At 38.8% G+C, this 72,089-nt stretch overlaps 1 protein-coding gene across 1 annotated transcript; it reads right to left on the minus strand.

The window, feature by feature from the left end:
- Window positions 1–19,622: 19,622 nt before the first annotated feature.
- LOC130863396 (mucin-17-like) lies at window positions 19,623–35,508 on the minus strand. Its single transcript, XM_057753340.1, has 3 exons — window positions 25,608–35,508; window positions 20,175–22,865; window positions 19,623–19,990 (listed from the first exon to the last, which is right to left on the minus strand). Exons 1-3 carry the CDS (start codon window positions 35,506–35,508, stop codon window positions 19,623–19,625), a joined length of 12,960 nt encoding a protein of 4,319 aa, XP_057609323.1.
- Between the last annotated feature and the right edge of the window lie 36,581 nt (window positions 35,509–72,089).

Genomic DNA, 72,089 nt, shown 5'->3' on the forward strand with positions numbered 1-72,089 from the left:
CTGGATGACAATGCCATCATAAATGCATTAGTTATCGGCATTTTGTCCATTCTTATTCTCTTGGCCTTTTGTTCTCTCTTATCTTCCTCCCTTCCAAAATAATATAACACTTTCAAAAGATTATGCTACCTAGATATTGGACTTTGTAGCCTCCATAATGGTGAAAAATAAATTTCTTTTCTTATAAAATACCCACTGTGCAGTATTCTTCTACAGAAACACAGAACAAGCTATGACACTTATCTGAGTCCTTCTTCTGATGTAAAGATTAGCTTGCTTCTGTAATTTAGTTTTTAATCACTTACCTGAAATTCAAGCTAGATTTGTAATAGTTATAAGTTCTCTCTCATTTTAAATAATATGGGAACACTACAAATTAAGTGTCATAATTCTGTATGCTTTGGAAACCTTGTTAGGACTTTCCCTGTTTAATATTAACAGAAATAACTATGTACATTCAAATATCTCCATTTTTACTTTTCTATTTATTCTTTTTAATTATCTTTGCAAAGATGTTTTTATTATGGCCAAGGAAAAGAATTCCTTGATATTTCCTACCCTAAATTAAATAACTGTGTTTAGTGTTGATGTGAGAATAGCTTTGTAAATGTTGGGTGACAACAAAAAAATGCAGGGAAAGCTCTTAAACACAAGATAATACAGAACAAACTTCTAATAAATCTTTACATTTCATCACTACTACCAGTCACTATGCTTGTCTCCCTCTACTGTCAAACCTGATAAATTTCTTTATCTTGCCAAAGCTTAACTTGTTTCTTTCTACGACAATGATTTGCCTGTTTCCCCTCTACCCTTTAAATCATTCTCTCATCGATGTATTATCCCTCAATATGCCATTACTTTTGCATGTTTATACTATTTTTCTCATTAAAATTTTTGTTGCTTTTGGGGGGAATAGGGTCTTACTATTTAGCTCTGGCTGTCCTGGATCATTTAAAAATTTTAAGCACATTGATTTATTGATTGTGAATATGTGCATAGGTGTGGATATATGTGTGCTATGGTGTGCGTATGGAGTTGCGACAATGCTTGCAGGAGGTGGCTCCCTCTGCCATGTAAGTCTGGGAGATTGAACTTGACAGATCACCATGCTTCCTGAAAAGTGCCCTTAACCACTGAGCCATTTTGGCAGTCAAATTTTTCTTGGTTTTATACCCTTTCTGGGTGAGCTGATCCCTATACTATAGATTTCACTTGCTATCCACTGATTAATTTTCATAGTTCACAAGGAAAATTGAAGAGTAGGAGGAAGAAGCAACAGTAGGAGAGAAGATGGAAGAGAAATAAATGGAGGGAGATAAAGATCTGGGGAAAAAAACAAAAAAAAATAGAGAAAATATTTTCTAAAAGGAAGAATTGATAGGAAAAATATGAAATTAAAATGGATTATATATGATAGGCACTAAAGAAATCCTGGTGAGGTAATCTGAATTCTGTTTAAAAAGCCAGTAAATGTCTCAAGTGCACACCACTGTTCCAGAACTCACTGAGTAATGCCAAAGCTGGGAGTTAAACCAGTACTTGAAGAGAAATTTATCATTTTATAAAAACTTCTCAAAGAAAATTGATGAATGATCTGTAAACTAACTGTGATTTCAACTTAAAAGCACAGTAGAAGTGGAGTACAGTTCTGTGGAGTAGAACAACATGTCATTGGCCCTATGAGAAGATGGGACATAGTTAGAGCATGTAATAGATTTAACTTTGTTTTTTGTGGATTCTTCATACTCAGAGTGGCTGACACATTTGCATTCTCACCAACAGTGGTGATGATTTTCCTTCTCTCTAACCCCACCAGTGTCTGTTATCAGTTGTTTTCTTGAAATTAACCATTCAGACTTAGACTGAGCTGAGACAAAATCTCAAAGTTTATTTGAATTAGCATTTACTTAGTTGCTAAGGATGATGTACACATTACTTTTGCATTACTCTGAAGAGACAACATGACCAAGACAAACTGTTTTTAAAAGCATTTAATTTGAGTCTTGCTCACAGTACAGAGCAATGGTAACAATACTTTTATATCTGAAAAGATTAATATGGTAGACTGATATCCATCTAGACTGGCCAAAACATAAAGAGTGAGCATTATAAAAGAATAAGAACATAGTTAAAAGGGAAACAGACACAGATACTACTCAAAATCATGAAATACTACAACTTAGGCTTAGAAATTAAGATTTACTAAACATATATATTTATGACTAAATGTCAAAATAACAATTTAGTGGTCTTGAAATATCTTTGTATGAAGTAAAATCAATAAAGTAGAACAATTTATCTTTCAAGGGCATATAAATATTATAACAAGAAAAATAATTTACTCATGATGATGTGGTTTTGAAAACAACCATTAACATGAGAGCTACTTGATAATATGAATGCAAGGACAGTTCACCAATTGAATATGTCAATATGAATGAACACATTGACAAAAATAAAAAAATACTCTTAACTAAAGTGTGCAAATAAAAATATATCTCAAATTATGAATAACTAGAAAAATTTCATAAACTAGAATGTAAAAGTACTTCCTTATCTTAAAAAGGCAATAAACTATCAATGTATAACAGCCATACTTAATTAGACCCTATAATCCAATAAAAAAAATGAAGTACAGACCTAAACAGAAAACTCTCAACAGAGAAATCTAAAATGGATGAAAGACACTTAAGGAAATGCTCAACGTCCTTAGCCATCAGAAAAATGCAAATCAAAACAAAAATTGCTGAAAGACACTCAAGGAAATTCTCAACATCCTTAGCCATCAGAGAATGCAAATCAAAACAACTCTGAGATTCCATCCTACACCTGTAAGAATGGCCAAGATCAAAAACATTGATGACAACTTATGCTTGAGAGGATGTGGGGTAAAGGGAACACTCCTGAATTGCTGGTGGAAGTGCAAACTGGTACAGCCCTTTTGGTTATCAGCATGGAGATTTCTCGGAAAATTAGAAAACAACCTTCCTCAAGACCCAGAAATGCAACCTTAGATACATTCCTTTTAAAGTTATGAACAAGGCAAAGTATCATATATTACAAATACTATTTTGTATTTATGGATAGCCTACTTGAGGGTTTTCTAGCTAAATTTATGACAGACTTTATGAATTCAGTGCATACATAACATGCACTATACAGCACAATCACATGCACACACACACAAGCATATAAACATCAAGTGTGCACACGTGTGCATGCTCACACACACACAAAATTTATTTTCCAAAATGTTTTGGTGAGAGTATCTTAGAAATTTTGATTCATTTGCTTTGGGTGACCACTTAGGGGACCGACATTTTTAAATGGCTCTTTTCTGCTTAGCAAAATTAGGTGTTACTCATGACTCTCCTGTCTCCTACAACCCCAACCACAAACATGTATGTAGCTTATCATCTAAACATAATTCACTATGATGTTACTCATCATCTCCATTACCGCAAAAGATTTCCATTCTCCTTACTTCTAAGTTTATCACACTCCAAATGTGTGAACGCAGAGTAATTAGAACAATAATGAATTGGGACAGAGATTTGTGACAAAGAATTGAGATTAGAATTGAGAGAGAATTGAAGCTAAGATATTATAGACAATTAGGGCAAGAAAATTCGAATTAAAATTGAACAATAAAGAGACATGACTGGAGCGGAAAGCATGAGTCTTTTCCCTCAGATTAGAGCTATTCTAAGATACTTTTCACTATGCTGAGGCAACCTGACAGAACCCTGGGAGGAAGCCAGCAGAGCTGGACTCGGCTGACTTTCGATACCATTCTGAACCCAGAGTTTCTCTCTTCGTGCTGCCTTTGGATCTGGATGTAGAACTCTCAGCTATAATGTCTGCCTATGTATCACATGCTCCTTCTTTGCCATGATGACAATGGACTAAATCTCTGAAGCTACAATAAAGCCCCAGTTAAGCACTTTATAAGAGCAGTAAAACACTGACCAAAGCACTGGTCTTTGTGCATGGTGTGCTAGTCTAGGGGTGAATTCATGTGTCTTGAGATCCACTTTCCATAGCCTTTGGACTGCACTAATAGTGGAGGCAGTGGGAAATGTGCAAATTGAAAGTCCAAAATGCTAATGGGAGATCTTCAGGCAGTGGTGATGATGGATAGAGGGACTGGGAAGGGGAGCTAAGCAGATCAAGGATCAACAATTCCTTATCCATGGAGACTTCCTGCAACTTTTCCAGTATCTACAGCTCCTACTTTGCCATTGCCTCCATGAGAAATGTGCTCAACAAATCAGAAAGCTCCTGTCTGGGGCAGCAACATTTTAAGTGTATTGCCCAGGAGGACACACTCATGTTCATCTGCTGCTCTCACCCCTCTACATGCATCTCACCTGAGCAGAGACTTTCTCTGTTTTATCATGGAAAGAATTTCACTTAACTCCCCTTAAAATAAAAAAAACAACTTCATGAAGATCAATCAAAAGAAATGGGGAAACAAGTCAAAGGTGGTTACCAGGGAGCATGGATTTTCTAAGATAAACCTGCACATTTAGAGTGTTGCTCCAGAATCTCCTTTTAACATTACCCTACATCTGGAAGGCCACGGCTCTTTACTGAGCCATATTTAGAGATATTTTAGGTGGAAAAAGCAGCATATGGAAAATATACACAGGATCCGTAAGGTTTCTTCCTTCTCCATTATGCCAGGAAAACTATTTCATTTTTTTTTTTAGGTCAAGGTGAGTTTATTGTCCGAATAGCATAACCTAATTGCATCCAAAACCACTCACAACTCCATAACTCCATCCTCGAATCTGACTTCACACTCGTCAAAAAACAAGTTGCTTTTTAAAGATCACTGAGAAATTAACAGCTGACTATGCCATGTCACCATCGTAGCTGACACAACGTTCACCCCGGATTTCCTAAAGACCTTATTTCCCCCCACACACATACTGATCATGCTACTTTAGCATTGTCTAGCATCCCAACCATAAAACCCACCCACACCTGTTATAGAGTACACTGTGAGGGAATAAGATCGATATGATATGGTATCACACTCTTAAAGCAAATTTAAAAAGAAAGAAAAAATCCAAGACAAGAGATCATAACTGATAGATCTGAGGTACATGGCAGAAGGATAATAAACATACGGTAGACAATTTGATGGCCTGGTGACTTGTTGGGGACATACAAGATGATCAGCTAAGAATGACAGTCAATAAAAATTAAGAGACCTTTTAAATTTTTTCTCTCTTTTTTTTTTTGTCAAAGACAGGCACCTGTTGAAATTGAGTGGCTACTGTACTGGATAAGGTCAGTAAGGCACTTCTCCCCCACAAGTAGGCTGCAGGCAAAGCCATGATCTACAGCTCCATCAGGTGTGTGTTTGTTGATGGTATCTTATGACTAGAGCCAAGAACGTGTGTCTGCTAGCCCAGTCAAGTTTAAAAGCAGAGGGGCACAGGTTCTGGCTGGAGGACCTCTTCTGTGTTGTTTAGACTCTACAACCATCGAAGGCCACGTGGCGTAAGGAAGTCACAACACCTCCTGGATCTTCCTACCCAAGTGGATGAGCGGGCGGCAACTGTTCAGAATCACCTGGAGTCTGCACTGAGAAATGCCTGTGTACAATGTATACCTATGGAGGGGCTTCTTGACTTAAGGGGACTTCACTGTCTCGGTATTCCCTATTTCATGTTTAAGTTTATTCGAAGCACAAAAAATAGCATTAACTGTATTGAAACAAATACTTGATAGGTGACATAGAACTGTTTTTATTTTATGTTTTTACAATATAATTCTTCTATGGATTGTTAGTGCCTGCTAATCATCTATTGCACCAACATGATTTGTTAAAGTTTATCGTCAAGATGTAGGTATTGGAGAATTCTGTCTAATAGGGTTCAAACCTGTGTCAATTGCCTTCTGGAGTCATAGAATGGATTCATAAGAGATAAGGACACTCTTGAACAATTCATTAAGTGATTATATTTCTCATTATCTCCAGAAAGTAAGCTTGACACCCAAGAACTCTAACCAGTGTGGTCCAATATTTGTTTGTCCAATGAGAATATTCCAAATCGGTGGTCACAGGAAGAAAATCATAGACCTCCTTGGCCATAGAGATTATATACAAAACGTCAGGCAAAGCTGGAAAATATCTGTGGAACCTTGGCTATCGGGGTTATATTTGAAATTCCCTTGGCAAAATATAAGCTTCCTAGGGCAGAATGGGAATGCCTGAGGATCATCACCTCCTGGGAGGAACTATGGGGCTCTTATAGCCACAGAGATAATTGCACAAAGGTGGAATTTCTATATCACCCTTTATTAACATGGGAAAGTTTGAGGTTCCATTGTTTCTAAGCCCACCTTTATCAGGAACACAAGTTCTTAGGGTTACTTCTTTAAAAGGGCTACTTCAATATACCTCTTCGTAGGACAGGACACAAATGAAGCTCCATAGGTACAAAGTCTTCTTAGCCTCTCTTCTGGACAGCATCCAGTAGTCCCTCAGCCCTGGAGAGCCACATCTCCCCTCTCCTCCCATGACCTTCATTATCAAATCATACTTTGCTTCCTCCTCATGATAGCTGAACATAGTATCTTTGCCCCAACAAGTTCTGCTTATCCCTTCCGAGACCCTGGTCAGACCTGCTCTTTCTATCATTCAAGAGTTTTCTACTCCATGCAATGCTCCTCCTGTTTACCCTCTCTCTTGCTTCTATGTCACCACTGTTCTACTTGGTTTCAGAGCCAACAAGCTCATTCTGCCCCCATGAAGGTTTAAACCAGTTTCACCCTAAAGCAAATTTCCTTGCACAAAGCCATGCTTGTATCAAGAGAGGAAAGCTGCTCTCTGCTTTCACAAGAAAGGGCTGGCATTTATCAGAAAGATTTTCTTTGGTGGAAAATGCCATCCAAGTTGTATTGGGCTTATTTCTGAACATGGCACTTACAACATTCTCCTAATTTCAGGGGAAATTGAAGAAGGAGGGGCCAGGGTACGTAAAAACTAGAAGCTATGGTAAAATGTTCTGAGAAAATATTCTCTATCTTCAATACTTTCTCTGTCTTCAGTTGTGTACCCACTGCTGAGTCGACCTACTCAGGCGTGACAGATGTCTATAAACACATGGTAACACAGAAAGTCCTTGTTAATTTGAGTGAGTCACAGAACAATGGTAATCATGAATGTGTTATAAGATTAACAGGAGGCTTGATGCACCTGGTGTCATAGGGAGGTGGAGGGTGAGAGTGGCCAGTATGGATTGTTTACAGTTGAAAAACTGTCTAGATACAAACTTAATAAAAATATTCAAAACCAGAACTAGAATCCAGCATCCTGAAAAAGGCTATTGCAGAAACTAGAAGAACAAAAGAGTGAGAGAGAAATCCAGAGGGAACTGCATTGCAACAGAACTCATTCCATTGATGACAGTAATATTTCACTCCTGAGATTGAGTCTTCAAGACGTTCACCCCTCCAATTAGGCCCTAATTCTCATACTATAGCATTTTGGATCAAAATCCTTACATAAGAATTTAAGCATTATATTTAATGAGTAACAGGGGCAATAGTTTTTATATCATGTACACTTGACAATAATAGTTTAAATAATCCTTTAACTTTTAAACACAGCATTAGTATTGGTGATTTGGCTCCGAAGTAATTGCAGCTATGCCAGATAAACTGTGTTAGATCCCCAAGATGCACATGGTAGAAGGGAAAAAAAAGATATCACAACTTGTCCTCATCATTTCCATATTTATGTCATGGCACATGCACCCTTCACCAACACACTAAATATATAGATAGATGATGGATGGATGGATGGATGGATGGATGGATGGATGGATGGATGGATAGATAGATAGATAGATAGATAGATAGATAGATAGATAGATGCATACAGACATACATAAACACATACATACAAACGTGATAAACACACAGACAGATGTAATGATAAACACCAAATCTCACTGTCCTTCTCATACCCACACTGTGCTCAGTTTACTGTCTCCAATTTGGGAGGGATTGGGGTGAGTGACTAGAAGGAGAGGCAGGATGGGGAAACTGTGATCAGGATGGAAAAAACTAATTAATAAAAATTAAAAGGAACTGTTCAACTAAAAAAGATTTAAAGATTGGACATTCAAACTATAATGCCTTCTGAAAAACACATATAAAATACCAAATTTCTTGTTCAATGTCCGTTTGATATACATAGATTTTATTAGTAACTGAGATTTCCTTTGTTTCTGGCTGTTTTGGGGTACTTATATCCTGAAATTCTTCCTTACATTTTATTATTTCTTCAATTGTTACTGTGTATTTCTAGTTGATATTTGTAGTCAACTAACAGCGATGACACTGAACGTATTTACGCTGCTGAAGATATTAAGTCATACCCTAAGCTCTAAGATCCATTATCTTAAGACACATTAATAAGAAAGGATCTTACAGATGGCATCAAATGAAATTTTCTCTGCATATGTGTTACAGTTGTGTAGTTTGATCCTACTGTGGGACTCCTGACTATGGGAACAGGTACTATTTCTAACTCTTTTACAGGCATTTGGAAACCTACTCCTCATTCTGGGTCACCTTGTCCTGCCTTGGTGCATGAGAGGTGCTTAGTCTTACTGCAACTTTGTTTGCGATGTTTTGTTGATTTCCATAGGAGACCTGCCCTTTCCTGAGCAGAAATATAGGAGGAGTGGATTGGAGGTGGGAACCAAGGGGGATGGAATAGGACTAGGAGGGGAGGGTGGAGGTTGCGTCTGGGATGTAAAGTAAATAAATAAATGAATTTAATTTTTTAAGAAATAAATCATTAGGTGTAAAAACTTAACTTAGCATAGGAAATGGTTTTGTACACACACACAACACACACACACATATCTGAATATTGGCTAAAATAACATTTGTAAAATAGAATTACATAGTGGTATGTCTTTGATACAAAAAGGTAGAAGATGTGCATACATTGTGATTTCCAAATAGAGTAGAACATGTGAAACATTTATGCAATTGGTTGCCGGATTTTAATGCCAGAAGATAATTCACATACCAAGAAAATATCAAGGTGTCCTCTTTTAAACTTGAAAGAAAACAATAACACTAAGAAGAGAACAACAATCAAAACAATAATATCAACAACAAAGTAACAATATCATCTGTGGCATCTTCAGAAGGATATGCAGTAATCTGAACATTATTGCAAGAGCGTGGCTGGTGTCTGTCACTTTTTCAGCCTCACGGGTTGATGTTCAGTCATCCTGTTCAGAGCACTAAGGTTGGGAGCAGTCCTCTTCTGATGTTCTGATGAATGTCCTGAAGACTGATGGCTGCTTTCCAAACCCTCCTTGCTACTCTTGCACTCTGAGGCCTCAAACTTGAGGGAAGAATGTTAAATTGATTAGAAGGAGTGTGCCCAAGGCTTCTGTCCACCTCATGTACATGTGTTTCAAGCAGAGTGGGAAAGTCAGACACCTGCTTGGTCAGAAGGTAAAACCAGAGGCCCTTTGTATAAAGATGTTAGTATAGACACTTTACACAACAGAAAAGGAAGATCAGAAGGTCTCTTGGCCAGATGTGGAGTTTGAATACTCCATTAAAGGGAAAGAGTATGTGTGAGACACCCTTGGTCAATGGGAGCACTATTGAAGGCCTCATATTCAGACCTTGAATGCCCCACACATAAATCAGAAACATACGAACAGGGGTCAAAAGGTCAGAGGTGAGAGGTCAGAGGCTTGCCAAGGTGCATGGGGAAGAAAGTTGGAAGCAAGAGCCCTGGAGAAAACAGAGTGGAAATGTTTGAGGGCATCTTGTGAGGAGTGTGGAAATCTGTGGGTTATTGCAGATGTAGACTAACATGTTGGATTCAGTAAAGTTAGAAATCAGCATACTCACTGCTTGACATGAGATCAAGGTCCCAGCCCACCTCTTACAGTGGAGCCCATTCCAGTTACGGCCTTATCAGCCTCCAGCTCTTCAGCAGATACTCGAACATCTGTCCACTGTAGTGAATGTATGGTAGGTGAGGGAGCAGTCTGAGTATTTTCCAAGAGTCTGCATGAGAGTCCCAAGCTGGTTCTCCTTCTCAAGCATAGGTTCAGCTGCTCAGATCTAGGTTTTAATGATGGGGACCACATTATATTGATTTTGGCTTTGAGGCTTCAGTTCTAGACTCTACTTGGTAAACCTGGACTTGGAGACTTTAAGCCCGGGAGGTCTGGAGAAGTCATTGTGTGAGGAAAAATATTCTATGGTCTCATGTTTGGGTGGGGGAATGTCTGAGGCCAGAGAATCAGAAGAGAAGAGTGTGAGGCTCTCCTTGGACAGAAGGGCCTATTTGAAGACAACTTGCAAAATGAGAAGATTTGACGCCATCTGGTAAATCAGAGGCAGTAAACTGAAACTTATTTGGTCACATCAGAATGGTATGTGGACCAATTACATGGACCTAGTAAGTGTGCTCCCACCACAAGGACATATCAGAAGATCTGAGAACCCTTTGTATGTTGGTGGACTGTACCTCTCTATTAAAGCAGGTAGGTCTGAAATCCTTTGGTCAGAAGACAAAGACTTGGGGGTATACTTGGGAGAGGGGATAGTCTAAAAGCCTCTTCAGTAAGAAAGAGAGGATACTCTCAGACTTCTCTGGGTAAGTGGAACATATCCATGATGTGGGAGTCCCCTCTGTGTGCTGTGATTACCATTAATAAATAAAGAAACTGTTTTTGGACCTATAGCAAGGCAGAATTTAGGTAGGCAGGGAAAGCCTAAGTGGGCAGAAGAAGAATTCCTGCTACCACTTTGGGAGCAGATGAAAGATCTAAGACCCTCTAACTTACAAGGAGGAATCAGATGCTCCCTAGAACTGGGTGGAATAATCTCAGTTTCCCTTAGTCATATGTCTGTGACCCTATTGGGCAGAAGCTGAAACTTAATGATACCCTGAGAATTATAGGAAGTCCCAGACACTCACTTCTTCTTTGGCACCAAACGTGAAATCACAATCTAGAATACACATTTTCTGAATGTCCATGTCAGGCATGACAGTAGTCTTAGAAGTCTTCTAAGAGGCTGCACGACAGTAGTCTGTGACTCAGTTTCTTCATCTAGTATAGGCCCATCCACAAATTCCTCTTCGTGTAGGTCAGGAATTCTCTGTCTAAGGGACTAGAGTGAAGACAGTAGTCTGAGTTACCCCCATCTTGCTGTTCTTGTCTTCAGGGACCTCAGTCCAGAGAGCTCTGAGATCTCTTTAATCAGAACAGTACTTTCCAGGCCACCCAAATTAGAAGTTATAGATATGAAATCAACTGTGAAATTTCCTTGATCACACAAAGCAGGTCTGAGGCCCTCTTTGTTGATGTAAATGTCTAAATCTCAGTATGTAATATGGTGTAAGCCATTGGCACTTTGGACAGAAATAGAAAGACTATTATGCCCTTCATCAAAAATGTAATGTGGCAGAATTCATGGGAATAATGATAAATATTAATGCACTCTTGTTATAACTGGAATTTCTGAGACCTTTTGTGCACAGGTGGAGGTCTACACCTATTTGTCAGAGGTGTAAAGTCTATGACAATGTTCAATGAAATAGGAAAGGCAATTTCCCATTGAGCATAAAGTAAATACCTTGTGGAGCAGAGGAAGGACTAGTCCTGCCTGATCAGCTTCCAAATCTTTTTCAGTATTTAGACTATCCATACCTTTTGTGGGCTTGTGAAAGGCTGGGCCATAATCATTGCATGTTTTCCACATGGTTGGATGGTTATTTTCAGTCTAAGAAGCCGTTGGTCAGATAAGTCCAAGACTCCTTTGTTCAGAGGGTAATGTCTTAGATTATACGTAGTAGGGAGAAAGTTTGAAGCAATCCTAGACAGTTGGGAATATAGCAGACATACAGAGTCAATAGAACAAGATCTATAGGCCCCACAGTAGAGCTGGTAGGCCTGAGTCACCCTTGGGGAAAAGAGGACATATTTCAAGCCATCTTGGGCTTTGGAAGAAAGTTTTATTTCCCCCTAGATAGAGTGGAAAGACATCCCTTGTATACAAGGGCCAGTTTTGAGAGACCTTTCTGAGGGCAGAGATTGGACACTAAGCAAAAGGAATCCCGCACTAGCTCAGAACTAAGAAATATACAGGTATTTGCTAATAGATAAAACTTAAAAATCAGGATTCTCTGCATGAATGATGGATAAAGATGGCATCCAAACAAACCAAACCAGCAAAACCAGGGTCCATGGGGAAAGGCAGAGAGGAAGAGTGCTTCCACATCCAGATAAATAGTCCATAAGGCCACATCCCAGTAGGCGGGTAGGTATTAGCTATAACCTTCCCACAGCACCTCCCCCTTTTATTTAGAGAGTTCTAAACCTACTATAAAATTATATACAATAAGAACAAATATCTTACTCTAACTAGCTTAAGACAAACAAATAACTTGGTCAAGTCATGAGAGGAAAGTAATTTCATTTATCTAGTCTTCAACCCCATCGAAGATCCAAGAAGGGAAATAATGTGACCTGAGTAATTAGGAAGTGCAATCAAACAACTTCCAAAACATGTAGCAAATCACAGAGACAACTGGCTACCTGGGCAATCACCCAAAGTCACGTTTGCAATGCTGAAGCAACCAACTTTGGCTAAGGCCTAGAATAACTGAAAGATTATTCTTAAAGGCAAGAAATTTTTCAAAACCGTCTTACCATGTCTTGGCAAGATTTGACAGTTCTGCTTACCCATTTCCAGATAATACATATTTTGTCAGTGGTTGAGGAATGGGCAGTTCCTTGCCCAGAGGCAGGTTTTGCCAAGAAGAAGACAAGCTCCAAGTGGAGTGTCTTTGGTGCTCAACAATCTCTCAGGAATAGATCAGTATTGCCAGGAGCGATTGTGTCTTGCTACCACAGAACTCTAAGTTAGATTAAATGCCGTTTTCTACAGCTCTTTGAAGAGGTTGAAAATTATCTATTTATACAGAATATAATCTCTATGTATCTAAAGAACCTGTTTAGCCTAAATATAAATATGACAAACATAGATGACTATTGATATACAATTCTTAATACCTATTAACTTAAAGACTAACACAATAAACAACTGTGCAATAAATGAGGACAGTGACCTCCAAATGTAAACAATATATAAGTATCTTGATCAGAGGTAAAAATTTACACTGCAATATGGTAAACATATATTAATACATAAGCAATATATAAGTTTCTTAATCAGAAGTAGAAATTACACTGCAATATGGTAAATAAATATATATATCAATACATAAAAATGTTTTAAACAAAGGTAGATGCATACAATATTCAATATAATTTAATTTTGTATCCATATACAAAAATCTATACCAACGTAATTGTCTATAAATAATAACTCACAAATACCAATCTATTATCCCATCATCTAATTTTCCTTTTCTTTTTACAAAAGAATCCTTGAACTTATAAAATTTCCCTCCAACCCTCAACCACATACCAATTATAATCAACCCCTAAATGATGTCCCTAACCCTGAGGACAAACTTTCCTGGGAGAGGGGATGTTGTCTTCTAGAATTACTTCCAGCTGTCATGGGGTAAGGATGTTTCTATGGGATTCTGTGAAAGTATAATGATGGTTAAGTTTCAAGATTAATGTCTGTTAAGACATCAGTCTCTCCTAATTTGTGCCTTTTGTGTTCTAATTTTTTGCAAACCTATATTATAACCTAGGTAATTAACATAATCTCCTCTTTGAATCTTTTCAGGAACAATTTGTAATCCTTATTTAGACAAAACTATCTTTACTTCCTCAAACATTCTCTCTAAAGTATCTATGCTTGAATCAAATAGCAAAATGTCATCTATGTAATGGTAAATTATAGACTTAGGGGAATTGCCTATGTATTATTTCCAATGGCTAACTCACAAAGTATTGACGCAGGGTTGGGCTATTGATCATCCCCTATGGGAGGATAGTACACTGGTACCTCCTAATAGGCTGAGAATTATTATAAGTAGGCACTGTGAAGGCAAATTTTTATCTATCCTTATCTTGTAAAGGTATAGTGAAGAAGCAATCCTTTACATCAATAACTATAAGAGGATATCATTTTGGTAACAGAGAAGGCAGAGGAATTCCAGATTGTAGAGGGCACAAACAAATATTTTATGGTAGGCCTTAATGGAAAATGGGGTTTAGGGAAATATAAGTCTTAGGAGAGTTCTGATATCCTGTTCCATGTACTGAAAAGGAATAATAATAATAATAATAATAATAATAATAATAATAATAATAATAATAGGAAAAGTGAAAATTCTGAGCCCAATGTAAGAGAAGAAATCTATGAGACCCTATTGAAAAATGACAAGGACAGACTCACGTTTGGGCAGAGTGTGAAAGTGTCATACAGATTTCTGCTGAAGGTGAATTTCGTTGGCACCTTATAAAGTAGAGAAAATTCCCAGCATTGATCCTGAGCTTCTAACTCTTATTCATAGTTTGTGTTCATTCTGGGAGAGACAAGGCAGCAACAACCTAGGTCTTCTTCCAAAGACCTGGATGATTGTTCCTGGCTAGGTTACTTCCTCTAGTTTGCATTCAGAAGTCCTTATCTAGGCAGAGAGATTGAAATCATTCAATTTATATTAACTGATCTGAAGGCAGATATCATGGGGTTTTATACACTGATTGCCAAACATGCCTATGAGACCTCAAACCAGAGTGGACTAGTGTCCCTTGTTTATAGAGAGAGTCTCCCATGGACCTATACCTGAACATCTTGATGTAAGACCTATTAGGCCATTTGTGAAAGATTTCACGCCCCATGTTTGAAAGGGAGAATATTTTGGGATGGTAAGAAAGAGTCCAAAGGTCCAGAAACCCTCAGGCAGAAGATCAAGCTCCAAGATTACCTTGGGAACTAGAAGAAGGATCAGCCAATATCTTATCAGGTCCAAATGTCCTCACACTATGTAATACCTGCATGTTTTGGGTCTCTGAAGCTTGATTTCGAGCAATCAGAGTGTTTTTCCTTTATTATTGATTTTTATTGAGCTCTACATTTTTCTCTGCTTCCCTCTCTGCATCTCCCCTCCCCTTCAACCCTCTCCCAATGTCCTTATGCTCCCAATTTACTCAGGAGATCCACATGGGAAGCAGAGTGTTTTTCTTATAGGTTGGTTGGAAATCCATAGCTCTGTGTCCTCCACAAGCCTTTCATCATAAACACAGGCATATGAGACAAGATGGGACCACTCCATTTCTGGTGAGAATATTAAAAGTAAAAGTGTTTAATCATGGATCAGATTTTTACTGTTTTGTCCCATAATATCAGTTCAGAGTGATCTGACTTCCCTTTGGTCATTTGGGCATGCCTGGACACCCAGGTCAGAAGGGAAAGATTAACATCTTCTCAGTTAGAGAAATAGAACTGAGGTTTCTGCAGATAAAAGTGGTTTTTCTGAGGAAGCCAAGCTCAGGGAGTACTTATTTGGAGTTTACATGGCAAAAAAATGAACATCTGAGTGAGTCTTCATGTTACGGGCCTGGTCTGTATCCCCTTAATCAGATGAGTTTCTATCAGTACCCTTGAAGGGAAATGGTGTGTCTAAAGTCCTTTTTTCCAAGGAAAGTAGAATATAACCACCATCCTTGACAGGGTTTTTATCTCCAGAGGCTCTCATTGGATCAATATTGGGCCTACAGTTTACCTTGTACTGAATGCAAATCTGGGACCCATTTATTAAGAATAATGTCTGAGGTCTACTCCATAATCTCAGGAATTATATGGGCCCCTCACACAAAAGGAACATCTAAGCCTCCTTTGAACAAACTGGAAAGATGTAGGGCTCCCTTTGTTCCAGGACAAAGACCAGATGTCTCCTTGGTCAAAGGAAGAAGTGAGTACCCTTGGGAAGAAATGAGTTTCTGAGACCCATGAGTCAGGGGAGATATGATCAGAATGGGAAAATCCCATATAACCATGAGCAAAAATTCACTTGACTTCTATACCTCATAAGCTCCTAGAATTGCCTCACCATCTAACTCTTCTTTATAGTTTAGGATGTCCATATCTTTAGCTGAATCTGCAAGAGACCAAGTATCAATATCAGGATTCATTAAGATACTCAGTGGGAGGCAGAGTGTGATTGACTCCTAAAAATTCTGTGCAGGAAAACAGGACTGGGTATGACTGAAAAGTCTATACCATGGCTACTTTACTTAAGGAAGGGGCATGGGTTCCTAGATTTGTCTACTCTTCTTGACTTCTGTGAACTAACCGCAGGGACCAATGCTCTTTGGTCAATGGTGAAATAGCCCATGTGCCCTTATTCAGAGGGAAATTTCTGAAGGCCATTTGGGCCAAAGGAGTTATTTTAAGGCCTAAGTTATCAGAGCAAAAAATAAGGTTTGAGAAAGGAGACAGATCCCAGACCCTGTTAGTTAAAAGGGAATGCCACTCTGCTTACCTTATGAGGAGGAAGTCCAGGCACTCACTAGACAGTCTCTAACTCTTCAGTGAACTCTAGAAAATTCTTATCTCTGAAAACTCATTTTCAGGTTTAACAGAAATCAGTGAGTTCTTATTACAAGTTGATTCATAGTCCCTAGGTCTGTTCCCTACTTAAACTTTTGGTGTAGGAGGTCCTTTTGTTTATATGTTACTTTTATTAATTAATCAATAAAGAAACTGCTTGACCTGATAGGGCAGAACTTAGGCAGATGGAGAAAACAGAACTGAATTTTGGGAAGAAGAAAGCAGAGATAGAGAACTTCCATGGAGCTGCCAGAATCAGACATACTAAACCTTTCCCAGTAAGCCACAACCTCATGGTGATATGCAGATTAATAAAAATGGGTTAAACTAATATGTAAGAGTTGGCCAATAAGAAGTTGGAGCTAATGGCCAAGCAGTGTTTTAATTAATATAGTTTCTATGTGGTTATTTCAGATGTAAGCTAGCCAGGAGGCCAGGACAAGCAAGGAACCCTCTCCTTGCAACAAACTTTGGATAAGCTGCACAGGTGTAGACATGGAGGACAGGCATATATCTGATGTGCATCTTGAAAACAGATGATATTAGATCCAGGGTACTTTTTATTCTTCTGCCATGCAACTTCAATCTAGAGTTCCATGAGGTTCCTTTAGTGGTCAGAAGTGTATTTCCTAGCCATTCAGTTTTAAGGGAGAAGCTTTAAGTCTCTATTAGTTATTTGGTAGACTGAGTCAGCCATGAACACAAAGAGAAGCTATGTTTTCCTGGTAATAGGGAGTCATTCTCAAGTACCTGTCAGCCAAGTCTGAATATTTGAGACATTTGTTTTAGTCACAGGGCAGTTCTGTAGCTTACTTCCTCAAACAGGCTTGTCTCAGACTCCTCCAGTAGAGACAAAGGAAGCTATGTTTTCTTGTTCAAAGACAGCATGTTACAGAAATCCCCCTTTGGCAAAGCATGAAAGTCAGGGGCTACTGTGGTTGAAGAAAATAACTTTAAAGCCCTCTTCAGAAGATAGTCCACTAAGGTGTAAGCTTCCTCAATTAGTGAATTAATTTAATTTTGAGGGGGATATTTAAGACATGATGGAGTTGTTAGCTGGAGGTCTGAAGTGTCTTGATTCTGGAGTAAATCTGAATCGCCAGTGTAACTTAGCAGAAATTCTATGGCTCGTTGATTCTAAAGGGTTTCTATTTGTGGTCTTCTTGGAGCGTTAGGGAAGTCTGAGGCCTCTTTGCTTCTCAAGTTATGTCTCAGGCTCCCTTCAGCATTGAGGATATTCAGAACACCCTTGTTCTGAAGTTGTAAGTATGAGGTCCATTTGAGCAATTAATGAATGTCTGAGGTCTCCTGGTTCTCAAAGGAAAGGTGTGTCAATCTCCCCTTAAACACCAGGTAATGACTGAAGCTTTGTTGTTGATGGGTTATTAGTTTACTGGTAAAAGTTGTGAGTTACATTTCTAGACAGAAATGATTGAGGCCACCTGGGTCATTGGGGAAGATCTGAGACCACCCCCAGTACTGAAGGAGAGGTCAGAAGCTCCCTTCATCCATACATCCATTTGGAAGAGCTCTGGTTCTGTAGTGGTGGGGCTGTAGCCTACTTGAGAATTAGTGGAGTGCATTCTGCATCCTGGTTCAGAAGATATGTGCCTGAGGACCCAGTGAGTTCTTGAAAACAATTTGAGCTCCACTTCAGTCACTGGGGAAAAAGATGAGTCCTCCTGGGCCTGAAGGAATAAGTCTGAGGCCCCTTTCAGATAAAAAATTGGAGAACCCCTGTACAGAATGAGAATGAAGCATCTACAGACAAACAGGAAATTTTGAGTACAAAATTTTCTGTCTTCAGAGACAGAAAGTCTAATACTATTTTGAGGAATGCAGAAAGGTCAAAGACTCTTGTAGGAAGCATGGGATAGAAAGACTCAATTTGGCAATTAGAGAAGCCTGAACATTTCCTGATCAAATGTTCATGGGAATATAGAATATCCATGTCATGCAGGGCAACCAGCAGTGTGATCAATCTCCAACATGCTAGGAGGCAATTCTCAGATAGATCTCTGGACCAAGTCAGCTAACTACTTCTGATTCTGTGATTTCTTTATTTTCTTTATTTATGCTGATCAAGTTAAGGCACATATACTGGGTTTAGGGCACTGATGGATGTTCTAATGCTTTAGAACTTCAGGCACCAGGGTAGTTTTAACTTGGACAGAGGCTTTGAAGTCAAATGATTAAAATAAGAAACACTCAGAACCTCTTAGACAGAGGGAGTTGATCTGTTACCCACTAAGTCATATGAAGTAAGTCTAGGGCCACATTAGTCAGAAGAAGCACATGCTATTCTCACTGGGTAATATATTGCATATCATGTTCTATGTCAAAACTGTGACCTATTCATAATCAGATGGGAAACGTCTTACTTTTTATAGTCAGATGGACCAATCAGATGCCTCAATGTGCATCTGAGATAGCCAGGAGTAGAAGTCAAAAATTTAACAGGTGTTTGCTGAGAAGGAAGAGTTATAAACTCCTGTTGTTCATGTGGGGCACAAAGTAGGAAAATATGAGGCTGGCTTGTGAATAAGAAGATCTAAAGATGCCAAAATAAGAGAGAATAGGATCCAGGATCCCCTCTTGAGTTGAGCATCTTTAGAACTTCAATTTGACAGGCTTGTAAGGTTTGAAGCCTCCATGGGCAGAAGGATTATGCTGAGGGCTTCCTGGGGCAGAAGTTGAAGTTCTAACCCACTCTACATTAGAGGGCACATATTTTAATTCCCTTTGGTCACAAGGAGCAAATCTGAGGCTCAGTGTTTTAGATGGGGTATTCTTGATGTTCCCTTTTTCAGATTGAAACATTCTAAAGCTGCCTTGGACAGGGTGGCCATAGGAAAGTCTGAGGCTTCTTTGGTCACACTGAGAAGGTCTGATGCCTCCTTGAGGGAAGAGGTTAGAACTCAGGCTCTTTTTTTGCAGTGGGATCCTTCGGAGACTGCATTGGCCTGAACGTGAATATCTGTGGCCTCCTAGGACAGAAGGGTCACATATGGGGGTCCCATGTTCATACTGGAAGGCTGTATCTCTGCCTTGGTAAGAGAGGGAAGATCTCAGGTCTGCTAGTTGAGGTCGGGTATGTCTGAAATTTCCTTGGACAATAGAGAATGATGTAGCACTCTGCTTTTGAGTTGGTGAATATATGAGTCCCCATTGTACAGGAATCCAAGCACTGCTCCCCTCTCTGGCACCAGTGGAAGGCTTCTGTCTCTCTTGGACATAAAGAGTGTGTTTAAAGTCCTCCTTTGTAGAAACATGATGTCTGACATCATTGTTTTGGGGTGATGAGAAAGACTTGACACTCCCACTGGGACTGTCTCCATCTGGAGATGACCTGAAGCTTTCTTGGGATTCAGTGGAAGTTTTGATGACTTCTTGAGTATAAGGGGAATGTCTGAGTCTTGTCCTGGTAGAAGAAGTAGAAGTAAGGCTGGAAGTCCCATGAGGAGAGGCAGAATGCCTGAGGGTCTCTTCATGAGAGGGAGTAGTTTCTATGTCTCCTTCTGTAAAAGTGCAAGCTTCTATGCTCTCTTGGAGAGTAATGTTTCGTTTCTTGTCCCTTTTGGCAGATAAAGCATGTCTAGATCCTCTTTGTGATAAAGAGAGATGCTTACAGCCCTCATGTTCTGTATGGGAAGTATGAACATCTGCTTTGTTAGAGGAGGCCTCTTCCAATTTGGTTTTAGTAGATCTGGAACATCTAGGGATACCTTGAGAAGATGGAGAATATCTGAGGCACTCCTCGTCAGATCGTGAGGATCTACAATCTCCCTTGGCAGAAGTAGTAGTGAGGCTCTCTTTGGGATCAGTTTTAAGTCTTGCACCAACTTTGTTAGAAACAGAAGCTCTGCCTCCCTTTTTGGAAGAATGGTGAAGTTTCAAGCCTTTGTCTTCTGATGGGACAGATTTGAGGTCTGATTCTTTAGAAGCATGTCTTGATTTTGTTTTCTTCAATTTTGAATGTCTGGAGTCACCTCGTGGAGAGAAAGAACATCTGAGATCTTCTTTGTTAGGAGACCTAGATCTGAAGTTCAATTCTGATGATGCTGGGGGTGGGACACTCCAAAGAGGAGGAGATGTAGAACTTGAGTCTTTTCTGACATTGGCAGAAGTCAATGATCTTAAGGCCTCAAGTTCTGAAAGTGAATAGCTGATATTTCCTTCAGGAAATGGAGCATGCCTTGCTATTTTTTTGGTAGAATTGGAAATTCTATGACTTTTATTGGGATAAGAGGAACATCTCAGGCAGTCATCATGAGAAGGAATAGGAATAAAGTCATCATGTGCACAAATGGACAGTCCCAAAAACTCCATTGAAAAGAAAGGTCCTACACCTTCTTGGGTAGATGGTATAGGTTCTAGAACCCCTAGGGATGTTTTGGAGTTTTCAAGAGTATCATGGAGAGGTGTTGATGGCTCCAGAGTCCCTTGGTCACATACTGAAGGACACAGAGTACATTGGTCAGAATTCAAATGTCTCAGAGCCTCTAACATCGATGGAAAAGATTCTAGAGTACCTGACACAGATTCTGAAGTCTTACAAACCTCTTTGGCTGTTAGCAAAGGTTCTGAGGTCTCTGGTGTAAGAGAAGGTTGCAGAGTCTGCACTGAAGGAGGCAGATGTTCTAAAGAATCTTGGGAAGTTGTTGAAGTTTCTGTAACACCATTGTTAGAAAATGATATTTCTAAAATGCTTTGGGTAAATGGTGGAGTTTCTAGTGTCCCCTGATCAGAATCAGAAATACCAAGATTTTCTGGATCAGATGATGAATGTCTTAAAGGCCCATGGTTCAAAGAAGGACCTAGACTCTCTTGGGATGAAAAAGAAGTATCTAAAGATCCTTGAGCAGATGGTGAATGTCCAAGTGATTCCTGTGCTAATGTGGACAGTCCCAGAGCCTCTTGTGAATGCAATGAATTTCCTGCATAGCCTTGCTGAGATGGTGAATCTCCTTGGACACCCGAAGATATTTCCTGACAACATTGTTCTGAGGGGGAGAGTGACCCAGTCCCAGATGCAGATGGAGTGGGTCTCAGAGACTCTTGGTCAGGAGGAAAAGGTCCTAGGAATTCCTCCAGAAATACTACTGATGCTCCTAAAATTTCTTTTTCAGATACAGATGGTCCCATAGTACTTTGGGAAGAGAATGAAATTTCCAGAGATCCTGGGGTAGGTGGAAAAGTTTCTGAAGTTCCTGGGGAAGAGTCTGGTATACTACAAGCCTCTTCAGTAGATGACAAAGGTTCTGATGTTTCTGGCATAAGGGGAGCCTGTTGTAGAATCTGCACTGAAGGAGGCAGATGTCCTAGAGAATCTTGGGCAGATGGTGAAGTTTCTATAATCCCATGGGTAGAAGATGGTATTTCTAGAGTGTGATGGGGAGATGGTGATGTTTCTAGTGGACCCTGTGAATATTCAGATAATCCAAGATATCCTAGATCAGATAATGATAATGATGGTCCTAAAGGCCCTTGGTCCAAACAAGTGCCTGAAGCCTCTTCAGATGACAAGGAAGTATCAGGAGAACCATGAACAGATGATGAATGTCCAAGAGATTCTTGTGCTGATATGGACAGTCCTAGAGCCCCTTGTGTAGACAATGCATTTCCTGAACAGATTTGCTGTAGTGGCGAATCTCGTAAAGTCACTTTTTCACCCAAAGACATTTCCTGTAAACCTTTGTCTGTCAGTGAAGTTCTATCAGGCCCCAATTGAGATGAGGCAGATTTCACAGACTGTTGGTCAGATGGAGACAATTCCAGAGCTCTGTGGGAAACTGTTGGTGATCTCAGTATCACTTGGTCATCTGCTGCACCTTTGGCAGATGTTGAAAATCTCAGTATCTCTAAAATAGATGTCATAGTTTCTACAGAACTTTTGATAGATTTCAAAATACTATAAAACTCTTCAGAAGATGGTTCTGATGTCTCTGAAGCAAATTGGGAAGTACCTAGAGGCCTCTGAATTCCTAGAACACTTTGAGCTGATGGTACAGTTACTATAGACTTTTGGACAGATGGTGGTGTTTTCCTAGCACCTTGTGTAGATATTGGAGTTACTAAAGTATCTTTTGAAGATTGAGAAAGTCCACAATCTTGTGGAGTAGATGATGAATGTACTAAAGCCTCTTGGGCTAAAGAAGGGCCTAAATCCTCTTGGGAAGATGTGAAAATTTCTGGAGACTCTTGATCAGATTTTGAATGTCCTACAAACTCTTGTGCTGATATCAAAGTTCCATGAGTCCTTTGCACAGATAATGAATCTCCTGAACACACTTGCTGAGGTGGTGAAGATCCTAGAAACTCTTGGGCAGATAAAGACAATTTAGGACACAATTGGGCTGATAATAAATATTGGGGGGTCCCTAGTACAGATGGAGTAGATCTCAGTGAACCTTTAGAAGATAGAGAAAATTGAACAGGTTTTTGGACAGATGATAATGATTCCTGAATCTGTTGATCAGAATCAGAAGGGAATAGAGCACTTTGGGCAGGTATCAAATATTCCAGAGTTCCTGGTAAGGGTGGTAAAATTTCTAGTGTCACAGATGAAGATTCTGAAAATTTAAAAACCATTTGGGGAGATGACAAAGTTTCTGATGACTTTGGAGTACATTGGGAATGTCCCAGATACCCTGGGGAATGAGGTTGAAGTTGTTGAGCACCATGCACATCTAATGAACCTTTTATATCTTTCTGAAGAGAAGATGATGTTTCTAGAGTAACTTGGGAAGGGGACAAATTTTGCAATATTCCCTGGGCAGAGAGAGAATGTGTATCTCCTAGGACAGATGGGAACTGCGCTACAGATCCTTGATTATAAGAAGGGTCTTGCACTTTGTTGGAAGATGTGGATAATTCTGGAGACCCTTGATCAAATGAGCAGTGTCCTAGAAACTCTTGCCCTGATATAGACAATCTCACAATTCCTTGAGCAGATAATGAATTTCCTTCATACCCCTTCTGATGTGGTGTCTGTCCTAGAGTCACTTTTGCAGGTGCAGACACTTTCTGCCACCCTTGGTATTGTAGGGAATGTTCCAGAGTACCTGCTTCAGATAGGTTAGGTCCCAGAGACTCTTGGGAAGATGGAGAATGTTTCAGAGAAGTTTGGGGAGTTGGTGAAGATTCTAGATCCTTCTGTGAAGATGTGGACATTTCTAAGTTATCTTGGGAGGATAAAGAAAAGCTTCCAGCATCTTGGAGTACAGAACTGAAAAGCCGTGGTGTCCTTGAAGCAGATGGCAATTTTTCTACAGGCCATGGGGTAGACAGAGCAGGTTTAAAACCCCCTTGGGCAGATGGCAATACTTTTAATTCCCACTTTGAAAACTGGAAATTTCCTTCAGTTCCCAGGGAAAGAGACCCGAGTCCCATATCATCTTGGGCATATGGCAAAGGTTCTGTTTTCCCTTGACTAGATGATGAAACCTCTTGGGCAGATGTAGATGTTCCTAGAACACATTGGGCAGATACAGGAGGTCTCAGAGTCCATGAAACAGATGGAAACATTCCTAAATCCACTTTGGCAGGTGGAGAAGATCCTGGAGTCACTGAAATAGATGATGAAGATCCCAAATCCCCTCTTGAGGAATTGGATAATACTAGATTGTCATGTGCACAGGTAGAAACTTCCATAGTCTTTCTTCCCTGTGAAGAAAGGCAAGTTCCCCCAGCTTCTTGTAAAGATAATGAAGGTCTGGAACTCACTAGAACAGATAAGGAATTTTTTTCCAATGGCTCTAGGGACACTGATGTAGGCCCTAGAGTCCCTTGCCCAGAAAAAGAAATGACCATTTGCCCTTTTGAAGGCATAGATCCTAAAGACTCTGCAGCAGATGTATCTGTTTGTTGAACCCTTTGGGCAGACTGCCAAGATCCAAGAGGTCCCTGGGATGAAACAGCGGGTCCTAGATTAGCTTGCATAGGTGTAGAGAGACCCAAAGTACCTTCTACAGACAGAGAAGGTTCCAAAAGGCATTGGGAAGAATAGAAAGGACTCAAGTTTGCCTGGGTAGATATGGAAAGTTCCAGAGGCCCTTCATCAGATACCACATGTCCTCTGGTAGCTGTAGAAGTTTTGCATGCACCTGGTGCAGATAATGAATATTCTGGGGACTCCCAGGGAGATAGCAAATGTTCTACAGACCCTTGTGCTGTGATAGAACTTCTTGGAGACCCTGGGGCAGAATTCAAAGTTTCTACCATCTTTTTGGCATGCTGGCTATATCCTTGAGACTCTGGGGTAGATGATGAATATGTTACTGTGCTCCATGTAGAAGTGGACTGAGAGGATGTACATTGTGTATGTGAGGAAGTGCCTGAGAGCCCTTGGGCAGGTAGATGCTGTCCTAGACTCCTTTGTGCAGAGGTGGACAGTCCCATAGACTCTTGTTTAGATAGGCAGGAACCCACAGTTTCTTGAGCACATTGAGAAGTTGCTTGACTCCCCTGGCCTAAGGAGTAAAGTCCCAGAGTCTCCTGAGGACACAGTTGGTATACTGAACTTCCTACATGAGATGGAGAAGTTTCCAATGTTTCTCTTATATGTGACAATTGCCCATAATAATTATGTGTATTTTGGACTTTTCCTTGGATGTCTGCAGAAGATAACAAGGACCCTAGAGTTTCTTTTGAAGATGCTGATGGACTCAGTGAACACTGAGCAGATACATTAAGTTCTAGAGGCAGATGAGCAGAGATGAGAGATGCTGGATCACCTGGAACTTGTGATGAAAGTCCTCTAGGCACTTTGTTAATTGGTGAACGCTGTCTAGGACCTGAGACAGATGGAGAGTTTCCCACAGGCTCTCTGACAGATGACAAATGGCTAAGATTCATTTGGTCAGATTGAGATGTTGCTAGATTACCAGAGAAACAATGTAGAGGATCTAGTTCTCCTTGAGGAGATGAAAAAGGACACAGAGTTTCCTGCGCACACACAGAAAGTTCCAGAGGTAATCCAAAATATAGCAAAGGTTCAGAATATCCTGAACTCACAGGAAGTTGGAACATTTCCTGAGAACCAGGGACAGATATTCCAGTACCTGGAGAAGAGGACAAAGATCCTAGTTTGCTCTTTTCAGATTGGGAAGGATTCAGAAAACCTGGAACAGATGGTGGATGCTGTAGAGAATTTTTCACAGACTGAGAAGTTTTCTGAGAGGTTTGGTATGAAGCAGGATGTTTCCTAGTTCCTTGATTACACATCAGTGTCACTGGAGTCCCTTGTGCAGACACAGATAATTCCAGAGACCCTTCGGGAAATAAAGAAGGATCCACAAGCCCTTCTGTAGCCTGAGATACTTGCATAGAACTCTGACCAGACTGCAAAGATCCTAATAGCACCTGGGTATTTTGGATAGACCTCAGAGGTCCTGTCATTGATGTAAAAGGTACTACAGTCTGTTTTACAGATGTCAAATTTCCCATTGTGCCTTTGGCAGATAAGAGAAACTCCCCAGTGACGAGGGAATCAGAAGACTCTAGAGTCCCTTGTGCAGATTTGGACATTTTCAGAGTTCCTTGTGATGATGGACAAGTTCTTACAGTCTTTTCATCAGAACAAAAAGATAGTGGAGTTGCTTGTGTTGATGACAGGAGAGCCAGATGCCCTGGTACAGATGGGAATGTTCTCCTAGTCACTTGGGTAGATGGGGAATTTGTATATGGCTCTGGAACTGCTTGGAAAGGTGCAGAAAGTTGTAGAGTTCCTTCAGAAAATTGTGCTGAATGCAGCATTTCCTGGGATGACATAACATGTTTCAGAGGCCCTTGGGCAGCTTTCAAAGGTTCTAGATTCCCTTGTCCAGAAAGGAAAGATTCTTCAGATCCTTGGATAGAAGTTAAATGTCCTCTAGCCATTAGAGGTGGTGGCAAAGCTTCTATAGTCCTTGTAGCAGACTGAGAAGTTTCCACACCCTCTCTCACACATGACAAATGCTGCAAGGTATTCTGGGAATATTGGTATTGTCTCAAAACCCCTGAATGTTTTGAAGGCCTTTGGATAGATGACAAAGAACTTAGGACAGGCAAAGTTTCCTCTGTAGCTGTGGAGAGTTCCTTAGGTACTTTAGAAGACAGCAAATGTTCTAGAGTCCATGGATTAGATAAAGGATTTTCCTGAGCACCTGGAGCAAGTGGTGAATGTTCTCTGTGTGCTAGTGAAGACAAAAAGGATCCTTGAGGTTTCTGGATAGATGGGAAAGGTCCTGTAATCCTAGGGAAAGATGCTGAACTTTGGACAGTATGTTGGGCAGATGAAGAAAATTTTGGAGACTCCTGGGAAGAAATTGGATGTTGCAAAGCCCTTTTAGAAGGTGCCAGAGTTCCTACAGTTCCTTGTGCTGGTGTAGATAGTTTTAGAGACCCTTGGACAGATTGGGAAGTCCCCAGAGCCCCTTGGTCAGATGAACAAGATCCTAGAGTTCCTTGTGTAGATAAAGAAATTACCAGTTGCCTTTGAGCAGGTGGAGAAACACCTAGTTCCTTTTGAATACTTTGATTAGTCCCTGACTTAGAAGCTTGATATCCTTCAGTACTCTGTGCCCCTGTGGGCTTTACCAAAGTGGGTTTTGTATAAAGTGAAGCTTTCTCAGGAACTTGAGTAGTTGGTGAAGGTTTCAGAGTGTCCTTCCCTGATGTGTTCACTTCCAGAATTGCTTGTGAAGATAGGCAAGATTCATCATCTTTTTGTAAAGATGGGGAAGGAACTGGACTTGTTTGTGTTTGTGAGAAAAGTCCTGGAGTCATTGGGGTTTGTGGCAATGTGCCTGTAATCATTGGGACAAATGGAGACATTCCCAAATTATCTGGAACAGATGACATATGGCTATGTGTGCACTGGTCAAACTTGGATGGTCCCAACATCTCTTGGGAAGATGCTGACTGTTGTGATTGTTGGCTATATGGTGAAGAAGCTACAGTTCCCTGAGTAGATATGTAAAGTTGGTCAGATAGAAAATGTGCTAGATCTTTGGATGCTGATAAAGAAGATTCATGAGATCTTGTGCCATGTTGTAAATGTCCTGTAGTCCAAGAAGGAAATGACAAAGGCTCTGTAGGCCCTTGGAAAGATGGTGATGTATCTGTGCAAAACAAGTGTTCTAGTTTACTTTGGAAAGATGCTGGTGACCCCAAAATCAATGAGGAAGATGCTGAACATTCTACAGATGCTGATCTGGATGAAAAAGAACCCAGTGTACCCTGGAGAGACATAGAATTTTCCCAATGCCCTTGATTATATAGGCGAGTTGGTCGATTCCTTAGAGTAGTTTGGAGAGGTTTATTAGTATCTGGTGCAGATGATGAAGGTTTCATTGCACCTGGTGAAGACAACAAAGACTTTTTAATTCCTTGGTTAGAAGATGGTCCCAGAGTCTCTGAAGCAGATGGTGAATCTTGCAGAGGATCTTGTATAAACAGAGAATGTCTAGAAGCTTCCTGAAAAGAATTGGAATGTTTTGTAAGTTCATGATCAGATTGCAAATTCTCAAGAGTCCTATTTGCAGATATGGGCAGTACCAAAAAGCCTTTAAGAGACAGGTAGTCCTTTGAGGTAGATGTCAATATTTCTGGTAGTTTATGGGCATATGGAGTAGATCGTAGAACTCCTGTTGTACATGGCAATGATCCTAAAATGCCCTGTACTGAAAAAGACTGCTCCACAGTATCTTTTTCTAACTGAGAATTTCTCCCATCTCCTTGGGAAGATGCCAAAGTTTTTCGGGTCCCTTCTGCCAATGACAACACTTCTAGAGCTCTTTGTGAAGGTGGTCTAGGTCCCACTACCCTTTGGTCAGTTAGAGAAGTTGCTCGAGTCACATGTAGTAATGAAGAAATTTCCAGAGTTTGTGGAGCAGATGGTGAAGTTACCTTAGTCCCTGAAACTGATGTAAAAGTTTCCACAGGTAAAAAATATTCATGAATCCTATTGGAGGATTCATGAGTTCCCACAACATCTTGGGAAGATTCAGAAGGTCCTTGAGACTCTTGGGCAGATGCTGAAGGATGCAACAACCCTTGAGTCAATTTAAAGGGTTTCTGAGGCCCTTGGGAAGAAAGCAAAGTTGCTAGATTCACTGGGCCAGATTGGAAAAGTTCCTGAACACTTGGGGCAGATGATAAATGACCTCCACACCCCTGGGGTGAAGACAATTTTCTTGTAGTTTGTGAGGCTGTTGAAGAATGGTCTATAGTCTTTCCTACAGTTGAAAAATATTCTGGTTCCCCTTGTGCAGATTGTGATAGTTCCAGACACTCAGGAGATGATGTGGAAAGCTCTATAGTCTCCAACTCTAGGGAAGATAGAAAAGAACACAGAGAGTCACAGACAGATATGGAAAGTTTCAGAGGCTCTTGAGGCCCTGGGGTAGATAGAGAAGGTTCCTGAATCTGAGCACTAACTGAAGATGGTGGGTGTTGTGTATCTTCTGAGGGGGATAACAATGATTCTTCAGTTTCCTGATCAGACAGAGCAGGTATCAAAGCCACTTTGACACGTGGCAAATGTAATAGATTACCTTGATCAGATAGAGAAGATTTATTAGCCTCCTGGGAACAAGTTGAAAGTTTTGTAGTTCTTTGAGCAACTGATAAATTTTCTAGAGCCCCTTCTGCAAACTTGGTCATTTCCAGAATCCTTTGATAAGACTGAGAAGCTTCAAGATCTCCATGGAGAGATGGCACCTTCATCTGGTCATAATATTTAGATGCTGAAGGCCCAAGGGAAGATGTCAAATTTGCTTTGGTCACTGGTTCAGATGCAGATAACTGTATAATATCTGCTTCAGATAGGGAAGGTCCCTCAGCTCCTAGTGTAGATGCCAATGGTTCCAGAGAACCATGAGCAGATGGAGACCATCCTAAAGACCCTTGTTCAGATATCAAAGATCCCACTACCTCTTGAAGACAAGGGGGAGTGGCTTGAGTTGCATTTTGTAGGAAGGAATGTTCTAAAGGCTCTGGAGGAAGTAAGGGGATGTCTTTAGTTACTGGAGCAGAGAGAGAAAATTCCTCAGACTCTCCTATACTGGAAAGATGGTCAAGAACATTTGGGAGAATTTGGGATCCTATTGGAAACCCTGGAGAAAAAGTGGAGTGTTCTATATCCTCTACTGTAGATGGCAAAAAGCACAGAGTCTGTTCATCAAGTGTGTTAATTTGCAGAGGCCCTTGTGTAGTTACAGAATGTTCTAAGGCCTGTGAAGTAGATGAAGAAGGTTCCTGTGCATGTGGTGCAGAGGGAGTGCCTTTTGCATCTTCTCTGGAAAATGACAGAGACCCCAGAGATCCCAGACCACATGAGGAAGATTCCAAAAACTCTGTGATGAAAGGTAAATATGGAGTCGAAGGGGAAGTTGATTTAGCTGGTTTCTCAAATGGAGAAATTTCTCCATCTTTCCCAACATATGACACAGGCCCAAGTTTCTTATGTTCTGATTCTGATAGTTCCATGAGCCCTGGAGAATATACCGAAAGTCCCAGAGTCCCTTGGGTAGATGGTAAAGGATCAAACATTCCATGTGCTGATATGGACAGATCATCAGGTCTTTCAGTAGATTGCAAGTGATCTAGAGTTTCTGGGGTCAATGGGCAAGATTTCCAAGAACCCAGTTCCCTTGATAAATTTCCTCCAGCCTCTGGAGTTAATAAAGGTCGTTGAATGACAGAGTCAGTTTGGTAAGGTCCTAGAGGCCCTTGGGAAGATAGTGGGTGTTGGTGAGGGCCTTGGATCAATGGAGAAGGTCTTGAAACCTCCTGTAAAGAAGTAGGAGGTTTCATTGACTTTTCAGGAGATGATACATTTTCAACCCTCCCTTTTGTGGGTGAGAATATTTCCAAAGCACCTTGGGAAGATGATAATGTTTCCCTAATCCCTTTTCCAGGTAAAGAATTTTCCAAAGACCGTTGGGCAAATAATGTAGGTCTTAGAGATCCAGTGGCAGAAGAAGATTCCACAACACTTTCAGCATATTGGGAGTTCTCTGGTGACTCGTTTACTAATGAGGAAAGTCCCATATGCTCTAGAGCAGATGATAAAGCTCCTAGATCCTCTGAAATACTTGGAGCACTTTCCAGAATAATTTGTGAAGGTATCAAAGTTTTTAGTTCTTCCTTGGTAGATTGGCAAGGTTTCAAATTTCCCATTGAAAGTGTTAAATGTTCTTGAGCCTCTTGAGTAGATAGTGAATTACCCAGAGACCCCTGTGTAGATAGAGAAAGTTGTTCAGGCTGTTTGTCAGCTAGCATATGTCCAAGAACCCTTGGACCAGGTGGAGAGGATTCCAGACCACCTGTGACAGAAAGAGAATTTTTGACATGTTCAGAGTTAGATGACAAAATTTCAAGAGCCTCTTGGGAAGATTTCAAACTTCCTTGAGTCCCCTGATGGGTTGAAGAATATGTAAGAGATCCTTTGCTAGGTGGCAAATGTTCTAAAGTATATTGGGCACACTGAAAATGCCCAGTAGCCCCTTTGGGAGATGATGGGTTTACCAGAGCCACTTTTGCTGCTTCCACATGTTGTATAGACCCTTGTTCCCATGTGGACAGTTCTGGAGCTTGTTGGGCAAACAGGGGAAGTCCCACATCCCCTTGAGCAGATGGCAAATGTCTGAGAGTGCCTTGTGCAGGTGAGGAAATTACAACAGAATCTTGATCAGTTATCATATATTCTAGGATATTTTTCAATTGTCCTGGAGATCCTGTGTTGTGTGAATATGTCCCCACATCCACTTCCACAGAGGACAATGGTCCTAGTGTCCCCTGGAAAGACATAAAAGGTGACATATCATCTAGAACAAGCAGAGAATGCCCTGGAGTTGCTTTTGTAGACTTGGAAATTTCTATAGGCTCTTGTGCAGATAGGGAAAGTCCCACAGACCCCTGGACTGAGAGCACAGGTGCTATGCTACCTTCTGAGGATGAGAGACTTCCCTGAAGCCCTTGTACATATGGCATTGATGGTAGGGCCACTGAGCCATTTTGAGGTAATTCTAGAATTCCATGAATAGACAACAATGGGGAAGAAGTTTCCTGAAACAGAGTTGAAAGTCCCCAAGTCTTTGGAGCCACTGGTAAGTGCTCAAGAGGCACAAAGACTGAAGAGGAATTTTCCAGATATTCATGTGTAGATGGTAGAAATCTTTGCAATCCTTGTGCAGATTGGGAAGTTCCTACTTTGCTTGATAAAGATAATAGAGATCCCGGAGCCTTTGGGGTAGATGGCAAAGTACCAGCACTCTCCTGAGTAGGTATTAAAAGATCCAGAGGCCTTTGTAGGGACAACAAGGGCCTTTGCAAAGACACCCCAGGTGAGCATAAAGTTTCCAGAGAGCCCTGAGCAGGAAAGACCTTTTCTAAAATCCCTTGTTCTAGTAAAGAATCTTCTCGATCTCCTGGGAGGTTGGGCAAATGTTCTGAATAACTTAATGAAGGTAGAAAACTTTCCTGAGGCCCTTGAGCAGATGACAAAAGTTCTTTTGCTCCCTGAGCAGCCTGGAAACAACACAGGGCCCCTGGGGCAGATGGTGAATGTCCAAGAAACCCTTGGCAAGATAGTGAAGCTCCTAGATACCACTGCTTAGATGTTGATGGTACTGGAGAACCTGGGGGAGATGGAAAATGTTCTGCAGCAAGAAGGCAGAAGGAAGCATAAGGATCTTTAGATGGTTTCGAGGACATAGGGGGTGTCCGGTCCTCTTGTGCTAATGGCAAAGGTCCAAGATGTTTTTGTTTACATTTGGCCTTTCCCTTAGACCTTTTGGCAGATAAGGAAGATTTCAAGGCTCCCAAGTCAGATTTGGAAATTGACAGATCCCCTTGGGTATAAGTAGAATTTTCTGGAGCCTTTGACAGAGATGGATAATGTCCCTGAAGGCCTGGGACAGATGGTAAATGGCATAGACCCTTTGGGACAGACAGAGAAGGGCCTTGAGCCTCTTGGGAAGATATGGAATGTCCATGAGGCCCTTGGTTAGAATGGCAAGGTTCCACAGTTTTTTGTTCAGATGAGGAACATTGCAGGGTCTTTTGGACAGATATAGAAGGCATAGGACTTACCTGAGGAGTACTTGTAGTGATCAATGTTTCTTTCAGAGCAGTAGAAGATGCATATACCCGTTTTGAGGAATGGAAAAATATGAAACTGCCTTCCTCAAATGAGGAAGTTCCGAAGTCCCCTTCATCAGAAGGATCATCTCTCAACCTCTTTTTGGTAGAAATGGAATGTCCAGAGTATACTTGGGTAGAGGGAGGATGTTTAATATTTCCCTTCTGAGAAGAGATATGCATGAAACTCTCTTGTGTAGATGGGGAAGATTGTAAAGTTCCTTCTCCAGATATGGTAGATCCTAGGGCCTCTTGCTCAGAAGGGGAAGGTGCTACTGTGTCAGGTGTACATGTGTGTTTTTTTACTACAGCTTCAGAATGAGGGGAAGTTTCTAGAACCTGTGTAGGTGTGGTATCCCCTAAAGTTTCCTGTGCATATGTAGTAGGTCTAAAATCCTCATGGGCAGCTAAGGAAGTTACTGGAGCTCCTTGTGTAACTGTGGAAGTTTCAGGAATACTTTCTTCAGGTGAAGAAAATGATAAAGCCTTTTGTATAGAGACGTTAGGTTCTAGAGACAGTTGGATGGACAAAACAGGTTCCAAGGGCCCTTGGGAAGATAAGGTGGAATTCAGAACCTTTGGGGTATTTGTTAGATGTTCTGGAGTCACTTGTGGGCATGTGGAAAGACTAACATCCCTTTGTGAAGATGGGGAATGGCCTATAGCCTCTTGGGTAGTTATGACAGATTGCTGATACCCTTGAGGAGATGGAGAAATTTCCACAGCTTCCTGTGAAGAGTAGAGAGGTCCTGTGGCTGTTTGTGGGCAGGTAGAATCTAAGGAATCCCCTTCTTTCAACGTGAAATTTGCTACAAATTGTTGTGTACATGTGTCACATCCAAGAGCCATTTCTAAGGATTGGGATGAGTCTGGAACCTCTTCTGCAGATGTATCCTGTCCCACCGTCCCTCTATCACATATGGTAGAACCCAAAAAGTGTTGGACAGGTTGTAAATGACCTGGTAATCCTGGTGTATATGTAGAAATTTCAAGAGCCTCTCCTACATATGTGGAAAGTCCTAGAGACCCCTGGGGAAAAAGGGAAGGCTGTATTGTCTTAGCCCCCTGGGTAGTTGTGGAGCTTGCATGGCTCACTTGAACTCTCTTGGCATATCTTTGGCTGTTTTGTTTCTGATGACGAATCAGAAGGGCCTTTTTAGTTGGCAGGGTATATTTAAAGCTCTCTTGATATGATACGGACACTGGGAATCCACCTTGCTCAGAAGGAGGATCTGTCCTTCTCTTTTTGCTATAGTGGCAATATCCAGTGTTCATTTTCATATCTGGATAAGGTTTGAATTTCTCTTCATGAGAGAGAATAGGTCTTTGACCCTCTTCTCTAGATGTAGACAATTCTGTAGTCCTCTTGACAGATATGGAAGGACTTAGAACCCGTAGGGAAGTTGATGCAGGTGTTAAGGCCCTTCGTGTATGTTGAGAGGATAGAAGGGTCCCTTGGGTAGACTTGGGAGTTCCTAGCATCTCTTGTAGACATGTGGGACTCTCTAGGGCCCTTTCTGAAGATGGCAAAGGTTCTTGAATCCCTGATGTAGATGTAGATAATTTTGTTTTTGCTTGGGTAGGCATGAGTGGTATGAGGCTCACTTGGGGAGTAGTGATAGGGCTTGGTTCCCCCTGTGCTGTAAGAGAAGACCCAAGCCCATTTTCTGGTGGAGGATATTTAAAACCCTCTTTCTTTAATGGGGAAGTTATAAAATTCCCTTGGTCAGAGGAGGCAGGACTCAAGCTCACTTCAGCAGCTATGGATTGCTTAGGGTCGTTCTGGGGAAGGGGAAAATAGCCTTGGCTCTCTTCATGAGAGGGTATAGCTCTCCAGCCATCTTTGGCAGATGTCAAAGGTGTTAAACTCCCCTGGGAAGAGGGGGTAGGACATATTCCATTTTGGGAAAATGAGAAATCACTGAGCACCCCTTTTGGAGAAAAACATTTGGAACTGTCTTTGCCTAATGGGGCCTGATGTAGGCCCCCTTGATCAGAAGGGGCTTGTCTAAAACGCTTTGGTGGAGAATTGGAATGATTGATGACCCCTTTGCTAGAGGATGGACTTCTGAAACCCCTTCCGGAAAGAGAGTCATTTTTGATTTTCCTTTCATCACAAGGGGGGAGTTTCTGGGATGCCTGGGAAGATATGAAATGCCCCATAGACCCTTGATCACACTGGGTTCCTCCCAGAACCTTTTGGGTGGATAGGGATACTCCCTGAGCATCTTGGGAAGAAGTGGAAGATCCCAGAGCTCCTTGAGTAGGGGAGGAAAATTGCAGGGACCCTTGAAAACGTGGGGAAATTACCAGTCCACGTTGGTCAGTGGAAGAGTTAGCAGAAGACAGCCCAGGAACTGTATCATCCTCGTTGACCTTTTCACTAGCATCTCCAGCACAGGGTCTTGGAGATGTTGCAGATACTCTGGTGCTCCAGTGATCGAAGTCCATAAATTCTTCAAACACAGTAGAAATATCCAGGCTTCTTTGCACCTTCCCAGGTCTGTGCACAGAAGTTGAGGCCACTCTTTTTCTGGTGGCAGGAGGTAAGGCAGATGGTCTGGGATCCCTGCTCAGTGGGTTACTCCTGCAGTCAGGAACCTCTGGAGGAAGTGGAACTTGTCCTTCCTTGATCTCTTTCCACTCCTTTAAGGGGTCTAGGGTCTTCCTACTGGATGTGGTCTTTATAATAGCTCTAAGACTCTGCAGTCTATCTGCAGTACCAGTGTTGGGGATTTTGAGTGTTTTGTCCTCGTAAGGCTTTTGGCACCTAAACTTGTGCACCCCGGAGGTGCAAAGTCCCTCAGGAATTTGGTGCTGGTCAAGTATGTCTCCCATTGGGGTGCCCTATCATCAATCCCTTGGGGGACAGTGAAGGGGATCCCAGGTGGATTAGGCAAGCACGTCCCCCATTGGGGGACCCAGAAGGGGAACCCCGGCCCGGGAGGCTGGGAAAACTGTTGTCTCTGGTCAGAGTGTGATGGACCAGCTGAGGCTCACTGGCTTCTCTCCACAGGTCTGGCCATTTAGCCAATAAAGTAGTTGAAAAATAAAAAGGGAAATTACCCCTCTCAAGGGGTAGTGAATGTACTTGCCAATGGTGACTCGAGGCAAGCGGCAGCAAAGCAATAGCTTCAAAGAGAGGCTCTCCTTCCCGAGAACTGTGGACACGTCCGGTAGGCGAAGCGCACAGAACTCGAATGATAGTTGGCCTCAGAAATCGAACAAAGCTCGAGAGCTGCACTTGGAATGCATGTCCTCGGGCCTGCACGGGCCAGTTCTGAACTGTCTCAGCTGGCGGTTCTGCATGCACTAGCCAGGCAAACATCCAATCATCACTAGCCAGGCTTTCTGAATGAGGAGGGCACCTTGGACCCTCTCCTCTTCATTAGGGTCGAGAATGCTAGGTGGTCCGGTGCCCACTGTCAGTGACCAGGACATGGACTATTGAAAAGGCAACATGATTGGGAAGGCAAGGGGTGTTTGGGAGACTTTGCTTTCGGGTTCCTCTTACACCGACTTACACTGCTGTCAGGAGGTCGTCAGTGTTGCTGTTAGGTCTGTTTGAGCCTCATAACTGAATGAGAAAGGGTGCTTCTCAGAGACTGTGGGAGCCAGGCAATCACTGGTTGTGCTAGGGAAAGAATAAGTAATAGTGCTTGAATAGAGCAGAGGATGTCTGGAACTGATATTACAAATGGTATTCTGTATTTTAAAGATGACCAATCCTGGGATTATCTAGTAAATTGGTGACATCGTCTGTGAACGTCATCCTGTATTCTGAAATGTATCTCTAGACTGCTTAATAGTACTTACTGCAGTGCTATTATTATGTAAATAATACATATAGGTATGTATGTATATATATATGTATATATCAGAGAATAAGGATAAGAAAAATAATCTTATAATACAAAAGCAAGTTGTTTTTCAAATACTTTTATCTGCTTTGGTTAAGTTCACTAATTCAGAACATGGACTCTCAAATGTAGCCCATATGGCCTTAAACAATTGTTTTGTCTTGGTTTACATGTTGGGTGCTGTAACATTTACATATTTGGATTGTTTTGGAAGGTCATATAATTCCCCTGAAGGCACAATGTGGCTAATGGCTCATATTAGTGGTTCTGCGTGAGCCATTCACTTCCATTCTAATGATGAAGCTGAAGTATAGTTACACAGAATGATTTTGGAAACTCTTAGACAAGTTGATTCTTTGAAAGGTCATGTTTATTGAGCAGTTGATATACTGAGAAAGCGTAAATTTGAGGGTATGGATAAAGACGTTATCTCACTGATAAAGAAACTTGCTTTGCTTGTTGCACATTTTTTTTCCCAATTTTACTTTGAGCACTTTTTGTTCTTGCTTGATGAAAGGCTTTTGTTTATTTATTTCAGTGCTGTATCTGATTTTTGCGAAGGATTGCTCTCTCCCTTTGGCTACACAGATAATATGGCTTCAGGGGCATTGGGGTACTTTTCCATCACCTAATTTTCTCCCTGTGCCATTGTCTTAGTGATTTGGCACATGCTTTCTCCTTGGAATTTTTGAAAACTTCATCACTCCCTTTCTTTAGCCCTAATTTAATCTCACTAATTTCATTTTGAAAATTATCTATCTCCAGTAATTTTATCGTTCACCGTGTTTATCTGCATACTAGCACATATCATAACTCTCATATACCTTTCAACCATTTATCTGAATTTTCTGTTGGTCCCTTGAGGTCCTTGGACACATTGAATTTGCACACCAGCATAACACTTCTAGGCATGAAAAACTTGGTGTAGTCTACAATGAATAGAGAATTATGAATATCAATTTAAATAATATATACCTTGAGAATTTGCTTGGCAATTCTAATATCAGGACAAAACAGCTTTCTCAATTTAAGTTACAGTGTCTATGTTTAGTTCAGATAATCTATCAAAGGTAGTTTATACATACATGAATAACTGCTCAAAGAATGGTAATATTTAAGAGATTTCAAGGTTTCACTTTGATGGCTGTTCAACTACAAGAACTTTAATGTATAGTAGATTTAATAATGAAAATGACTGAATAGTATACTTTTGTAGTGTTTAATTCAGCAATTAGCATTCTTTTCTAAAGTGTTTATATTTTATTCATCTTGTCAGCATACAAGAAAATGAGTTTCACTTCAGCACTTTCATACATATGCTTTTATTGATTTATTTAATGTGTGTATAATGGGAATACCCATTGTTGACTAGGTGACTGCCCAGTTTATTTCCTGGCATGAACAAACAAGTGGATGAGCAGGAAAGACAGTAGAATACAAAATTATTAGCTTTATCCATCCGTGCTAGAAGCATGGAGCAGGAATTCAGTCAAGCAGATGTTAACAAGGATGTGTTTTGGGCCCCCTGGCTCCTTTCCTTTCCAGTATTGGTCCTGTCTAATAATCCACCTGTTAGTCTTCAGGCATGTGTACTGGCCTGAGCATGGATGGGGTAAATGTCCTCAGCTGTAGTCACTCAGAGCTCCTTCTGTGCACATTCACTACATTCCCTTTTAAAAGGACCATGCCCACCTCCTAACTCTCTTTCTCTCTTTGTCTCCATCTGCCCATCTGTCCCCCTCTCTCTCTCTCCCTCCCTCTTTCTTCCCTCTTCTACTCCTGTCCTCAGAAGCCGGGCTCCCCCTCTCCCCTTCCTCTTTTCCCGCTCACTTTCCTCCAATTAAAAAGCCCCTCTGCTTGAGCTTGTGGCATCTTTCTCACACTTGCCACTTTTTCTAGATTCCTACACACCTGTGTGCCTTCATGCTATTTCTCCTGGCAGGATCTTTTGGAAACAAGAAGACACTATCAGAGGGAGCCTGCCTTCATTTACCCTGCCTACTTATGTTCCTCTAATCCCATCTTGTGTGTGTGTGTCTGTGTCTGTGTGACTGTGCATGTGTGTCTGTGTATGCGTCTGTGTACATGCATGTGAGCATACCTGTGTGTGTTATTGGCATGAATGTGTAGTGTGTTTTTATATATGTAGGTGCACATGTGAATTGGTATATGTTCCTATGTGTATATGTGCATGTAGAGACCCCATGTTGATGTTGGTTGTCTTTGAAGACTCTACACATTTTATTTTTTTTTTACTGAAACATGATTTGGCTTGTCTAGCTAGTTAGCATGTCCCTTGTGATCTCTGGTCTCTAACTCTCTAAAGTACAGGTGAGCAGCCACACTTACCATTTATTTGGGTACTGAAGGTTTGAACTCTTGTTCATATGTGTTGCAAGTGCTTAATCTACTGAACTATCTCCTAGCACCTATTATTTTTAATGTTATTAAAAATTGATTTTATTTTCTTTATTTATTTCTCAGCATGTTCTTTGTTGACATATAGAAAAGCTTCTGATGTTTAAATGTTGATTTTGTATCCTGCTACTTTGTTGAAAGTGTCTATATGTGAGTTTTCTACTGAAGACATTATAGGACAGATTATATTATATATAAATAGGGAAAGTTTGACTTCTTCCTTTCCTGTTTGTATACCCAATAAAATGTAAACTGATGCCAACTGTATAAATCAGCTCATAGGTTTTAAAAAATAAATAGAATTATTATAAGACCTAACTATAATACTTCTAGACAAATGCTCAAAAACCTCTAAGTCTTGCTTCTGACATATTTGCAATTCATGTTTATTGTCACAATATTCACAATAGTTAAATGGAACAATTCCTTTCCACTATGAGATGAATATATAAAATGTAATATATATATACCCACCCAGTGGAATTTTATTCCACTGAAAAGATTGTTGAAATCATGGTATTTGGAGGGAAATGAATAGAACCGAAGGTTCTTATGTTAGGTGAAGAGGTACAGATTTGGAAAGAGAGAATTACCAGAGGGTTTTTTCTCATATGTGGAATTGAGACTTAATTTTTATATATTAATATACATATTGTGGTTATATGGTGTAGGTCATAAAACTAGAAAATGAAGCATGAGAGGAGAAAAGAGATCTACAGGGGTAAAATTAAGAAGTGTAACAGAATACATATGACATAAAGACATAAAAGGGTACTTACTAGTTACTGTTTTATTACTGAGATAAAGCACATTAACCAAGGCACTTGTGGAATGGAGAAGTTATTTGTCTTATGGTACCAGAGGGAAATGAGTCCATCAAGGAGGGAAAGTATGGCAGCAAGCATGGTACCTGGAATAGGAGCTGAGAGCTCACATCTCAAACCACAAGTAAGAAACTGAGAGAGTGAACTTGAAATGGTGTGAGTTTTTCAGTTTCCAAAACAACATACCCCTAGTGACATCATTTCTTTAGGAAGGCCATGCCTCCTAAAACACCCCCAAACAGCCACCAACTAGGGACCAAGTATTCAAATGCCTGAGACTGTAGGAGACATGTCATTCACTCATACCCCCACAGGATGGCTATTGAGGGGAGCAATGAACCAGCAGGAAGGAGTCATGGGATCTGGGATGTCACTACAGGAGGAAGAACAACACGGAAAAGGGAAGACTGGAGAGACGGCTTAACAGTTAAGGGAACTGACTGTTCTTCCAGAGGACCTGGGTTTGATTTACAGATCCACATGTTGCCTCACAATTATCTGTAACTCCAGTCCTAGTGGGATATGATACCATCTTCTGACTTCTGCAGGCACCAAGCATGTATATGGTGCACAAACATATGTGCAGACAAAATACCCATACACATAAAAATAAATAAGGAAGAAAATGGAGTGAATGAAAATGCCAGAATGAATCTCACTTTGTATGCTAACTTTTAAGCTTCATAAAGTATGTGTATGTTCAGCATCTGTATATTTGTATAGTTTATGTGCTTTTTTTCATTGTTGACTTCTATTTTTATTTCTTCTATGTTTTATAAAATAAACTGAATTTATTGTTTAACATTTGTTAAGATTTAATTTGCACAGAAAACCAACACGTGGTAATTTTAGAAGAGATTCTATAGGGTGCCAAGAAGAACATGTATGCCATTCCATTTTACTAAATTATTCTGTAGGTATCTGTAGTATTATAGTAGGAATCATGTATTATTATATATAGGTATAGTCTAATGTTATATATTCTATGTATTGTCTAGTCCAGATCTGACATTTCTTTATTAATTTTAATTTATATGATGTGTTGGTTTTTGTGGGTTGCCAACAGGACCTATAATAAAGAAAATGAGCCTATGGGCATACCTTTGAGGGATTATCTAGATTAGGTTATTCTCAGTGTATGTCTGTCAGGATATATTGATTTACTCGCCTGAGTTGGGAAGACTCACCCTAAATGTGAGAGGTCCTGGCCTGAATTTAAAATGAAGACACCTGAATAACAACATTCATCTTCCTCTGCTTCCTGGTTGTATGCACAATTACTAGCTGCCTGAAGCCCCCGTGGCCCCTACTTCCCTGCTGTATTAGACTGTTCCCTGGGAATAGTGAGCCAATATAAACTCTTTATTCCTTATGTTGCTTCTTTCAGAGTATTTTATTATAGAAATCAAACAAGTAACCAATACCGATAATCTAATTACTGATGAGGATGTGGTATTGAAATCACTGATTATTTTTATAAGAGAACCTATATGACATTTTCTATTAGTGTTTATTATATAAAATTGAGAGCGTCTATGTGTCTATAACACTCATATATTCTTGACAGATTAGTAAAAATTCACTTTTACTAAAATTTACTATACATTTACTAAAATTTAGCTACTGTCTCTCTATCTACCTATTCTAACTAATTTTGATTTGAAGTCTACTTATTCGTATACCAAAATAGCTTTATTGGCTTGTTTTCATATCTACTCACTTGTTAGCTAGTCGTCTATCCTTTTGCTCTTTGTCTATAAGTGATTGAATCAGTGAAATGTGTTTCTTTGAGACAACAGGACAATTGATTCTAGCTTCAATCCTGTCATCTAGTCTTCATCTCTTTATGGGTGAGTTGAAGTTATTTATACTTAAAGTTGTTATTAAAAGATATTTAATAGTTCTTGTGATTTTGTTGTTTCTCTTTTTGGATTTATTTATATTACTATTTTCTGTTTGTTTTTCTCTTATTTTGAAGGTTTACAGCTTTACTGAGTTATACTTGATGGGTTACTTCATAGCTCTTCCTTGTTTATGTACTCCTCCAATAAAATACTTTCTTTCTGTACTTTCATGATTAAAACTGTCACCATGTTCTATGTGTTTGTCTTGAATATCCTTATTACTTTGTAAGTAATAGATATACCTCTTTGGGTTGCTTGTCACACATTTTTAGAACTTCAAAGATGACATTCTGTGCTTTTCTGGATGTAAGGAGTTCCAATGAGAGATCTGATGTCACTGTGATGTTTCTGCCTTTCTATTTAAGTGTTTTGTTATTTACTCTACACTATTAATATTCTGTCCTTTATTGTATTTTTTTAAATCTTGAGCATGCTATGCTATGGAAAGGTTCTTCTCTGCTCATACCTATTTGAAATTCAAATGCATCTTGTGCTTGAATACTCATTTCTTTCTATAAACCTCAAGACAAGAAATATCAGTTTTAATTTCATTGAGTACATTCCTAGTGCCTTTAGTTTTTAATCTCAGCTTCTCCATTTAACACTTGGATATTTAAGGTCTTGTTTATCTTATCTTTTTTAGAAGTAAATTTATTTGCTTATTTTACATCTTGGCCACAGTTTTCCCTCCCTCCTCTTCTTTCAGTTCCTTCCCCACCCCCTTATGCTTCCCCTGCTTAACCCACTTCTTCTCTGTTTCTGTTCAGGAAAGGGCAGATCTCCCATGACTATCAACAAAACCTGACATGTCAAGTTGCAGTAAGACTAAGTAGCACATCATCATGTATTTAGGTTGGGCATGAAAACCTAGTATGAAGAGTAGGTTCCCAAAAGCTAGCAAAAGTGTTAGAGACAGCCCCTTTTCCCACTGTTAGGAGTCCCACAAGAGGACCAAGCTACACAACTGTAACATATGCAAAATGCCTAGGTCAGTCCCATGCCAGCTCCCTGGCTGTTGGTTCAGTCTCTATGAGCCACTGTGAGTCCACATTAGTTGATTCTGTGTTTTCTTGTGGTGTTCTTGATCCCTTGGGCTCCTATAATCCTTTTTCACCTCTTGTGCAGGATTCCCTGAGTTCAAGCATTAGTATGGTTTTGGGTCTGAATCTGTTTATATCAATTGCTTGGTAAAGACTTTTTAGTGACAATTGGTCTAGGTACCAGTCTGGTTACAGGAGATGGCCAGTTCAGGCTATATATCCACTATTGCTAGGACTCTAGTGTGGGGTCAGCCTTGTAGAGTCCTGGGAGATCCCCTTGTGCCAGGCTTTTACCTGACCCTGAAATGCTTCTCATTTTCTGTAGTCTCTTTCAGTTTCTTTCCCTAACCTGATTTCCCCTTTCCCTAATCTGATTGCTCATGTGTACATCCACACCTGCCAAAATTTCTTCTACTGCCTCTTCCCAGTGAGATCCAGGGGCCTCCACTGCCATGAACCCTCCTTGTTACTTAGTCTCTCTGAATCTGTGGGTTATAGCTTTGTTATCTGTTATCTTTTACTGCGTACAGATATGTTGCATTTGTTTATGCTGTGGAATGTTACTCTGACTGTGTAAATATATGTGTTATGTTTCTGCTGCCTTTGTTAATGATGTAAAAAAAAGTGTTACATTTTTTTCATCCTGCATTGGTTTGATTATAAAAAGATGTTGCCTTGGTCTAATAAAAAGCCGAATGCCATTAGCTATGCAGGAGAGGAATCGGTGGGACTGGTAGGCAGAGAGAATAAATAGGAGAAATCTAGGCTCAAAAAGAAGGAGAAGAGAAGAGAAAAGAAAACAAGGAGAGATGTTTCTAGAGGAGAAACCAGGCAGCTACCAGACAGACAGACATAGAGGCCGCAGAAAAGTAAGATATACAGAAAGTAAGGTTAAAAAAAATCCCCAGGAGAAAGGTAGATAAAGAAAAACAGATTAAAATAATAGCTAAGATAAGGCTGGCATTCATTAAAAATAAGAAGTTTCTGTGTAATTATTTGGGAGAGCCTCAATGGCCCAAAAGAAAAAGACTGACACAGCTATCCTTTACTTCACATAAAATATACCCTTATGGGAGAGTATATACCATGATTCTCTTTCTAGGTCTGTATTACCTCACTCAGGGTGATTCTTTTTCTAGTTCCATCCATTTGCCTGAAAGTCAAGTGGCAATTTCTCGGAAAACTGGGAATCAATCTACCACAAGACCCAGCATATTCCCAAAAGATGCTCAATCATACTATAAGGACATTTGCTCAACTATATTCATAGCAGTGTTATTTGTAATAGCCAGAACGTGGAAGCAACCTAGATGCCTTTCAACCGAGGAATGGATAAAGAAAATGTGTTACATTCATAGAATAGAGTATCAAACAACTTATTTTACTTTTTATTGGTTTTATTTTGAGTTACTGAACATTATTTTCATGTTGCAAGAAGAAGGGTGCTTGTTTGTCCCAGCCACCCAGCTAGCTTAATAACCACACAACCCAAAATAACCACACAGAAACTATATTCATTAAATCACTGCTTGGCCCATTAGCTCTAGCTTCTTATTGACTAACTCTTACATCTTAATTTAACCCATCTCTACTAGTCTGTGTATTGTCAAGTGGCTGTGTCTTACAGGCATGTTTCTATCCTGTGTCTGGCTCTGGCAGGGATGCATGATTTCCCATGACTTTGCCTTCTTTCTCCCAGCATTCAGTTAATCTTTCCTTGCCTAGTTCTATTCTGCTAAGCCACTGTCTGAAACAGCTTCTTTATTCATTAACCAATAAAAGCAACACACATACAGAAGGACTTTCTACATCACTAGTGGGTTAACAGAACACCTGAAAACACTACAAAAAAGAAATAAACTCACCCAGGAGGACTAGAAAGCAGGAAATAATCAAATTGAGGGCTAAAATCAACAAAACATAAACAAATAAAACAATACAAAGAATCAACAGGACAAAGAGTTGGTTCTTCAAGAAAACCAACAAAATCAACAAACCTTTATCCAAACTAACAAAAAGACACAGAGAGAATATCTAAATTAACAAAATTATAAATGAAAAGGGGGATATAACAACAGATATGGAGGAAATCCAGACAATCATCACATCATACTTCAAAAACCTATACGCTACAAAATTGGAAAACTTAAAGGAAATGGACAATTTTTTGAATAAATATCATTTACTAAAATTAAATCAAGACCAGATAAGCAAATTACATAGACCTATAACTGAAAAAGAAATAGAAACAGTCAGCAAATTTTCCCAACCAAAGAAAATCCAGGACTAGATAGTCCAGAATAATGCAAGAGTTTCAAAGAAGAACTCATACCAATACTCCTCAAATTGTTCCAGAGAATAGAAGCAGAAGGAACACTGCCAAACTCTTTATGAGGTTACAATTATCCTGATACCCAAACCATACAAAGACATCATTAATAAAGAGAATTACAGATCAATCTCACTCATGAACATTGATGCAAAAATATTCAGCAAAATACTGGCAAACTGAATCCAAAACCACATCAGAAAAATCATTCACTATAACTAAGAAGGCTACTTAATCTCAAAGTTGCAGAGATGGTTCAATATATGACAATCTGTCAATGTAATCCACCATATAAACAAACTGAAAAAAAAACACATGATCATTTCATTACATGCTGAAAAAGCCTTTGACAAAATATAACATCCCTTCATGATAAAGATCTTGGAAAGAGAAGGGATATAAGGAACATACCTAAATAGAATAAAGGCAATATACAGCAAGCCAACATCAAACTAAATGGAGAGAAACTCAAAGTGATCCCACTGAAATCAGGAACAAGACAAGGCTGTCCATTCTTTGTGGACATTCAATATGGTACTTGATATTCTAGCTAGAACAATGAGACAACAAAAGGAGATAAGGGAACACAAATTAGAAAAGAAGTCAAACCCTCACTATTTGTTGATGATATGGTTGTTTACATAAGTGAGCCCAAAAATTCTACCAAGAAACTTCTACGAGTCATAAACACCTTCCATAATGTAGCAAGATGAAAGATGAGGTTGAAAAAAAAATCAGTAGTCTTCCTTCACACATATTGATAAATGGGGTGAGAAAAAAAAATCAGAGAAATATCAACATCCACAATAGCCAGGATAACATAAAATAGCTTGGAGTAACTCTACCTGAACAAGTGGAAGACCTCTATGACAAGAACTTTAATTATTTGAAGAAAGAAATTGAAGAAGACATGAGAAAATGGAAGGATCTCCCATGTTGAAGGAGCTTCGGGCTGCGTTCTGCCACCCGGCTCCCGGCCGCCTGGCTAGCTTTGCCCGAAAATAACAACACACAAACTGTATTCATATAAACACTGCTTGGCCCATTAATTCTAGCCTCTTAATGGCTAATTCTCACATCTTGACTTAACCTATATTTAGTAATCTGTGTAGCATCAGTCTTACCCGGAAAGATTCAGCATGTCTGACCTGACGCCTTGCTTCATCACGTCTGCCCTGGAGAGCAGAAGCATGGCATCTTAGCTCACTTCCTCTTCCTCCCAGAATTCTGTTCTGTTTATTCCACCCACCTATGTTCTAACCTATGAAGCCAAGCAGTTTCTTTATTAATTAACCAATGACCTTCCCAAATCACTCCCATGCTCTTGTGTAGGTAGAATTAACACAGGAAAAATGGCAATCTTCCCAAAAGCAATCTACAGATTCAGTGCAATGCCTATCAAAATCCCAGCAAAATTCTTCACAGAACTGAAAAGAACAATACTCAATTTCATATGGAAAAACAAAAATCCCAGGATAGCCAAAACAATAATGTGCAATAAAGGAACTTCTTGAAGCATCACAGTCCCTGACTTCACACTCTACTACAGAGCTACAGGACTGAAAACAGCCTGGTACTGGCATAAAAACAGACAGGAGGACCAATGGGATAGAAGACCGGGACATCAATCCATACACCTACAAATACTTGATCTTTGAGAAAGAAGCAAAAAATATAAAATGGAAAAAAGAAAGATTATTAATCAAAAGGTGCAGTCATAACTGGATATCACAAGGTAGAAGCATGAAAATAGATCCATATCTACAGCCATGTACAAACTCAAGTCAAAAGGGACCAAAGACCTCAACATAAAATCAACCACACTGAACTTCATAGAAGAGAAAGTGGGAAGAACACTTGAACGCATTGGCACAGGAGACCACTTTCTAAATACAACTCCAGAAGCACAGACACTGAAACAATTAATAAATGGGATCTTCTGAAACTGAAAAGTTTCTGTAAAGCAAAGACATTGTCAACAACACAAAATGACAGCCTATAGAATGAGAAAAGATTTTCACTAACCCCACATCAGACAGATGTCTGATCTCCAAAATATACAAAGAACTCAATAAATTAGTCATCAAAAGAACAAATAATCCAATAAAAAAAATGGAGTAGAGACCTAAACAGAAAACTCTCAACAGAGGAATCTAAAATGGCTAAAAGACACTTTAGGAAATGCTCAACATCCTTAGCCATCAGAGAAATACAAATCAAAACAACTCTGAGATTCCATCTTATAGTTGTAAGAATGGCCAAGTTAAAAAATACTGATGACAACTTATGCTGGAGATTATCTGGGATAAATGAAACACTCCTCCATTGCTGGTGGGAGTGCAAACTGGTACAGCTGCTTTGAAAGTTAGTATGGCGATTTCTCAGAAAATTAGAAAACAAATTACATCAAGACCCAGCAATGCCACTTTTGGGTATATACCCAAAGGATACTCAATCATACCACAAGGACATGTGCTTAACAATGTTCATAGCAGCATGATTTGTCATAGCCAGAACGTGGAAATAACCTAAATGCCCCTTGACCAAAAAATGAATAAAGAAGATGTGGTACATTTACACAATTGAGTACCAAACAGCAGGAAAAAATAACATCTTGAAATTTGTAGGCAAATGGATGGATCTAGAAAACATCATTGTGAGTGAAGTATCCCAGATCCAGAAAGACAAATATCATAATGTACACACTCATAAAGCAAAGAAAAATCAGCCTACAATTCACAATCCTAGAGAATCTACACAACAAACAGGACCCTAAGAGAGACGTACATGTATTTAATCTACGTGGAAAGTAGGAAAAGAAAAGATCCTCTGAGGAAATTGGGAGTGTGGGGATAAGGAGAGAGGGTGGAAAGGAAGGGGGGGAAGGGAGGAGAGATGAGAAAAATATATAGCTTAATAAAAACAATTAAAAAATAAAAATCCAGACAGAAATACCTCTATCAAACATCAAAAGAGAACAAATGAAAAACCACAAACAAACAAACAAAAAAAAAACAAGCATGAAAATGTGACATGGTGATATACAGATTAATAGAAATGGGTTAAATTAAGATGTAAGAATTAGCCAATAAGAAACTAGAAATAATTGGCCAAGCAATGATTTAATTAATACAGTTTTGTGTGGTTATTTCAAAGCTAAGCTAGCCGGGTGGCTGGGATGAACAAGCAGCCCTCTCCTTGCAATAATTGGCACCCAATGTGATGGACTAAATCCACTTAAAAACCTGAGAGAACTTAATTTTAAACACAAAAATACAGAGTTTGACATAGCTTTTTGCTGTTTGTTGGTAGCATGCCACAGTTCCTTTAAGAGAGGTTTTCCTGACTCAGCCATAGCAAAAGAAAAAAAAGCCATGCAGTTTTAAAATGTTGGCTTTCTAGTCTATGCTGCTAGCATGACCTCTAGCTCTTGTAGGTGGCAGAGTATTTAGAAGGGGTTTGTGAGTAAAGTGTAACAGCTTGCTTGATGGCAATGTGGACTCGCTGTGTGCCTGGCAATGGGACAGTGTGTGTGGCTCAGAGGCACAAGCAGCTCTGCCATGTTGGGCTGGTAAGAGAAAGCACTGATTTACTGTATTTTGTCTAATAATGGCACAGCCTTATTTTTAAGAAGCATTTAGCATTTTAAAAAGTGTTCCTGCCTGACTGAAGTCTCACGATCCAAAGGAGGAGCAGAAGGAGAGAGAGCACGAGCAAGGAACACAGGACCACGAGGGGTACACCCACACACTGAGACAATGGGGATGTTCTATCGGGAACTCATCAAGGCCAGCTGGCCCGGGTCTGAAAAAGCATGGGATAAAACCGGACTCGCTGAACATAGCGGACAATGAGGACTACTGAGAATTCATGAACAATGGCAATGGGTTTTTTTTTTTTTTTTTTTTTTTTTTGGTTTTTCGAGACACGGTTGGCAATGGGTTTTTGACCCTATTGCACGTACTAGCTTTGTGGGAGCCTAGGTGGTTTGGATGCTCACCTTACTAGACCTGGATGGAGGTGGGTGGTCCTTGGACCTCCCACAGGGCAGGGAACCCTGATTGCTCTTTGGGCTGAGGAGGGAGGAAGACTTGATTGGGGGAGGGGGAGGGAAATGGGAGGCGGTGGCGGGAAAGAGGCAGAAATCTTTAAGAAATAAATTTTAAAAACACTAAAAAAATAAAATAAATAAACAAATAAATAAATAAATAGTGCTCCTGGACAGTAAAGGATTACAGATATGCAATAAAGACAAATCCAGATGAGTCATACTGTTGGATAAATGTATATAAGCTTGGAAGAGAGAAGAAAAAGTATATAGAAAGTCATAAAATAAAGTTAATGCTTTTTTTTTAAAAAAAAGGGTAAGATCTTTAAAGAGACAGAGTACAGATAGTTATAGATTAACAGAAATAAAAAAAATAAGCCATGTAAAAATGGAAAATTCACAGAGAGTCTGGATTATGTATATTGTTGTGTTTTCTTTGAACTTTTTGACTATGAAGAAGCCAAGTACAGAGAGACGTTTCATTGTATGAGCTGCTAAGCCAAACCAACATGTATATTATAAAAGAATCTTGATTTCAAAATGTGAGTCTAACGATATGTTGCTTTGGAAACTAGGTTTTTCTTTTGTTCCCACAGAAGATGAGAACCTGTGGAATACTTCCAAACAAAATAAGGTTTGATACACCACGCCCTCCTGAAAGGTCACCATGAACACCCTCAAAAAAAATATTTTGCCCAACTTCTGACTGAGATGAACCTAGCACACAGGATATACCATAAAAGACCTGATTAACAGTGCCCCCAAACAGCAGGAAGCAGTATGGACAAAACTACACCCATATTCCCAAATATTGTTTATAAATGTTCTTTTACATTTAAAGGGTGATATGATATAGATATGAATAATTTGCATTGGTATGGGTCTTGGTTTATTAATACAACTTTAAGGTCAATTTTGTTATATGTATATTTCTGCTCTTGATTAAGGTATTGTGATTGTGTGGTTCATTTAAATGTAATGTATAATTAAGAAATATTGGTTAATAGATAATCATCTAAAATAGTCAAGCTTGTAGTCATGTTAGTTAGATTTTCTAGATGTATAGAGGTATATTTCAGTTAGATAAGTATTCTTCAAATCTTTCAGAGACCTTCAGAATATGGCATTTAAAATGTTTTAAGAACTTAAGACTTTTCATTACAATGAGACACATCTGCTCCTGGCAGCACCAAGCTACTTCAAGAGGAAAATGGGCATCAAAGAGGCTCCTTATGGAGTTGGTTAGCCATTTGAGCAAGAAACTGCTCTTGCCTGGACTGCTTCACTGGACATGCAGTACCCATAGAGAAATGACTGCTGAACTTGCCTAAAGGTGAGATGATATTTCAGGGTTCCTGCTTCATGAAAGAGTCTGCAAGACAGTCTGCAGGATACAGAAGGAAATGTCTGAACTGCCTTTGAAATTTCCTGCTTCATGGAAAAATCTGCCAGATACTATGGGCCTGTAGGCAGAAAATGGATACCCCAATGGTACAGAAGAACTTTGGGTGACTGTCCAGGCAGTGAGATGTCTCTGTCATTCCTAGAGTTTGGAAGTTGCTTACAATGTACTTTCTGTTTACTTAGGTAATATCATATCCTTCTGGAGTCTTTGATGGAGTTGAAGAATTTATACTTATAGTTTTCTTTAGTTATGATAAAAGAAAAGTAGATATAAATATTGTAACTGTACTTCTATGCTTTTGAGTCGGACTTTTTTCTCCTTTTTCTATCCCTATTATTCTTAGGTTTGGTCTTTACATGGTATCCCAGATTTTCTGGATATTTTGTGTTAAGCTTTTGCTGGATTTAATGTTTCTTTGACCAATGAGTCTATTTCTTCTATTGTGTTTTCAGTCCTTCAGATTCTCTCTTCCATCACTTGTATTCTGCTGTTCATGCTTGCGTTTGTGGTTCCTGGTTGTTTCCTCATGATTTCTGTTTCTACAATTCCCTCAGGTGGGTTTTCTTTGTTTTCCCTATTTTTGTTTTCAAGTCTTGATTAATTTCTTTCATCTGTTTAATTGATTTTTCTTTGTTTTATTTAAGGGATTTGTTGATTTCTTCCAATTTTTTATTTGTCTTTTCTTCCATTTCTTTTAGGGAATTTTTCATTTCCTCTTTAGGGGCCTCAAACATTCTCCTAAAGTTATTTTTAGGTCATTTTTTTTTCTGTTTTATCTATATTGGGGTGTTGACTGAGTTTTCTGTCCCACCAGGTCCCAGAGCAATTTAGTCTCAAATAAACACACAGAGGTCTACATTAATCATTAACTGATTGATTTATTAGCTCACACTTTTTATTAACTCTTATAACATATATTAGCCCATAATTCTTGTCTGTGTTAGCCATGTGGCTTGATACCTTTTTTGGCAAGGCAGTCACATCTTGCTTGCTCTGCAGCGGGGTTACTACTGCAGACTGACTCTTTCCTCCTTCTAGAATTCTCTTGTTCTCCTTGCCCTGCTTCTACTTCCTGCATGGTCGCCTTGTCCATACTTCTTGCCTGGCACCTGACCAATCAGCATTTTATTAAACATATACAAGAAACAAATCTTAGCCGGGCAGTGGTGGCGCATGCCTTTAATCCTAGCACTCAGGAGACAGAGGCAGGCAGATCTCTAGGAGTTCGAGGCCAGCCTGGTCTACAAGAGCTAGTTCCAGGACAGGCACCAAAGCTACAGAGAAACCCTGTCTCGAAAAAAAAAAATCTTTACAGGGTAAAACCATTGTCTCACAGCATCCCCCCTTTTTAACAAGAAATCTGAATCTAATATAATCTGTTTAGCTTTCTTCCTGACCATTATCCATACATATTGTAACAAACACTCTAAACAAAGAAAATCATCCATAATCCATTTTTTAGGAATGTGGACATAGTTTTCTAAAATATTTCCTGCTGATTGGGAGCACTGACATAGGGACCTAAGGAAAATTTAGAATTATTATCAAGTTTTGACTAAAGTATCCTTTGAGGCTTGATCATCTCAGGCAGCAGTCTTTGAACTCTTCTGGATGTAGAACTCAGACATCTGGGCCATCTGCTCCTAATGTAGATTTCTTAGGGGGAGGAAGGTCTTCCTTGATCAACCCTGATTTTTCTTAACCCAAAATGAATCCACAGTTTCTCATTTCCTGTGGAAACCAAAGCAAGACTTCTTCTCCAAAGTAACATACTTTTTACCTTAAATTTTGAAGTCAAGGCATTTTAAAATATGTATATTATATTAATCCAGCAGCATTTATAATAAAATATCTTTTAGTAGCTTTTGTTCTTTCCTCAGCAGTCATATAATTCAAAGACAATGCAATAATATACAATATCCAGACTCTCTGTATTTTTCAACTTTACATGGCTTTATTTTAAACTCTTTCTTTTATTCTTAATTTTTGGCTTTTTGAGACACTGTTTTTCTGTGTATCTTTCTGTCCTGGAATTCACTCTGTAGACCAAGCTGTTCTTGAACTCACAGAGTAAGTGGATTTAAATGTCTATGTTGGTGCCATTTGTTGACCAAGTTTTCTGTCCCACCAGGTCCCACAGTTATTTAGTCCCAAATAAATACACAGAGGTGAAAAGGGTACCAAGCCATGTGGCTAACACAGACACGAATTATGGGCTAATATGTCAGGAGCCATTTCCCCCCCCCCAAAAAAAATTATTATAGGGATCATTGCCCTGAGGAGTTTGCAGAGGGCTCCACTTCCCAATTGTATTGAGAATTGTTTTATTGGCAGAGCCTATCCCACACCCAATTAACTGTCAATAGAAAGCTATCTGTTAGCGAACCGCCTCACACTCTAATTAGCCAGAGAACTAGGTGTGTCAACTTGTGAACTCCTGGCCGAGGAATCGTGACCTGACCCATCGATTGTAACCTCTTGGCCTTAGTGACCGGCATGGACCACGAGGCAAGATCCCATCACCCTGCCCCCATCCCAAGCCAAACTCCTCATCCAGAGGATATATAAGCTGTAACAATGACTCTAATAAAGGGAGGCTTTGACAACAGATCTTTCTTGCTTGGCCTCCTTCCTTTCTCTTGCCCATGTCTTTTCAGGTAGCACCTCTCCCTCTCCCGGACCCTGGAATAACTGACTGCCAGGTGGGTTACAGACCCTAGACAGAGTGACCCGCCGAGGCTGTCTACACTAATATAAGTTATAAGAGTTAATAAGAAGCCTGAGCCAATAGGCAAATCAGTTTATAATTAATGTAGGCCTCTGTGTGTCTGTTTGAGATTGAACAATTGCGGGACCGGGCAGGATAGAAACCTCGGTCAACTTTGGGGTGTTCAAGTCTTGTTCTTGTAGAGCCACTAGTTTTGATGGTGTCACGTTGCTCTTTGTGGTGTTGTGTTCTTGCCTAATCTACCTGTTTTTTCCTCTGATTGGTGTAATTTGGACTGTGTCTTTAGTAATCTGTTTTCCAGGTGGCAGTGGATACAAGGCTCAAATGATTGCTCCTCATGGTACAGTCAGGGTCACAATTCCAACACTTCAGAGATCACTCAGCATCCCAGGAAGTCACTCAGTGCTCCTGGGGGGTGCTCTGTAATCCGAAAGGTATTTTAGGTTTGTTTCCATGGAGATCACTTGCTTGGGCCTGTGCCCATTGAGGTCACTGACTCAGGCCTGTTTCCACAGAGGTGGCTGACTCTGGCCTGCTCTGGTGGAGGTCACTGACTAGGGCCTGCTCTGGAGGAGGTTGCTGGCTTGGGCCTGCTGCCATGGAGGTCACTGGCTAGGGCCTGCTCTGGCGCAGGTTGCTGGCTTAGGCTGGGTACTGCAGAGGTCCCTGTCTCGGACCTGCTACCTTGGTACTCCTTCGTACCTGCTCCTGTGGAGGTCGCTGACTAGGGTCTATTCTGCCAGATGTCCGTGGCTTGGTGTTCTGCCCGCTGAGGTCCTTGGCTTCGGCATGATCCCATATAGGTCTCTGGCTCAGACAGGCTCCCTTGTCATTAGTTCCCTAGTGCCTGCTAAGGAAGTGGCCTGTTCCTGCAGATGTCCTTGTCTCAGGCCTAGTCCAGCAAATGCCCCTGGCTTGGGCTGCTCCGTAAGAGGTATATGACTTGGGCCTGCTCCCTTGGCAGTCGCAAGAACACTTACTTGGGCCTTCTCTGGCAGAGGTTGCTGACTCAGGCCTGATTCCACAGGGATTGCTGGCTGGGCAAGTGTAGTATTTCTTTAAACCTGAATTCATGCAGAGATTCTTCTGCTTGGTTGAGTGACTTTGTGATCGTCAATGATTTTATTTTCCTGTTGTTGTTAAAAGTCTCAGTTTATTTGCTGCTTTCTCTTTAGTGTTGCTAACTTTTTCGTTGATATTATTGATCTTCTAAACTATTCTGTTCAGTTTTCCCTACTGTGATTGGCTTTCTTTAATAGTACATAATTCTTCTTTCAGAGAATTTTTCATTTTTATTAGAAAAATTTTGAAAAGTTCTTTGGAATTTCATCTACTTCAGTATGTTTGGGTTCAGTAGTTGAAGACTTAATATTGTTTGAAAGAGTCGTGTTAACTCGTATTTTCATGTGTTTTTGTGTTTCCATACTGTGATTTATTGATCCATTGGCTTGCTTATCTCTTATTATTTTGTGTTCATTTAGAGGGGGAATATTTTTCTAACACGGCCAATTTTTGAAGGTTTGATATCCAGGAGATATAGGATATCTCCTCCTTTGAGACAAGGAGGAGAAACCAAACTTCTCTAACAAGAATATTAAGCCATATACAATATGGAAATACATTTAAAATTGATTAAAACTGTGTTTCATTTGATGGGATCTAAAATCATCTGGGAGACAGGCCTCTTGGGTATGCCTATAACAGGTTATTTTGATTTTATTAACTGATGTATGGAAAGCCATTTTTGAAGCTCAAGGAAAAATTTTATAGTAGCTTGAAAAACCTTGGGCTTACAAGATGTGAATACCAAACACCTGCCTAAAGCAAGATAATGAAGGTGGGGAGGAAAACAGCCATGTTCTTTGATTTATTGGCAAATGTCCACCATGTGGCAGCAGCAGCCGTATGGTAGACAGTTGACAGAGGAGCTTCAGAGAAAGATTGTCATTCCAATATATCAGAAAAGCACAGTTTGATTTTTGACCAGCATCTGAAAGAAAATAGAATAAAGGGAAAGGAACAGTTGCAAAATTGGGACTCAGAAAGTTGGGTAGACCCAGGGAAAGCTCTTGGCTTCTAGGCTTATAGGAGTTGTGAAAATTCTGTTTAGGAAATATCTTGGTCTTTCCTGATTTTTTTCACATCCTGAAAAAAAATCCAGCTATCTTAATCTTTATACATAGATCTTTTATGTTCAAAATATTTTTATCCTTATATTCCCCTAACATTTATTTTTCCGACTTCCTGGTTACCTTTAATTTATTTTTCTATTTCATACCATGAGATATAGTAAGAAAAATTTACCAATCTCTTGTAAGCATTTTCTTTCTGAGGGGACTAAACAATAAGAAGACTCATCTTAATGAGGGGGTTGCCAGTTCCTGGGGAGAGGAGAGCATCACAGAATATGTAAGGTGGAGAATGTGAAGTGAGTGCTATCTTGTATTTGTCTCATTTTGTTCCTGATTGTGAATACAATGTGATCAGATGCTTCAAACTTTAGGTGCCGTTCCTTCTCATCTATGATGGACTGAATTCATGAAATATGAGCCAGAATAAACTACTATTCCTCCCTTAATTGCTTGTATTCATGTATCTTATCACAATAACAGCAAAAGAAACCAAGACAGAAATTAAGATATTATCATTATCTATAAGACAGAAATGATTAAAAATTAGTGGGAAATATGTTATTTAGTTAAATATTATTTAAGGTAAGTTTGGAAATGGTTAATGAATGGCATGAATGAAGGTGAAGGAATCAGTGAAAGGGAAGAAATAGACACCTCCCTATCCAATAACTCATAAAGCACGTCATAACAGGAACTGAGAATTTAGTTTGAGAAACAAAGACTGGTAGATATGGCATTATCTGGCCATGCAGCAGGATACCTCCCTTCTCACTATTTTTAACACACACACACACAGTATTTTAATTTTTAAGATTTTATTCCTTAATTGTGTGTATGTTTGTATCTCATCTCCTCTGTACCCCAATACCTAGCCTTACTTGAGCCTTTCTACTCCTTGTTTGACATCTCTGCTTTCACATCACATATAGTGTAATAGCCTCCAAAATTAAGACATTGCCCCCAATGGTCTTTTTCTAGTCTAGTAACCTCTACAGCTGCTCTACATTAAATTCATAAAACTAAGGTTTGAATCTAGGCTCAGTATATGAGAGAGTGGATGAGTCATTCGTCTCTGAGCCTAGGTTATTTCATCCAATATAATTTTTACAGTTCTACCCATTTTACTTGCACATTTTATAATTTCAGTTTTATTGAATTTCATTGGGTATAATCACAGTATTCTCATTAACTATTCATCTGCTGGTGTATTTCTAGGTTTATTCCATTTTCTAGCTTTTGTGACTAAAGCATTAATGAGCACAAATTATCAGGCATCTCAGGAGCAGGATATAGATTCCTTTGATTCTATGACCAGGAGTGATATAGTGGGGTCATATGGTAGATACATTTCTAGCTTAAAAATTAAATGAGTGTTTAATAGAGGCCAGAAGAGGGAGGACATCAAGTACCCTGAAACTGGAGCTACAGTGTGGAGGCTGGAAAATGCAGGCCCATTTCCACCTTGTCTGACTGTCAGAGAGTTTGGAGATTGACAGGCATAGTTGCATGTCCTAACTCAGGAGATGATTGCTTGGTTCTTTAGAAATTAAGATACCTCATTCTAGTAAATCCATGCCATCCTGACAGGTGGTCAGGATATGCAAATGTGCTTCTGCTCCTTCTTTTGTAACTATGAGGTCACCTGGGGAAGGGTACTCTTCAGCATAGATGATTTCGAGCACCTTTGCTACCTAGACAAAAGAATGCTAATGATTTGATGTCTCAGTGTGATAAAGCCATTGACTGTGTGAGTTATCCTTTTGTATCATATTAATCAAGTGTATTGTTACCTTCTCCCCCTCCCCGTATATCTTGGGTATAAAAGCTGCAGACAAATAAATACAGGTGGAATTTCAGGATTCCAGTCACTGGAATACCCTTTAAATTGATTTTTGACCATTTTGAGTGAGAGATTAAATTATCAACAAACATGTGATTTTGGTTCTTCCTTTCCTTTCTAGATATTTTTATTTCCTTTTCTGGTCTAATTTCTACAGGTAGAAAATGTCTAATGTTATATCTCTATTATAAACATGGAATTTATTCCTGGCATTCAAATTTTAGCCGAATGAAGGATAAATGTCACATAATCGTGTTAATCACAGATGCAGAAAACAGTTGACCAGATTCCAAATCTTCATAAGTCAAAAACTCTCAAGAAATTAGGTTTAGAAACAATATTCCATACCATCAGTGTTCTCTATGATAAGCCCCAAATAATCTACTCACAGGGGAAGATTCAAAGGCTTTCCCTTGAAAATAAGGTAGAATTCAAGGATGTCCATGTTTATCTGATCTTTACAACAAAGCTTTGACTTTTAAACACTATAACCACATACCACTTATATAGTTACATTGTAGAATTATTCCACTATACATATATAATATAGAATTAAAGACTAGTATAATTGTTAACAGGGAACATAAGGATTAGTTAGAAATTCCTATGTTATGAACTGGACTTTTGTGTCCTCTTACTTTGCATCTACTGAAATCGGGATTCTGAAAATGACAGTATTGAGAGATAGCCTTCAGAACTCTCCACATTCTGATACTTACATTAGGGACCCCAAACATGTTTCTTGTCCTTTTGCCCTATAAGGACACAGAAGGCATCCTGTACTCAAGGACAGGATCCCCATTTGAACCTGACTGTGCTGACACCCTGCACTCAAACTTCTATCCGCCAGATTTTGAGCAGCAAATTACATTATATATAATCCATGCTGTCTATGGCACTTTGATTTTGCATCCAGGACTGAAAGAAATATGGATAGTGAGATTCAGAGTTATTAACTAAAGTTTCATAAGACCAGTTTCTAAGAAGGCTAATAGTAGATGATTTTCTTTTTCAAAGTAGGAATGCCAGATCCTCATCATTTGATTTCAAATGTATGCAAGTAATATTCCAAATACTTTGTTTTGCATCTCCTACAGCAGGTGAAACTTACCTATACTGCCAATATCCATAAATTTTTCCTTAAAGGTAAAATTTATATATACATATTCTTTTTCAAAAATTTAGTTTCATTTATATGTACCGTATTTACATTTCTCTACTCCGTCTAACTCTTCCTGTTCCACACCCAACTCCCTTTTATATTTGTTTTCTTCAATTATTACTGTTACATGCTATAAAAGTTAATTAAGATATAAATACAACCCACTGAGTCCAGTTAGTTCACATGTATTTTTACAACTGACCATTTAGAACTGGATAACCAATTAGGGGCCTCATCCCTTAGAAACATGGATTATCCCTCTTTCTGTAGTCACTAATTACCTGTAGCTGTTAATCTAGGGGGCAAACCTTGTGTGATTTCCTTCATCTATGTTGTAATGCCAACTGCTATTATCATGTTTCAGGTCTTGTTCAGGAAGAGATTTTGTTGGTGCAGCTTCCCAATCATATCTGAAAGATACAATCTCTCAGAAAACATCCTGGTCCTCTGGCTATTATCTATTTTTCCATTTTTTGTCCATGATGTCCCCTGATCTTTAGGTGTAAGGGTAGTAATGATGATAATGTAATGATCAACTGGAGTTGTACTTTAATGCATGTTGAGAGTTTACTAACTTTAGTCACCAACTAGGGCTTCAAGTCATGGAAGCCATGATGTAACTATTTGAACATATACTGTAAATTTTTGTTTATCAGGTTATTATTATTGTAATATGTCTTATGAGATTATAAAATATGCTCACTACTTATTCAAGAATGCAATGTACATTTTACTTTTATTTTTATTTATTATTGTTGTTGTTGTTGTTGTAGGTGTGTTTCTTTGCCACAGTACATGTGCAGGTCAGAGAACATCATGTGAAAGTTGGTTCTCTCCTACTATGAGGGTCTCAAAATTGGAGGCAAGTTGTCATGTCAGGCTTGATGACAAGAGCATTTACCTAATGGCTTATAAAGTGCAGTTATTCTGAACACTTATTTTCTATAAAGAATAGTACACAGAGAAGTAAGTGGTTTTATGTTCTAAAACCCACGAGTTAAATCATAGGGGCAAAAGCACAAAATATATCAGTTTTATGCTCTGAGTGCTCTTGTTCTGTGCCATTGGGATCTCTATGCTTTCTAGTATCTTCATAGGAAACTAACTGTAAGTAATAATTTGCACCTTCCTTTCATTATTCCTCTCAATTTACCTTCCAGAATATAAGCACATTACTATTGAGGACTGCCCAAAGGCACGCAAAACAAACACGTGTAATGCTTCTTGTCCAATACCAAAAATGATGTTAGAGAGGATGCTAGATCATAAAGATGCAACAATACAACCAGTAACTGTTATTGTTTTTTAAATTACACAGTAGTTTTCTAGCTGCAGTGAAAATTATAAGCATTAATGAATTTGGTACAACTTTTTAGATGCCTATTTCAAGGCATCTCCTTCTAGAAGGTAAAAATTATTACCTTAACTGTATTACCAAGAAATATCAAAAGTCTGTGCAAGTCAGGGCAGAGTAAATCAATATAGTTATCAATTTTATTTATAATTTGTCATTTAAAAAATATTATTTTTCAGAGCTCCCCTAGTAGCTCAGTAATGGGAATACAAAAACACAAAACCAACAACAGAGAAACTATCATCTATTAAAATACATAGTATACATCAAGATGTATTGTGCACTTTTTATGTATTATCATTTATGTTCACAATAATATCACCAGGCTGGTACTTTGCTTTGGTTTTACAATTAAGAAAGTGGTATTTCAGAAAACAAAGTGATATCTTCTAAGTCTCAATTATATACCTGAAACAATCTCATGACAAAGTTCATGCTTATCATTCTTCATGTATATATTCTGTATACATTTGTCCTAAGTATTTACAAATTTGAATTGGGAGGGGGTGTTGAGAGAAGAAAATGACTTCTCATTTAATCACCATTTCTGACTTGTAACCTTTCCATGACTTCCAGTACCTCAACTAGTCGTTCGTGCTCCATAAGTCATTGTCTCAGTCTTGGAACCAATTTATCTGCATCTGGAAATGTATGAGCTCATTGAGAAGTCAGTATTCCCCAAACTCACTTGTCTTGAACTTCAGTCTACCTGTTAGTATATTTGTTTGACTGTTTCTAGTTCTGCTTTCTTCCCAGTCATGCCATTTTCCCAATACATGATTTCTTTCTGCTACCATTGGATGAAATTCTATGTACAACATTGCTAATTGACCCCAAGGACTGGAACAATTGGCAAAACATCTGACTCAGCAACTATATATTTTCCTTGGGAATGCTTGAGAGATGGTCAGATAATCCCAAAACTTGTAACACAGATGTGTATTCTTAACCCCAATAGCATTTTGTAGACCACAGAAATTCCACATTAAAAAGTCTTAATTTCTGCACAACAAATATTGTCAACATCAGTAATTCCCATTAAAAATTACAGGCACTATTATGACATGTGCTTTTATTTGGAGTATATTTTAGAAGATGAATACGTTGATACAAACCAGAATATCCTCCCAATCAGTTCATCTTTCCAGAACAATAACCATAAAGCATGTTTGTGATCAGAGAAGATTGCATTTCCTGTAGACTATGTTCTAAATAGATTGGAAGCCTGCATGTTCTAAGTCTTGTCCATCTTGCGCACAGCCCCTTGGAGAATCACTTCTTCCAATATATCACAATCTGGATTTTCTCATTACATAAAGTACTATTCTCTGAAGTGTTATTATATTTGATTTCATCACACACATCTTTGAAAAGTTGGCTTTAACCAAACATTTTTCCTTGAGAATTAATTTTCTTCCACAGTATAAATCAATTTGAGAATGACCATGTGCTTGAATAAAGAAACAATACAGCAATCAAAATACCAAAATGTGTACTGCAGTAAATGAACAGGGAAAATACTGCCCAGAGAGGAAGCCATGGTACAAGAATGGAAGACTTTAGAGATCATTTCCGAATGCAGACAGGGAAATTAAGGACAAGAAATATAAAATGGCTCATTCAAATTTGTTAGCTGATCCACAAGGAGAACACGTGTGATGGGAAATCTGTTTGTCTATGCACCATCTTTGATTTTAACACTCATTTTGCATTTGAATTACTTGGAGAGCACTTACTAACGATTATCTGGGTTTCATCTCTAAAGATTTCAATTTAAATCATTGGTGGTGAGGTAAGTATTTGTACTATTTTAGTGTGTGTGTGTGTGTGTGTGTGTGTGTGTGTGTGGATGTTCATTGAGGTCAAAGAGGACATCAGCTCCTTTGAAACTCAATATATGACCTGGATGCTGGGAAACAAACTCTGTTGTTTGGAAGAGCAACAAGGGCTCTTAACCACCGAGTCATCACTTCAACCCCAAACATTTCAAATTTTAAAGCCGCTTTTCATATTTCCACCTCAGCTACTGTCCCAAGAATAATAACTACCAAACTACATAATGCAGCTCTTTAACATTTTAGACTTAAATCACCATGTTTGAAACTGCAGTGAATATGCTCATTCTACAGAATGAGACCTTTGCTTAGTGGGCTATGTTGGAAGAGATGCTACATGTGTTTATGAAAGGTTTGGTGTGCTGTCTGTGACCAGTGACCCTTATGTTTAAGGGTAAGGAATTTCTGGTTTTCTGAAACTTCATATTTAAGAGAACTATTATTTTTTTCTTTGGAAAATGTGCTTCAAGCAGTTGTCACTGAATCTTTTCCCCTCTCAACCCGTCCAGTAGGTCCAGTTATTCAGGGTCTGAAGAGGTTCTACCTGTATGAATCATGGACGAGAGAAAAGAAGGAGACCAAGCAAGATTCAGTTGTCAAGTGTTGTAGTGGGAGCGGCGGCGAGGCTGTGTCCCGCCACCTGGCTAGCTTTACCCAAAATAATTACACGGAAACTGTATTCTTTTAATCACTGCCTGGCCCATTAGTTCCAGCCTCTTATTGGCTAGCTCTTACGTGTTGATCTAACCCATTTCTAATATTTTGTGTAGCACCACAAGCTGGCTTACCAGGAAAGATCTTAACCTGCGTCTGTCTGGAGTGGGAGAATCATGGCGACTGACTGATTCAGCTTCTTTCTCCCAGCATTCTGTTCTGTTTACTCCACCCACCTGAGGATTGGCCTATCAAATGGGCCTAGGCAGTTTCTTTATTAATTAACCAATGAAAGCAACAGATTAGAAAGAAATCACCCCCACATCAGTCAAGGTCTCCGTTTATTAGCGTAATGGTTGTGGCTTATACAGCCTTTGAATGAGGAACTTGGCTTGGGGTGGGAGGTAGGGGTAAGAAGGAACTTTGCCAGGGTAGCAAAGGTCACAAGTCAGCACACCTAGTGTAAGCAGAAACATTCTTTTTGTGATTCCGTTAACAAACAGTTCTCAAGATAGTTGGGATGTGGGGCTCTCTGCAAACATCTTTAGGACAATGGTCCCTGACACTCTCTGGTAGCCAAGCTTCAATGACTGTGTTATATTCATTTGTAGCACCCTGTATACGCCAAAGCAGTCACCCAACTGCATGGAAGATTTTGACTATTTGTTATACTACATTGTGAAAAATATGAGAGAAGAAATGTCATTTATATTTTCAAAATTTGGTATCTTATCTGTCAAAAAGTAGAAGCCAAAAATATCTGTCGAAATGAACTGAATTTGTATGTAGAAGTCCAATTAGTAAAATATAAGTAAAAAATGGAAAGAGTGGTACTAAATGAGCAATAGCATGGTTGCCTCTAATTCTATAAGGAATGATTAGATTGGTATCACATTATTTTATTAGGAACATTGCAAATGAAGTCTCTTTTCATGCCCATTTTAGGTTGTTCCCTATAAAAATAAAAAACAGCCACTGTTGTTCAGAGAAACTTAATAAAATAATCTGCCCAAAGTAACAGAGGTGGTAAGGGGTATGAGAAGGATTCAGACTCTGTTTCTACAGCTGTGTAACACTCTCTTTCTGATTATTCTTCATACTTCACCTCTTATAAAATCCATTTCCTAGTTTCATTCCCCAGAGCAAAGGAACAAAGGGAAAGAAGAATGGAGAAGGGAAGTAAGGGAGAGAGAGGTGAAGACAAGACACAACTTCCATATGGTCCTGCAATTTCACAACTGGGTGTGTAATAAAAGGAACTGAAATAAGACTGTCAAAGAGACATCTGCATCCTCATGTTTATTGGCTCATTATCCACAATAGTTAATAGGTGGAAGCAGCTTAGGTGCCCATGAGCATATGAATGTATAAAGAAAATGTGAAATATATACACAATAGAGTATTATTCAACCATAAAAGTTATGAAACCCTGTTATTTGCAGTGAAGTGGATAGAACTGGAGGTCATTATAGTAATACAAATAATCAAGACCCATAAATATAAGCACTGCAGGTTTTGAAATATGTAGAAGCTAAAATACAGATCACTAAAGAACCCTTCCAACTATTAGGTATGAGGAAGAGTGGAGTGGCTTGGACTTGATCAGTGTATGTTGTATGAACAGATGGAAATGTTACATGATGCTCCAAAATATTCACAGTTAATTCATCTTAGTGAACATTATAATGTTAGCATGTGCTCCTAAATGTATGCTAGTGTTTTAATCCTCAACGTTAGTAAAATGTTCATGAAAACCTAAATGACTGTATGATGAAGGTACAAGACTTGATGGTCATTTAGATGGAGGATGGATAATGGATACTGAAACATAGCTGAAACACCAAATTCTAGAGTTCATAGGACAGTGAAGTGGCTACAGCTCATCTTAACAGGTTTGAAAGCTGAAAAGACAAATCATAAAGTGTATGATTTCTGACTAGGTAAATATAAAGTGAATGTGTATATGCAAGTATTACATTGTACTTAGAAGATATGTGCAACTATTATATGTTAATAAAAAGGCAAATGGCAAATAGCTCAATTAAAACACAAGCAAACAAAAAAGCACCTTTCCCTAGTGATGATATAAAATGGCCAACAAATGCATGAAAGACATTTAATATTGTTATGATTACAAAACGCAAATGAAAACAATAGTGAAATGACATTTCACACCCACTAGAATGGTTAGAATTTAAAAGACCGCAATAGGCATATGTTAGAATGGGGAGAAATTGGAAACCTCAAATACTGATGGAAATAATGCAATATACACAGTCACTTTAAAACAGAGATTGGGAACCGGAGAGAAGACTCAGAGGTGAACAGAAGTTGCTGCTCTTGCAAAGACCCTGAGCTCAATTCCAAGGACTCAAATAATGACTAATTACCAACCACAAGTCTAGCTCCAAGAGATCTGTAGTTCTCTTCTGACTTACTCAGGTACCAGACATGCACATGGAGCACAGTCACACATGCAGAATAAATATTTATACACCTAAAATAAAACAATATAATCTTTAAAAACTGGAGTTCAGTAATGTATGAAAAAGTAAAATACAGAGTTGTTAGATGGCATAACAATTTCTTTTCCAGAGACTGGAAACATTTCTAAAAAATACTTCAACACAAACTTCTATAGATCTTTATTCTGTAACAACCAATGTTAGAAATAATTCAAATAGTGATCAAGACAGAAGAAAAATGTGGTGTCATATAATGACTTATTATTTAGTGTTGCCCATCAGATGCTAAAAATTGCTATTTAGCAATAAAAAGAATGAAGCATTGATACACATGTTGCATATAAACAGTGGAATATTTATGTTTCCAACATGGGTGGATCATAAAAAGGATTTTAAGTGAAATAAAATAGTCATAAAGATAATATGTATATATAAATTATGTATAGAATTACATTTATAAAAATGTACTGATAGTTAAGTTCATACACGCAGAAAGTAAATTAATATTTGATAGAGGATATGGGAAGAGGGAGAATGAAAAGTTACATACAGGTCAGAGAAGCTTCCCTTTGCCAATGGAGAGGAGCATAACTGGGTAAATTTCTGAGAATATGAAACTGAGTACTCAGTCCTAAACACATCTTTATTAATGCCCCCAGATGCAGGGCTCAATGAATATCTGTGAAAGGGAGGCAGAAATAAATGTGGAAGAACTGGAGAATGGAGAGGAGTTCCATGAAATACTGTCTTCTGGACACAATGTGGCTACTACAGGTATGAACTCACATCAGTAGTGGTTACCTGCATGTGATGTATACAAGATCAAGTCATCCAGAACCCCAGAATAAATGGGATAAATGATTTTCAGGCCTCACACCTAACTGAGGAGCAGTTATTGGCAGTAGACAGCTGGTGAAGGAGGGAGAATCACACTTTATTGAGAATTTGGCCACTGGCAGGTTTCTGATGCTCCAGTGGATGGTGCCATATCCATGTACGTATGAGAAGAATTACTGAATTCTGTGAGTTATAATAAAAAGATAGGAAGTTGGGAGGAAAACATATTGGGGCAGATGAAGGAACTGGGGGATGTAGAAACTGGGCTATGAATGACAATTTTGCATTGTTTTTCAAAACAAAGAATAAATTCTAAAGGAGTGAATGGTGGTGCATATAAGACTCCATCCTGTAATTTCTGAAGGTTTCTGGGATTAGGTGGCTGATGATATTTTACATAACTTCAATATGCTAAAAACATTGAGCTACATATTTTAAAGGTTGTGTTTTTACTATTTTAATTATATCTCAATAAATCTGTTACTTTAAAAAATTGAGAGTTCTCTATACATCTTGGCAAGAATTATAAGGCACCCAGAGTGGATTTTTTATGTTTCATAAACACTTCCTCTTCTAGACCATTGGTAAAACTCTCTTTCCATCCACCTATTCCAAATTAAATACATGTATCTAAACACACAGAGTCTAGAACATTACCACATCATAAGGCAAAAATCAAACAGAGAAATATCCTAAGAAGTTTACATCTGTATAGAAAAAAAGGAGTTTTCTTTGTCCTAAGCAGACAGGAAATAGCCAAACTTATTTATTTAACTTACCATGTTCCAAGGTCATATTTGTGATAAATGGTAGTGCCTGAAAAGGACTTTTAGCATCACTGAATATCTCAGCGAACATTTAAAAGAGACATTTCTAGTCCTTTGTTTCAAAATGAAATTTTCCATGTAACTTCAGTCACATGGTTTTATGAAATTTCATAGGCGAGAGCAGAACACAAGTAAGAGAAAGAAAAAGACATGTGTGTGTGTGCGTGTGTGTGTAAGTTTTGTACACAAGAGCAAAAGAGTTAATTTTGAAGACAATGTTCAGGCAATGGGAAAGGAGCAAATAAATGATATCAAAGAATCTTAAATAGGTATAATTTCCCTTATCAATGTAGATGGGGCAAACTCACAGGACCCTAGCCCTACATGATCTACAGGCAATTAACAATTGCTAAGAGAGGGAGGATGAGCTCTTAATTGGTAATTCAATATTACCTACATAATAGTTAGCCCTAGAAACATGCACATGCAAGCAATACTGAACAGACTCAGCAAGCTGTGTTTTTACATTTATTCATTTATACGTATACGTAACCACAGTGGTAAAAGGAATCTGTGGATGTAGGAGAGAGGTATAAGTTGGGCATGAGAAGGGTAGGAGTTAGTAGAGAGGGAAGAAATGATGTAATTAAAATTTTGAATATAAAAAAGAAATCTTGCCTTTAATTAAAGCACTCCAGAGACAAAGATAGGGAGACTTCTGTGAGTTTGAGGTCAGCCTGGTCTACATAGAAAGTTCCAGGCCAGCCAAGACTGTATAGGGAGACCGTATCTCAAAAAACAAACAAAATTTTGGGAGCCTAGTCTGTTTGGATTCACACCTTCCTAGACCTGGATGGAGGGGGAAGGGCCTTGGACTTCCCACAGGGCAGGGCACCCTGACTTCTCTTAGGACTGGAGAGGCAGGGGAGGGGAGAGGGGGATGGAAATGGAGGGATGGGAGGAGGCAGAAATTTTTAATAAAGAAAGAAAGAAAGAAAGAAAGAAAGAAAGAAAGAAAGAAAGAAAGAAAGAAAGAAAAGAATGAAAACAAAAACACCACCATCACCAAAACTAACAGGATCTTGCATAAGAATTAAAAGTGGTTGAAAGTAGAGAAAGACTCAGAGGGGAATGAGTGAGGGTGTGAATCTGATCAAAGCACATTATACTTATATATGGATATATATATATGAAATTTAATGTATATATGACATTATCAAACAATAAAAAGCAAAACTAATTAAAATATAAATAAAAATCTTAAAAGGAACCTTAGTTTGTTTTTTCTTGTTGCTGCTGTTTTTTTTTTAATGTGTATCCCAGGCTGGCCTCAAACTCGTGATCCTCCTGCCTCTGCCTCCTTCAGCAAATCCTACTGGTGTGTGCCACCACGACAAGAAGAACTCTAATTTTAAGCAAGGATAAGTTCTTACATACTCACTTTCTGGAAGAAAAATAATGTTCTCAAAGTAGCTGATTGTGGAGTATTACAGGACAGAAGAACAAAATGTCCAAGAGTCTCACAAACATCAACAACATATCATTGTATTCATTTTCTTTTTAAATTTTTTATTAATTTTTTCTTTTATGTCACATACTGACCACGGTCTTCCCTCCCTCCTCTCCTCCAGTGCCCCCCCCACCTTTCCTATAACCTCATACACCACTGGTCAGTCTCCATTCAGAAAGAAAGTGACAAACCTCCCATGGGAGTCACATCAAGTTGAGGCAGGACCAAGCTCCTCCCCCTGCATTAAGACAGGGCTAGGTAACCCATCTTGGCAAACAGGCTCCTAAAAGCCAGCTCACAGCCAAGGAGAGGCCCTGGTTCTCACTCTGAAGAGCCCTACAAACAGACCAAGCTACATGCAGAGGGCCTAATTTGGTCCTATGTGGTTTCCCCACTGTCGATCCAGAATGGGTGTGTTCCCACTAGCTTTGGTCAGCTGTTTCTATGGATTCTCCCATGAAGACCTTGACTCCCTGACTCATTTATTTTTGATTTGTTTGGATAAACTTTTAAACATATTTTAAAGTTTTTTTTTTACTGAATTTATTCATTATACATTGTAGTGTGTTACAGAAAGGTCATTTTCATCCAAGTATACTTTGTATACTGAACATATCTCCACTTCACTCTTTTCCTTTTAAAAATAATAAAAATGAGCAGTATATAGAATATGTCCTCTCTTGATAGCTTTATTGGAGTATAGCTGATATGTGAAAAACTGTACTATTTATACTTAAAATGTTCATTTTGACAAAAGTTCTCATATGTAAACAGCTACCATAATTAAGACAAGATTTAAAAACCTCAAAAGGTATTCTACTTCTGCTTTGTGATCCATCCTCCCTTCCCATTTCCTCCCTACCAATTTACCACAATGATCTCTACCTCCATAACAACTCTGTCTACATTCCTATAGAAACTGCTGGTTTGCCTCCTGTGGCTATAGGCTACTTTGTACTTCCTGTTTTACATTGATGTAATTTTCTGAATGTACTCCTAATTCTCACTTTTCACATAATTGTAAGATGCATATATATTGATAGCATACATGAATAATTCTTTTCATTACACATACTAAAAGTTGTTTAAGATTTCCTATTTGTATATAGTTGTCATTTTTGTTTTTTTAAAACAATCTTTTTATTTTACATACAAATCCCAAGTCTCGCTCCCTTCCCTCTTCTTGCATCCCAAGGTTGTGAACCCAAAAAGATAAACATGGTATGTAGTCATTCATAAGTGGATACTTGACATAAAGCAAAGGATAACCAGCCAATAGTTGTTATTTTTATTTGGGGCTATCTACCAACTTGCTATAAACATGGGTATACAAATCTTTGGGTGGTTATATTTTTCCATTTGTTGACTAATATTTGGGATGGTTGAAACCACATTATTATAATGGTAGGAGTTGGTGTCTATCTTGACTTTAGTAAAACTGTTATCTTTTTTCTTCAAAAATAAATTCTTTCCAATGGAGTCATATAAGTACCTTTTCACAAAATAGTAAAACTAGTGCTAGCATAATTAGATTCTTCTTTTGTCAACAAATAACAGTTTTTATTTAAAGTCTATCTTATAATAATGGCAGTTAACTCTGAGTAGTGGGTAACATTTTTCCTTTATTCTCTCCATTTTCAATTTTTTAGAATCCACTGTGTATATAATTTGGAAAATAAGATATTTGAAATTATATGTCTTTGTTAGGGTTTCTATTACTGTGAAGAGACACCATGACCCTGGCAACTCTTATAAAGAAACACTTTTAATTGGGATGGCTTACAGTTTTAGAGGTTTAGTCTATTACCTACAAGGCAAAACATGGCAGCACGCAGGCAGATGTGGTGCTGGAGGAGCTCAGAGTTCTACATCTAGATCCACAGGCAGAAGACTGCATGCCACACTAGGCATAGCTTGAACATACAAAACGCAAGTCCTGACCTCACAGTGACACACTTCCTCCAACAAAGGCTGCACTTTCGAATAGTGTCATTCAAACACATGAATCAATGGGGGCCATTCTTGTTCAAGCCATCACATTATATTTTTTCTCATTATGCCCTGAAAGTGATAGTTTAAAATTATATTATCATATCACTATTTATAATCGACATTTTATAGTACACCTGAGCATCATATTAAATTTTTCATTTTTAAAATGTTCAGGTTTTAAAAAGTCTCTTCAAATAGTTTGAAATCAAATACGAAGTTGGGCCACAATTTTTCCAGGCAAGTTCTACAATGTCTCAGTTGTCTGAATATTTTAAAGCATTCAAACATGTGTATTTGAGTAACTCGCTTTCTGTGAGAAACACTCAGTCATACAATAAGAATGAACCTCATAATTCATGAGTTTATCACATTATAATGGACCAAAATTGGAATGCAGTTGACTTTTGAAAAGATTGTAAAGAACTTTTGGGGAAAAAGTTGATTTTATGTCATAATTTATTGAAGTTCTTTTCCTGTATCTTTTTCTCCTTTGGCCATGAAACTATATTATGAAATATTGTTCTATTCCAGCACAAATTAATGTATTGTGAGAAGTGCTCTGTGCATTTTTTAATTTTTTCAAGATTTTAAAAATTACATTTATTTATTCTCTCTCTCTCTCTCTCTCTCTCTCTCTCTCTCTGTTTGTCTGTGAACATGCATTTGTGTCACAGCACATGTGTGGAGGTCCAAGAATAACTCACAGCAATCTTCTCTCTTTCCATGTGGACACCAATTGTCCAACTCAAGTCTCAGGCTTGGCAGCAACTTGCTTTTATCATCTGAAAAAATTTGATGGTCTTTATTCTGTGATTTTTTTCATGAGGTTTGGTTTCTTAGACAATAAAGGTAACTATATGCTGTTTGATGAAGAATGGAAGGGGAATGATAATTGCTTGGCTTACATTTTGCCCATATTAGTGTTAATTATCTTTGAAGGGAATTTGAGGAGTATTATCAATAATATTTTATACTTACTATCTTATGGGAAACTTCACATGAGTTATGCCATACTGTTTTACAATTTCCATAAAAATCTCACAAAATTTGTATAATATGTCCTTTTATAGAATATTGAAATTAAAGGACTTCCTAGTTCAGATGACTAGAAAGGAAATGGGAAAATGAAATACAGTTTTGATGAATTCCATTGATGGAGATAAGATAACACTCACTTAATCTTCACATTAGAAACTCTGCTAAATAACATTTTAAACCTTGAATCAGCATTTTCTTAAGAAACCCAAATCCAAATGGACTTTAATAATAAGTAGATTGTCAAGTACACTAGAACAACATGTAGACAATCTGGGTGTTCTTGTTTCTATCCAATTCTCTTTGTCATACCTAACAATATGTTAAAATAACTGTCTTGAGAAGATATAGCCCACAATCGTCCTTCTAATGTGTTCTGGGAATGAATAATACCTTGGTTTAGTGTTTCCAGTCAGAGACACAGAAAGAATTCAAGGATTTGAGAGGTATTTGAAAATTTGAAAAAAGAAAAGCAGTTAAGTTTGTAATGATGTTCTCTAAAATAATTTCTAATACACTCAAATTGTAGTTTTCTCACATTTCTGACTAAAATGCAACGAAAGTCATTTTTGACAGTGAAAAAGCCAAGTACATACTTTTTGGTTCATGATCCCAGAACAAATAAACGTAGAGTATAATAAAAGATTACAAATTTTAGCCAAAACTTTTTTCTTTTCATATGATAGACAATAAATCAATGTAATTTTTCACAAAATGATGTCAGTATTCAGGAAAACAGAGAGAAATATAACATTGAAAAGCTCTTTTAGGAGAAATTGATACATATACATGGAGTAGTTATGCTAAAATAACTTAGACATTTTAATATCTAATGATAATTACTATCAGCAGAATTTTTTAAAGGTGTATCCAAAATTTGTAGCCATATTAATATGATTAATATTTAATATTGCTTGAGAATTTCCATGAAACCAATGTCTTAATTAGATTTTTTTTTATTTTATTCAATATTTCTAATTAATTGAAAGGCATGCCCATATTTGCATTTATTTTAAATGTATAATGTCTGAAAAACTTTTATGTGTAATTAATAAAATGGATTTTCATTAAGTCATTTCTGTATTATTTGATTTGAGATACAACTTCCAAATAAATTCCTATCTAGATAAACCTATACATAAGTAGATACCCACTATTTTATTTTTTTTTCCCGCTACCACCTCCCATTGCCCTCCCCTTCTCCCAATCAAGTCCCCCTCCCTCATCAGCCCGAAGAGCAATCAGGGTTCCCTGCCCTGTGAGAAGTCCAAGGACCACCC

The sequence above is a fragment of the Chionomys nivalis genome, chromosome 21, assembly GCF_950005125.1.
Source record: "Chionomys nivalis chromosome 21, mChiNiv1.1, whole genome shotgun sequence".
Classification (NCBI taxonomy): domain Eukaryota; kingdom Metazoa; phylum Chordata; class Mammalia; order Rodentia; family Cricetidae; genus Chionomys; species Chionomys nivalis.

Excerpts from the sequence above, each read along its gene's own strand:
- LOC130863396 (XM_057753340.1), bottom strand. The coding sequence starts at position 35,508 with ATGGGAGACATACTTGACCAGCACCAAATTCCTGAGGGACTTTGCACC. Across the intron at positions 22,866-25,607 it reads ATCTTTGTCCTCTTCTCCAG|AGTTTCTAGGATCTTCACCA; the intron begins GTACTGGAATAT and ends TATCTGCCCAAG. Across the intron at positions 19,991-20,174 it reads CCATACAGAACATGAGGGCT|CCTTACTTCTACTTCTTCTA; the intron begins GTAAGCATCTCT and ends TGGGACTTCCAG.